Here is a 72,089-nt window from a genome sequence, read left to right on the forward strand (position 1 = left end):
AATTCTGTAATCTCGTGCCCACAAAATTTCAACTGCGAGATTATTCTATACATCGCCGAGTTGTAATCGCTAACTTTTTTAAAGTCTTGGAATCTTAACGTATTCCATTCATCCCTAGCGATCGGAAGTATAACTTCCCTTATATGTTCGAATCTTTCTTTTAATCCCTTCCATAAAGCCATGGGATCTTTTTCAGTCATATATTCACATTTTAATCCATCGTCGAGATGTCGACGCAAAAATATCATGGCTCTTGCCTTTTCTTGTGATGTGCATATGCCATTTTCTTTTATGGTCTCATTTAGACCTAATGACTCAAGATGCATTTCTACATCGAGAGTCCATGGCATATAATTTTTTCCAGTAATGTCAAGAGCGATGAATTCGAGCTTTGTCAAGTTTGCCATGGTGGTACTAAAAATCACGATGCATTTTATTAGTTAATGAATATTGCAATACAAAGTAATGGATAAAAAACAAGTACAAGTATTCGTAAAAATAAAGAAAATACACGAGGAGGATATTCTCCGATAAATACAAGACTCGTGAGTATGATAACTAAAATAATTAAAAATAACCTTGCGAAAGCCATCTTCTTTTTTTTCTCCGAAAATTTGATGAAGAATAATTTTTAGAGAAGAAGAGAAAGTTGGGGTGATTGAATGAGTTTGAGAGATCATATTTATAGGGCAAAAACTAGCCGTTTTGTTACCGTTTATGACCGTTGGTGAATAAAAGAATAAATGTATGTATTTGTATAATTTTATGGTAATAATATGGTATATATAATATTAGACATGTTTAAATAATTATATATATCATATCATAATATTATAACGACTGTCATAATTTATTTTGTTTAAAAATCTTATAGGCTTTTATACTTGTCGTATCCCTTGCCGGGAGTGTGGGATGTCGTCTTAACATCCTCCCAGGATTTATAACAAGTTTATGAAAAATTTATTTTTATTATTTCTAATAATAACATTATATTGTATATTAAATAAATACACAATAAACAAATAACAGTAAAATAAATATAATTACCTTTGTTACCTTTTTCTTCTGTTTGGAGCTTGGAAAAATATGTAGGACTTTTAGAGCTTCGTGCTGATAACGTGTTGTGAAAAAGTAAAAAATTTATGGTAAAAAGTAAAAATCTCAAACACTCAAAATTTACCAAACTACACACTTTATAATATTTTTCTCTCTACTCAATTGTGATTTTCTTCACAAATGAGAGATCTATTTATAGGAAATCTTTACACATAATCCAAAAATAAAATACATCATTACCTACATCATCACACACTAATTTTCAATATTCAACACCTATATTTCAACATTCAACATTCACATTTTCAACACAAATATTTTTCACATTTTAAATAATATTTCAACAAAAATTACAAAAGTTGCAAATATTTTCTCATAAAATAAATAATTGAAGTTGGACTTTAGTTATTTATAGTAAATTGTGATTTACAAGAAATTCGGTTATAAATAAATAAATTTGAAAGTAGACGAAGGTGTTTGTATACTTTGTTAATTTAGTTTATAATCGTGGCGGTTAGTGATTGGATCAAGATATATAATATTGGATCAATTAATTATTGTGATAATTAATTGATGGTGTATGATATGTGATATTATGCATGAAGGATGATCAAAAGCCCAAGCCCAATTTGCTAGGTGTATGCTAGGATATTTTGTGTTGAATGATTGTAATAATTATCAATTTATAAAGTGGGCTTGGTTTATGGCCCGTTCCCACCCCATGAGATGTATCCCTATTTGCCATGGATATTTATTTGTAAATATTAGTATATTGGAAGATCGAGATTGGAAGATGGTTGCCATGATGATTATGAAGATCGAAGACATGTAAATATTGGAAGCTAATGTAATAGTTGCATTTGCATCCCTTGCATTTCCCTAGGATTGGACCTAGGCCCGTGCTTAGCTCACACGGGCCATTAGTATTGGGGCGATTGGTCATCCTTGTTTTGTTTACTGTTTATTATATATGCATGATATGTTATAAATAATGAGTATGTGCGTTATTATTATGATAATAACAAAGTTGCATGAATCCGGCAAACATACGATCAAACATGGCGAGCTTTTAAATAAAATTAATGATGAGACCTTTCAAAATTAAAAAACCCTCATTTTGAATAAGATTCAAAATTAATATCAAGCCCGAAAAGGAGAATTATAAATTTGTTTATAATTTCCATGTCTTCCATCGACAATGGGTGCATGATGAACGCTACCCGTACTCGGGGCTCGGCTCATATTATTGGGGGGGCCCTGGGTGCCGGAAAGCTGTGACATCCATTGACATGGTGTTGTGAACTACGTTGAACTCCCATGATTTCGGCTCATATTATTGGGGGAACTCATGGTGACCGTCCATTAAAGTTCAACATCGATGGGTAAGGCTTGACACGTGAAGATGAACGACGTCATATTATTGGGTCCTAATCAAACGTGAGACAAAAGTTTACTTAGAGGGTTGCACTGTGATGCAATTGGAAACTACCTTTTAGGAATTGTGATTGGCTGATATTATTTGGGATCATAATTCGCTAATTGGACCTTGCGTACCTACTGAGGAAAGGAGTTTCCCGTTTTCACTAGAGGGTAGTGAAATATGTCAAAACAGTGGGAGTAAACATTTATAAAGTTAAAGTCCATACTTTATATCTTACTAAATATTTTAAAATAGTCATTAACATTTATCTGTTTACTTTTCAGTACTATTTGACAATGTCTTCAATTCACAATCCGCTTTCTACCATACTCGAAAAACACGTATTAACCGGACCTAATTACCTCACTTGGCTAAGAAATCTGAAAATCGTCTTGAACTCGGAAAAGATTGCATATACACTAAATGAGTCGCCCCCTGATAAGGCCCCGACTGACTGCACTCATGAGGAATTGGCGACCTACAAGGATTGGTGTGACCATGACTTGAAGGCCAATTGTTATATGCAGGCTTCTATGAATGATGAGCTGCAGAGGCGTTTTGAGGGTGCAAAGAGTGCTGCTGACATTCATTTGCACCTCAAGGAGCTCTTTGGTGAGCAGACTCGGTCTCTTAGGCATGCTACCATCAAGGAGCTAATCACTTTGTGCATGCGAGATGGGGCCTCGGTCCATGAGCATGGCCTAAATTTGATTGGGCTCGTGGACAAGCTGGTTGGCATGGATTTGATGTTGCCTTCGAAGTTGACCACCGACGTGTTGCTGTTATCGCTGCCTAGCTCATTTGATCCTTTTGTGGTGAACTTCAACATGAACAAGATGGAGCCGACCCTTGAGGAGTTGGTGAACATGCTTGTGACTTTTGAGTACACCATCAAGAAAGAGAAATCGGTTCTTTATGTGGATTCTTCATCTGGTACGAAGACCGATCCACGTGGGAAGAGAAAGAAGCGTTCTTTCCAACCTCCCAAGAAGAACGTGCCCTTGAAGAGGCAGACTCCGGGTCCCGTTGTGGCAGCCACACCAGTGAAGGATGACAAGACTGTTGACATCTATCATCAGTGCAAGAAGCCTGGACATTGGTGGCGTAACTGCAGGGAATATCTTGCCCAGAAGAGTTCTGGAAACGGTATGTTCTACATCGAAGTAAACATTTCAATTAACTCTACTTCTTGGGTATTGGATACCGGCTGTGGCTCACATCTCTGTAATGATTTACAGGTGATGGAAAGAAGTAGGAGGCTCAGGGAAGGTGAGACCTTCTTGAGGATGGGCAATGGAGCAAGGGTTGCTGCCAAGGCTGTTGGAGATGTTTACTTGCATTTGAACAATGATTTTAAGTTTGTTTTAAGAGATGTTTTGTTTGTACCAGACTTGGTGAAAAATATTATTTCCATTTCTATGCTTGATAAAGATGGATTTTCTTGTTTATTTATCATTTACAAGAACGAATGTTTAATTGGTACCGGTGAACTAGAAAACGATCTCTACACCTTAAAATTAAAAAATATTCCACTTAACAATGTCCAAGTTATAACAAAAACAAACAAGCGCAAACAAGATACTCTAAATTCGGCACAATTATGGCATGCTCGATTAGGACACATTTCCCTAAGAAGGATGAACAAGCTAGTGGGAGTGGGCATGTTTGATATGTCTGATATTAATGCTCTCACGACTTGTGAATCCTGTTTATAAGGAAAGATGACCAAAATTCCCTTTAAGGGCCATGTGGAGCGAGCCAAAGGGTTATTGGATTTGATCCATACCGATGTGCGCGGTCTGCTTAGCATCACCACTAAGCATGGACATGCATACTTCATCACCTTTACCGATGACTTTTCTAGGTATGGGTATGTGTATTTGATGAAATACAAGTCTGAAGCCTTTGAAAGGTTCAAAGAATTCAGAAGTGAAGTAGAGAAGCAATTGGGACGAAGCATCAAGACACTTCGATCGGATCGAGGTGGTGAATACTTGAGTGCCGAGTTCCAAGAGTATCTTAGAGAGAATGGGATTATCTCGCAGTGGACTCCGCCTGCTACACCGCAGTTGAATGGTGTTTCGGAGCGTCGTAACCGGACTTTGATGGACATGGTTCGGTCTATGATGGGGTTCACGGAGTTGCCGCCATCCTTTTGGGAATATGCGCTTGAGACAGCGGCACTGTTGTTGAACAATGTCCATTCAGAGGCAGTTGACAAGACTCCATATGAGATATGGATGGGTAAGCCACCCAAATATTCTTATCTTAGAATATGGGGGTGCCCTGCTTATTTGAAGCAGGTAGTGGGAGATAAATTGGATAGTCGATCCATTTTATGTTACTTTGTAGGATATCCAAAGAATTCTGTTGGATATTACTTCTATCATCCCCAAGAAACAAAGGTGTTTGTTTCTAGGAATGCAACCTTTTTGGAAAACGAATTTCTATTGGATATAAAAGGAGAGATGATAGAACTCGAAGAGGTTCGAGAGACACCAGAAGTTATGGAACCCACACCCGAAGAGCCAAGAGAGGAGATACAAGCTCCTAGAAGATCCGAGAGAGCCTCGAGACCACCTATGAGGTATGGTCTGCTTCTTGAAGAGGGCCATGATGAGCCTAACCTTGGATGTGATCCAAGGACCTTCAAGGAAGCGTTATCTGATGCCGATTCATCCAAATGGCTTGAAGCTATGGAATCTGAGATGAATTCCATGCATTCGAACCAAGTGTAGAATCTTGTGTATCCACCTGAGGGAATTGTTCCCATAGGGTGTAAATGGATTTACAAGAGGAAACTTGGGGCGGATGGGAAGGTATTGACCGTCAAGGCGCGATTGGTGGCAAAAGGATATACTCAAAGACAAGGAGTTGACTTTGAGGAAACCTTTTCTCCAGTTGCAATGTTCAAGTCCATAAGGATTTTGCTATCCATAGCTGCATGGTATGACTATGAGATATGGCAGATGGATGTTAAGACAGCCTTTCTTAATGGGGATATTAAGGAAGAGATTTACATGTCTCAACCCGAAGGGTTTACATCTATTGGAAGTGAGCATATGGTATGCAAACTTCAAAGATCTATTTATGGTCTAAAACAAGCATCTAGGAGTTGGAACCTTAGATTCGATAGTACAATCAAAGAGTTTGATTTTACTAGAACCCTATGTGTATAAGAAGGTCAGTGGGAGTGCTGTGACATTCCTGGTGCTGTATGTTGATGACATTCTACTTATTGAGAATGATGTAGGAATGTTGCAATCAACTAAGATATGGTTGGCAAGTAAGTTCTCGATGCAAGACTTGGGTGAAGCATCTTTTGTCTTGGGAATACAGATCTATAGAGATAGATCAAAGAGATTGCTTGGTCTCACCCAGTCCATGTAGTGACCCGTTCCAGAATCACCTACTAGTTGAGAACTAAGCATGCAATTAACTTAATTAATAAAAATCAGAGATAACAGCGGAAATATGGTTAACAACAATAGTTTATACAACCCAATCGAAATCCAAAATACTCAACTAACTGAAAGTATCTGCTACAATCATATCAAATCAAATGGAAAACACTGAAAACTAAACCAACCAGCTACTCAATGTCCTCCTCCTGCTCCTCCTGAGCCATCCAACCTGAGGCCTGCCCCGTGGAAATGGGGTGTCCAAGATAAACAAAACCGAGGACGTGAGCGATAAGAACGCCCAGTACAAAAGCATGAGTATACAAACCTATATGAAATGCACATGCTATGATATGATACCAGGGTAGTCAAGAAACAGGAGTCACAAAAGATCTCAAAATGCTCAGTCTAGAGGCGCCAAGTGGATAGTGCCGCGCGGTACTACCTCTGGGTCACTGCATCCACTGCAAGAACAGACGTGGACCTAAAATGTCCCGGATCACCGAAGCCCTCCCGACCCGTCGGCCACTGTGTACTCTCGGTGTCCATGCGTCCACAATATAGGGCTGAGCGGCCCCACAAGATATAGCTTATCTCGAAAGAGATACAGCTCAACAGTAAAGGCTATCTCGAAGGAGATACGGCTCAACATGAAATGCAACATACAGTAATAAACGTGACATAATAGCATGCATCATATGACATATATCAATGCACCACATAATCATGCAACACATATAAGAATGTATACTCGACCAGGATATCTCGGATAGTACTTTCGTACCTCTATCACAGCAATCCTAATCCACTGGAATAACCAGACAACAGGTCTAGTCCAAGCCTATTCATCAAGTGAAAATCATCACTAAAACTTATCTACCAGACTTAGCTAGATAATCCTGAGATAATACTGATACAATTCCAAACCTTCGTCCGTCGCTAGCCCACTGATGCCGCTAGCTCCCAACTAGAGCACAGCTCCGCTACAAGACCAGCAGCTCCCCGCTAGTGCCCGAACCTCGGAAAAAGACTAGAATCTCACAGAAACGACTGAAATGCTATGGAACTCTCTGAATTGGCGAGTCACAAATGAAGCCTCGCGCCTCTATTTATAGCCAATGTTCGGACGATCCGAACCATTTCGGAAGCTCCGATCCGGCACACTTCGGACGGTCCGAACTCTGATCGGACGATCCGATCCTTGCATGACTTCCACGAGTACAGCCACCTGTCTCGGACGATCCGAACCCCAATCGGATGATCCGAACCTTACCACGTGTCCAGAACCCTTCCACGTGTCCAGCCACCTGTCTCGGACGATCCGACACCTGGCTCGGACGATCCGAACTCATCGGACGATCCGAACTTGTTCGGTCCTTCCGATCCCACCGAAAATATAATTAATCCGATAATTAACTCAAATTAGGAATCGGGTTACTACATTCTCCCCCCCTTAAAAGATTTCGTCCTCGAAATCAAGTTTATAGGATGAACAAAACTGAAATAACAACATTGTTATTACATCTCAATTGTTGCCAAACACAACTGATAATTGGATTACAACGGAAAACATACATACATCCATAGTACAACTACAGTACAACTCAAAAGAGCTCTGGATGCTCCGAACGCATACGACTCTCTAGCTCCCAAGTGGCTTCTTCAGTGCCTCTACGCTGCCACTGAACTAAGACAAGAGGAATGATCTTATTCCGCAACACCTTATCTTTGCGATCGAGAATCTGAACTAGTCGCTCCACGTAAGACAAATCCGATTCAAGTTGAACTTCAGATGGATGTAAAATGTGTGATTCATCTGCCACATATCGTCGCAAAAGGGATACGTGAAACACGTCATGAATCCCAGACAGATACGGAGGTAATGCTAACCTGTAAGCCAAATCTCCCACACATTCCAGAATCTCAAAAGGACCAATAAATCTCGGAGATAGCTTACCCTTGAGACCAAATCTCAAAATCCTGCGAAAAGGCGAAACTCGGAGAAACACTTTCTCACCTGGCTGAAAATAAAGAGGTCGCCGCTTGGTGTTCGCATAACTAGCCTGTCGATCCTGGGCAATCTTAATCTGCTTCTTGATTACTGCAACTTTATCAATAGCCTGCTGGACTAACTCCGGTCCCTCAACATGTCGTTCCCCAACTTCATCCCAGAATAATGGAGTACGACAACGTCGCCCATACAACGCCTCAAATGGTGCCATACCAATACTACGATGGTAGCTGTTGTTGTACGCGAACTCAATCAAAGGCAAATGATCCTGCCAAGCGGGTCCGAAATCCATAACACAGGCTCGCAACATATCCTCAAGCGTACGGATAGTCCTCTCTGACTGACCGTCAGTCTCCGGATGATAAGCAGTACTCAGACTCAGTGAAGTGCCCAATGCTGACTGGAAACTACCCCAAAATCGTGAGGTAAAACGAGGATCCCTGTCACTAACAATACTGACTGGCACTCCATGCAAACGTACAATCTCTTGAATGTACAAGCGAGCCATCCGATCGAAAGTGAAGTCACGGTTATAAGGCAGAAAATGAGCAGACTTGGTGAGTCGATCCACCACTACCCAAATAGCATCACTATTCCTCGAAGACAATGGCAAGTGAGTAATGAAATCCATCGTGATATGCTCCCACTTCCATTCAGGAATAGGTAGATTCAACAATAATCCTCCAGGTCGACGGTGCTCTGCCTTAACCTGCTGACAAACAAGACACTTGGAAACAAACTGATAAACACTGCGCTTCATCCCTTTCCACCAAAATCGTGTCCTTAAGTCTTTATACATCTTATTGCTTCCTGGATGGACACTCAACTTGCTTCGATGAGCCTGAGACAAGATCTCTTCCCTCAAATTATCATCCTCTGGTACTACAACCCGATTAGACAAACATAGAAGACCATTAGACTGATAATGGAAACCGCTATCTCCACCCGCTAACCGAGCTAATCTCTGAGTCTTCAGATCAGACATCTGAGCATCTCGAATCCGAGCGAACAAAGCTGGCTCAGATAAAATGGTAGCAACACGAATGCTCTCCATACCTTTCCGATGTTTGAAGTTAAATCCCAACGAACAACAATCCTGAATAATACTAATCATAGCACTGGTCTGAAGTGCAGAGGCTCTCACCTTACGACTAAGAGCATCGGCTGTGAGATTTGCAGAGCCTGGATGGTACTTGATCTCGCAGTCATAATCTTTCAGTAGATCCATCCAACGACGTTGTCTCATGTTCAACTCAGCCTGAGTGAACAGATACTTCAGACTCTTGTGATCAGTAAAGATTTCAAACTTAACCCCGTACAAGTAATGACGCCAGATCTTCAGTGCGAACACTATAGCTGCCAACTCTAGATCATGAATAGGGTACTTCTCCTCGTGAGATTTCAGCTGCCTGGAAGCGTAAGCGATCACATGACCATTCTGTGTCAACACACACCCTAAGCCTTGAAAAGAGGCATCGGTGTAAACACTGAAACCATCAGATCCTGACGGTAACGCCAAAACAGGTGCAGAAGTCAGAAGTCGACGAAGCTCTCTGAAACTATCTTCGCACTCAGATGACCACTCAAATGGAACATCCTTCCGAGTAAGTTGCGTCAAAGGTCTAGCTACCTGGGAGAAATTCACGATGAAGCGACGATAATACCCTGCCAGACCTAGAAAACTACGGATCTCGGCCACCGTCGTAGGACGTGACCAATTCAGCACTGCTTCAATCTTGCTGGGATCCACAGAAATTCCTTCCTTGGAAATCACATGACCAAGGAATACTACACGATCAATCCAGAACTCGCACTTACTCAGCTTAGCATACAAGTGCTTCTCGCGAAGAATCTGCAACACAATCCTCAAGTGCTGGACATGCTCCTCCACACTGTGAGAATAAATCAAGATATCGTCGATGAAAACCACAACGAACTGATCTAGAAAATCACGAAAGACTCGGTTCATCAGATCCATGAACACCGCTGGCGCATTCGTCAATCCGAATGGCATAACTAGAAACTCGTAATGCCCGTAACGAGTACGAAATGCAGTCTTGGAAATATCATCATCTCTGACTCTCATCTGATGATAACCCGATCGCAAGTCAATCTTGGAGTAAACAGAGGTACCCTGAAGCTGATCGAACAAGTCATCGATACGAGGTAATGGATACTTGTTTTTGATCGTCACACGATTCAGCTGGCGATAATCAATACACAATCGCATCGATCCATCCTTCTTCTTGACAAACAAAACTGGAGCTCCCCAAGGTGAAACACTCGGGCGAATATAACCTTTATCAAGAAGATCCTGCAATTGCTGCTTCAGTTCCCTCATCTCTGACGGCGCAAGACGATAAGGGGCACGAGAAATCGGTGCAGTCCCTGGCATTAACTCAATGCCAAACTCCACCTCTCTAACCGGAGGAAAACCAGGAATCTCATCTGGAAAAACATCAGGAAATTCAAAAACCACTGGAATATCCTATATACCAACACTACCTGTGGACGTATCAATCGCATAGATGAGGTAGCCTTCCCCGCCCGCCTCTAAAGCACGACAGGCTTTCAGAGCAGATACCACTGGCATCGGAGGTCGCGCTCCCTCACCATAGAAAAACCAACTAGAGCTCTCAGTCGTACGGAACTGAACAAGCTTCTGGTAACAATCCACAGTAGCTCGGTAGGTAGTCAAAATGTCTATACCCAAAATACAATCAAAGTCTTCCATCTCCAGAATCATAAGATTCGCAGTCAACTCGTTACCCTCAAAATCTAAAGGACAACCCACCACTAGACGCTTGGCTAAAACCGAATGACCCATCGGGGTAGAAACAGAAAGAATAACGTCTAGAGAAACATACGGTAACTTATGACGCTTAACAAATCGTGCAGAAATGAATGAATGAGATGCTCCGGTATCTATAAGAACAAAAGCAGGAATACCGCATAAACAAAAAGTACCCTGCTATGACTCTCCCGGTCTCATCTGCAGCCTGATCCTGGTTCAGCGCAAACACCTGACCTTGGGCACGAGGTCGAAGATTCGAACTACCCAGTGCCTGACCCTGCCTCCTCTGCTGAACAGTCGTCTGAGATCCAGAACCGGATCCTGCTCCACCTCGCAACTGAGGACAATTCTTCTTAATATGCCCCATCTCTCCGCACTGATAACAAGCTCCTGCGGCTGCTCGGCATTGCTCCGATGGATGGTTCTTCCCACAATGCGCACAAGATTCCTTCTTCTTACCAAAACGGAAAACACCGCTAGATCGAGATCCAGATCCAGAAGAAGACGAACCAGATTTCTTGAACGACTGAGATCGAGGCCTCAAAGTACTCGGAGGTCTAGAAGAAAGAATAGCCCTACCACGCTGGAGACTGATCTCTGCCTGGCGACACCGGTTCACTAACCCATCATAAGAAGTAGGATTATCACAGACAGTGACTCGGTCAAAGATCTCCTGGTTAAGACCCTGGAGGAAATGGTCATACTTGGCCTCAGAACTGCCACTGATATGAGGAGCGAAGGGTAACAACTCGAAGAATTTCTGCTGATACTCATCAACAGACATACTCCCCTGCTTAAGGTTCAGGAGCTCAATCATCTTTGCCTGGCGAAGGGCTGGAGGAAAATACAGCTGCATGAAAGCTGCACGGAAATCGGCCCAAGTCACCCTACCCTGGGACTGGACTATCGGCGCAGAAGTCGATCGCCACCACTTGCGCGCACGGCCCTCGAGAAGAAAGCTAAGGGTCTCTATCTTCTGCTCCTCGGTGCACTGGAATGCACGGAAACAACTCTCCATGCGCTCTAACCAATCCTCAGCATCATCGGGAGTCTCACCGCCGACTAAAGGCTTAGGCCCCATCTGAATGAAACGGTGCAACTCAAAACGCCTAGGACCATCCCGACGATGACGATGCTCACGATGACGCCTATGATCATCCTGGTCGCCCCAACGACCTACACTCCCCTGACTACTCTCGTCATCAAAGTGGTCAGCCATCGCTACAAGATAGAATGGGGTAAAATGGTCAACGAAAATCCCAAAACAGAAATCTATATCCCAAAATCGTAAGCATGCTCTGATACCATAAATGTAGTGACCCGTTCCAGAATCACCTACTAGTTGAGAACTAAGCATGCAATTAACTTAAATAATAAAAATCAGAGATAACAGCGGAAATATGGTTAACAACAATAGTTTATACAACCCAATCGAAATCCAAAATACTCAACTAACTGAAAGTATCTGCTACAATCATATCAAATCAAATGGAAAACACTGAAAACTAAACCAACCAGCTACTCAATGTCCTCCTCCTGCTCCTCCTGAGCCATCCAACCTGAGGCCTGCCCCGTGGAAATGGGGTGTCCAAGATAAACAAAACCGAGGACGTGAGCGATAAGAACGCCCAGTACAAAAGCATGAGTATACAAACCTATATGAAATGCACATGCTATGATATGATACCAGGGTAGTCAAGAAACAGGAGTCACAAAAGATCTCAAAATGCTCAGTCTAGAGGCGCCAAGTGGATAGTGCCGCGCGGTACTACCTCTGGGTCACTGCATCCACTGCAAGAACAGACGTGGACCTAAAATGTCCCGGATCACCGAAGCCCTCCCGACCCGTCGGCCACTGTGTACTCTCGGTGTCCATGCGTCCACAATATAGGGCTGAGCGGCCCCACAAGATATAGCTTATCTCGAAAGAGATACAGCTCAACAGTAAAGGCTATCTCGAAGGAGATACGGCTCAACATGAAATGCAACATGCAGTAATAAACGTGACATAATAGCATGCATCATATGACATATATCAATGCACCACATAATCATGCAACACATATAAGAATGTATACTCGACCAGGATATCTCGGATAGTACTTTCGTACCTCTATCACAGCAATCCTAATCCACTGGAATAACCAGACAACAGGTCTTGTCCAAGCCTATTCATCAAGTGAAAATCATCACTAAAACTTATCTACCAGACTTAGCTAGATAATCCTGAGATAATACTGATACAATTCCAAACCTTCGTCCGTCGCTAGCCCACTGATGCCGCTAGCTCCCAACTAGAGCACAGCTCCGCTACAAGACCAGCAGCTCCCCGCTAGTGCCCGAACCTCGGAAAAAGACTAGAATCTCACAGAAACGACTGAAATGCTATGGAACTCTCTGAATTGGCGAGTCACAAATGAAGCCTCGCGCCTCTATTTATAGCCAATGTTCGGACGATCCGAACCATTTCGGAAGCTCCGATCCGGCACACTTCGGACGGTCCGAACTCTGATCGGACGATCCGATCCTTGCATGACTTCCACGAGTACAGCCACCTGTCTCGGACGATCCGAACCCCAATCGGATGATCCGAACCTTACCACGTGTCCAGAACCCTTCCACGTGTCCAGCCACCTGTCTCGGACGGTCCGACACCTGGCTCGGACGATCCGAACTCATCGGACGATCCGAACTTGTTCGGTCCTTCCGATCCCACCGAAAATATAATTAATCCGATAATTAACTCAAATTAGGAATCGGGTTACTACAGTCCACATACATTGATAACATCCTGAAGCGGTTCTCGATGGATGAGTCCAAGAGAGGACATCTACCAATGTGTCATGGCGTGTCCCTATCCAAGTCTATGTCTCCCAAGACTGATGCAGAGATAGCGGCGATGACACGCATTCCATATGCATCTGCAATTGGTAGAATCATGTATGGGATGATATCTACACGTCCTGACGTGGCCTTCGCACTAAGTGTAGTGAGTAGATATCAATCGAACCCTGGTCTTCCATATTGGAAAGCTGTGAAAGACATCCTCAAGTATTTGAGGAGGACCGATAAATTGTTCTTGGTCTATGGGGGTGGAGATATAAAATTGGAAGGCTATACCGACTCTAGCTTCCAAAGCGATATTGATGAGTCAAAGTCAACCTCTAGATTCATATTCATACTCAATGGTGCTGCTGTCTCTTGGAAGAGTTCCAAGCAAGACAGTACAGCGGATTCCACCACTGAGGCAGAATACATTGTGCATCAGCTGCAGCAAAGGAGGCTGTTTGGATAAGGAATTTCGTCCAAGAGTTGGGCGTTATTCCTAATGGAGTTGCTCCTGTCCCGGTGTTTTGTGACAACACGGGAGCCAGTGCTCAAGCAAAGGAGCCGAGGTCTCATCAGAAGTCCAAACACGTATTGAGAAAGTACCACAACCTCAGAGAGATCGTGGAAAGAGGAGATGTCATGATTGACAAAGTCGACTCCGCAGATAATGTTGCTGATCCGCTAACTAAGCCTTTACCTTGACCATTGTTCGAGAAGCATCGTGAATCGATGGGTTTGAAGCGTATGGGTATTTGGCTCTAGTGCAAGTGGGAGATTGATAGAGTAGGTGCCCGTCGAGCCAAGTGTTGGCCGAGTGTTCACAAGGAAACTCTATGTATAAACGATCTTTATTTTAATAATATTTGAAATTATTATTATGGCACTTCTTTATCTGTATACCCATGCTAGTTACATAGATAAAGTCCTTGAATATACAAATAGTAGAAAGAATATGAGATGCTCATATGACGAGTATCATGAAACTCATATTTGGAATACTGTATATTCTAAACAGTTCCTAGTCGATTCAGCCGCCGGTAAGAAGGATATAGGCTGCTCGAGTTAGAGACTAGTATCTGTGATGTGAGTACCATGTTTCATTGGTAGGGGACATTGTGATGTCCGAACATGCAGATAGGTGCTCCTGGTAGAATGCACTGAACAACCCTCCATAAAGGACTTTCAAATTGGTTCTCACTTATCGAGTGGAAACGTCCTAGTTTATGGTTGTACACCATTAGTCCTTATGACCCGGGACAACATTGAAACTATATATGCTAGAATTACACTTTGACTTGTTTACCGACTCTCATGGGGTCATCAGGTGGCAAGCTTGCGTGTTCTGTAGAAACATATAGGAGTCGATGTATTGTAGTCAAGGATTCACCGCTTACCTTCAGGTATGGATATCCTATGTGTTCTCATGTGTATGTAGGTTGAAATCTCTGATCAGAGCATGGTGGCAATTATGAAAAGGGTTTCATAGATTACACCATCGATGCAACTACAACATGACACATAGTATTGATTCATTGACAACTCTCGATAAACCAATGGTTGTCGAATCGGTCGGGATATATGAGTTGAAGGGACCGTACTGTACGCTAACCATATTTGAATGGTTCTTGCAGGCACTATCATTTTATACCTAGGGAATCATGTAAGCGATGCTGCTAGGCGTTTAACATGATTGGTTGGGTACTATCAGACTTGAGTTCTGACGTTCTCGTTATCAAGGAATTGATAATTAAGAATGGAGCAATTGGGGTATGCTCATATAAGGACATGTTTAGTCCGAATCACATGGAGATGTGAACCCACGGCTAGTTGTATCAATGAACCATTGAGGGCCACACAAGTACTAGCTTTCTAGATCCCGTTGAGAAGTCAAATTGTTCAATGTGTTGAACGGCTTGTAAATGAGTTTATAAGCATAGATAAAATAGAAGTATGACTTCTATGAGAGAAATGTGACTTTTAATTTTTGGAAGTGTTCCTAGATTAAAAATTGACCAAATAAATAATGTATTTGAAAATTGTGATTTTCATAAATATTATTATGGACTAAATTAAATTAATTCAAGTGTTGAATTAATTAAACACTAGTGGACCTAGTAGAGTCCAATTAATTAAATTAATTCAAGTGTTGGATTAATTAAACAACATTGGGTCTAGTAGAGCCCAATTAGAAATAATTATTCAACTAGTGACTTGAGTGAATTCAAGTAATGTTTAATTAGTCTCAAATATGTTTGAGATAATTAAAATAAGTCCATGGATTTTTAATTGTTAAAAATCAAATAAGACTTGCATGCATGGGAGGTGAAGAGTTGGGAGACAACTTTCTCAATATTCAAGACATGTGTCACACATGCCAACAACAACTTTTTACACTACCAAGGCTAGTCTCCCTCCCCCCATTCAAGACTTGACATGGCCGAAACTTGCAAGCATTATTCTCCAAGTTTTCTCTCATTTTTCCTTCTTCAATAGTTGACGAAAGAAAACACTTCTAAAAAAAATGCTCTAATTTTTCTAGTGCAAAATTAGAGTGGTTCTAGCTTGTTGGTGTTGGGCTTAATATTTGAGCAAGGTGGGCTCAAAGGGAAGCTTGAAGATTGTCTTGCCATTGAAGAGCTAAGGTGTTTACATCTTAGTTGGAGCCATCATCAACCTCAAGAGGTTGATAGGTAACTATTTCTCAACACCCTATGTATGACAAAGTTGAGATTTTGTATATGCTACACCTAGAACTAGGTGGCCGAATTTTTCATGTGTTTTTCGAAATTTTGTTGCTTCCGTTGCGTTTTCGGTCACCTAGAATCGATCCCTTTCATAGATTTCACGGGTACCTTTCCCCCTGTTTTTGGTAATTCTTACATTCTGCTAGCGTGGATTATGTCTCAAAATGGGTGGAAGCAATTGCCACCAATACTAATTGTAATGCCCGAGATTTTTACTTTTTAATCTGAAATGATTCGTTGATTAATTGATGTGATTATCGATGGAACGGATTAGACCGAGATAGGCGGAAAGAGGATTGGAAATATGTGCGAGGATGAACTCTCGCGCATATGCGCGACCAAGCCGGGCGCATATGCGTGAGATGGGCAGAGGTCCTCGCGCATATGCGTTAAGTGAGTGCGAGCATATGCGCGAGCTGTGCGGAAGTCAAATGACAATTCTAGAGGACCTCGCGCATATGCGCGGAAGATGGGCGTGCATATGCGCGAGCTGCCGAGTACATGGATGCCGAGACCAGTAGGTCTCACGCATATGCACGAATGATGTACGCGCATATAGGATGAGCCACCTATCTTTGGCATGCAAGGTGATATATAAAAAGTGTAAATTCCCTTCATTCTTGCTTAAAAGAATCGAGGTTGTCTCCAGGGAAAGTATCAAACTTTTGATACTAGAATTCAACTTGCGAAAGACATGCCCGTTAGATTTTGAATCTGACTTCAATACTGTGTTTCTATCGACGCAAGCTACAACTGGACATAAGTTTTGTTACGTTTGATTTTGATTTGAAATTATGATATTGCCATAATCGGATATGTTTCATATATGATGTTCTTGATATGTTAGACATCGTATAATCGAAACCGGATTGAAGAACGGATACCGTACAAAATTGTTATGAATTTCTGATTGGATATGATTGAGATTTGATATCAGATTGGTGTTGTTATTTATTATGAGTTGTGGTAATTGATATCTGTTGATATTGTATTGACGGGGATATTCAGATTGTTCCGTTATGCCGTTGAAATTGAATTTGATTGAGTTCTGATTATATCCAGTATTGATTTGAGTAGTATATTGATATGGTATTATTGATATTGTCATTGCCAGATTGTGTGTTGAGAGACTTTGAATTCCAGACGGGAACGACGTCAGAACTTCAATAAAAAAAAGGTATAAGTCAATGTATTACCGGGAGAACGACTCGAGTATGATATACTTGAGTTTCCCTAAATCACCTACTTATTGTTATTGTGTGCATTGATTTGAATTGATATGCTTGTTATACTGATTTATAGAAAGCATGTATTAGACGAGTATTAGACTAGTGATCTTGTGACATAGGTGCCAGATAGTGACGGAATCGTCACTGACACATTGCACATTGTCACATGATAGTGATTTGGCGAAAGTGCCAAAGTCTGTGACGGATAGGTCAAGACACCGGATTTTTGGTTATATCAATGTTGAATAGAATTGGAGTTTCTTCTATTACTGATATTCGATATGAAGTGCCAACGTTTGGAAACCGGGATCCTTAGAATAGGATTGAGTTTAGTTTGAGACGTGGAGTCATGAGTCTGATTGATGATTTTATATTGGTTATGTTTCAGATTTTGATACATGTTACTGATATCTGTTACATGCTTTTACATTGTTTATATGATTGCATGTTTCGTTTATTTATACTGGGATGTATTTCTCACCGGAATTATCTGGCTGTTGTCGTGTTTGTATGTGTGCATGTCAACAGGTAGGACAGGATCGGGGTCGAGGAGATGAAGAGAGATCGTGAATAGAGTGGAGAATATGGACCTTGATTAGAGATAGGGTTTGGACACTTGATATTTAGTTGTGAAACCTTAATTTGAATGATTGTATATAGTACGAGACTTGTACTTTAATACTGACATGTATATTAGTATGTATTCCATTACGTTCCGCAATTAATACTGTATTTTAAAAAAAAATTAGACCATGTTTATTATAATTAATTAAATTGTCCCAATGATGATTAAGAAAATGATTAGCGTCCGGGTCTCCACACTAATGATTCTCGTGTTGTGGGGACCCGGACGCAGATCTTTCCTTAATTATCTTTGGGATTTAATTATCAATTCAGATAAAACAGGGTCTAAAAATTTTTCTTTTTAAAATACGAGTGCGGAAGGTAATGGCATCTACGTAATATACATATCTATATAAAACTACGTTTCAGTACAAAAATACAATAATGTACAATAGTCTTTCAATTAATCTAAGGTTCGACTACTAGAGTTCAAGTAATAAAACCTATCTATATCCAAGTCCGGAATCACCACGCTAAACTCGTCTTCTCTCATCATCTTCTCGACCCCGATCTTGCCCCACCTGTTGTCATGCACACATACAAAACAAGACAACAGCCGGATACTCCGGTGAGAATAAATCCCAGTATAAAACATGGTAAGCATGTATAGAAACAATCTAACTCATAAAACATGCTATCATGATCATATTCAAAAGTAATAGATTTCATAATCTATGAAATCAAATCAAAATAAGCATGCAACTCAATTCAGGTAAACATGCAATTTAAATCAAATCATATAAACATGCTATCATGACTGAAAGCAATAAACATGGATTTCATAGTCTATGAAACCACATCTATAAACGCATGCAGTTCTAGTCAAATCATGTCTAGACTCGACTCAACTATAACTCTAGGGATCCCGTTGTGAATAAGACGATCTATCACCTACTCTCCAATCGAGGTGACGGTACGTCTTATTCCTAGACTTCGGTCTGATCTATATCCACATCTACAATAGGAGAGTGAATCTTCCTCTAAGCTGTGATACCACCGAACGTCTAGAAGTTTGACGGATCTGTCAAAACTCCCTATCTTAAATGCAATGCATATAAATCTATAAACAAAGCAGTAGCATAGCAGCATATAAACAAGAATATTCATATCAGAATATAACAATAATCTAGTATGTGATTTTATTGGGAAACTCAAATGAGATCTGATTTGAGTTATGTCTTCCCAGATATCACATGAATTATACATTTGTCGTCCCTGTCTGACGAAGACGATGACCTGTATCCAAATCTGTCCATATCAAATCTGAAATGACAATATCAAATACGCTGTATCAGTGAATAACTCAATACACAATCTGTTCTGATCAATACTCAAAGCAGTACATAATCTGATCAATGTCTGAACAAGATACAATCTAATTCATATCATCGACATCCCAATATAATCGAAATCATATCTGAATCTGATCAATCTAATCAACTGATGTTTCGACGGCATAACAATACATACAATCTGAATAACCCCGTCAGTTCTGAACATCACAAATATAATACTGGAACTCATAATCGGTGTCAATATAACTCATAATCTGAATACTAACACAATTCTGATATAGATCTCAGTTAATATCTTTCAAAAATCATAACAATTACAGAAACGGTCTGTTCTTTAATCTGACTTCAATTCTATAATGTCTACGGTAGTAGAAACACCATATCTGATTCATATTCAATTCTGACAATATCATAATTTCAAATCTTGTCTAAACGTAACAAAACTTACGTCCAGTTGTAGCCTACGTCGATAGAAACTCGGTACTGAATTCGGATTCAAATTCTGACGGACGGATTTTGCGTAACGTTCAAATTCCCGCACGTAAGGACTTAAAGCTTTTCCCCTCCGTTTCTTTCTTTTTCTGAAGTATTTCGCATGTTGATATATATATATATATATACATACATTGCATGATACAAGGGCAAGTGCGTTGTGCATGTTCTGCACGTTTCGCACATATGCGCGCACAAAGTCGCGCATATGCGCTAGTTATAAAAAAACTAGCATTGTCTTCTCGCGCATATGCGCCATTTTAGTCGTGCATATGCGCCAACCATTCTGTCCAGTCCGCGCATGTGCGCCAATTATGTCGCGCATATGCGCCGATCCTTCTGGACTGGTCGCGCTTATGCGCGCTTTATCTCGCGCATGTGCGCCGATGCTTCTGTAATTTTCACGCATGTGCGCCGATACATGTCGCGCATGTGCGCCAATCCTATACTTCACACATAAGGTGATTTCTTCTTTCGGCTCTCCCGATCAGATCCGTTTCGTTTATAATCACATCAATTATCATCTATGATTATAATAATCATTTCCAAATCTTTTCAGATTAACCGGATTAATTTCTCGGGCCTTACACGTGTTGTAACTAAATTCGTGCATAAGAATATCTTCACCAAGTTTGGAAAACCAAGGGCCATCATAAGTGACGAAGGTGGACATTTCTGCAATAAAATTTTCAACTCACTTTTGGCTAAATACAGTGTGAAGCATAAGGTGGCACTAGCATATAACCCTCAATGGAATGGACAAGCTTAAATATCCAACCAGGAGCTTAAACAAATATTAGAGAAGACGGTTAACATCAACAAGAAAGTTTGGGCACTCAAATTGGACGATGCATTGTGGGCATACCGAATTGCATTCAAAACGCCCATTGGGATGTCTTCCTATAGGCTAGTCTTTGGGAAAGCATGCCATTTGCCTCTAGAATTGGAACACCGAGCATTATGGGCTGTTAAAAAGTTGAACTTTGACTTGAAAGCTTATGGTGATGTAAGAAAATTGCAGCTAAATGAAATGGAGGAATTTCAAAATGAGGCATATGAGAATATCAAGATCTACAAAGAGCAGACTAAGAAGTGGCATGAAAAAATCATTGTACGAAGGGAGCTCAAACCGGGACAATAACTACTATTATTCAATTCTCGTCTGAATTTGTTTCCTAGTAAGCTGAACTCGCGTTGGTCAGGGCCATTTGCTGTAGAGACAGTGTATCCTCATGGAGCTATCGAGAATAGGTTCAGTGGTGGAAAAACCTTCTAGGTAAACGGACAGCGGGTTAAGCCTTAATATGGGACCGAAGTAAGGAATGTCGACATTGGAAATTTAAGAGAACCGAATTGAAAATACTAGTGACAGTCGGGCTGACGACGTTAAACCAAGCGCTTGTTGGGAGGCAACCCAACCAGTATCTTCTACTGCTTTTGTTATTTTATTTTCACTAGTATAATTGCTTTTACGTTTTATTGTTTTTTTTAACTCTGCATGTGACGATTAGACATTGATATGTGTTCTCTTATACAAGTAAAATTTGAACCGGGCGTCGAACGGAACTTTAAAAAAAAAGTTGAGCTTATGAAAATAAATTTCGGGAGACTCTGCGCCGCAGCGCCACAAATACAGAACCGCAGCACGAAGACATGCGAAGAAATAGTGCCTACGCGTTATGAATCCCGCATCGCGACACCAGACGTTCGAATAGACAAGCACCTAGGCGTTAGTAATCAGCGCCGCAGCGCCAGATGAGCCGAAGTTTTAGCGCCGCGGCTCAACTCTCCACCACCGACGAAAATCGCCCCTCACCATAAATCCTCCACAATTTCACCCTCAAAACACAACACAAATCATCCTCAAACCAATTCCACCTAAATTTCTCACTCCTAGACACCCTTTTGGCTCAAAAATTTCAAAGAAAGTTCTTCAACGAGCTGACACCAGAGGAATTATAAGCATATTTTGGGTACCCTATCACAAGTTAATCGTTCTTGGTCTTGTAAATTTTCAATATCATGTGAAAATTTGAAGGAATAGGGTTCTAGAATTGGTGTACACAAGGTGTTCAATAAATGTTCTAAGTGAATTCGTTTTCAAGTATTATTGGATTGGGAATATTGCATGTTAGAGGGGATCATTAAGTGATTGATTGTGTTAATATTGTAGGTGCTATATCGTAGAATATTGTTTGAGGCATTGGTGGAAAATTGTTGTTGAACAAGGTTTGTATTGAATTGAATTATGCTTCCGAAAAAGAAAAGTAAGTGTGTTGAGTCTGGGGATGGCGAGTCATCTACTGCCAGTTTTGATAGACGATGGTTCTGGGATGCAATAGCACCAGAAAACTATAATAAGTTGATAGACAAGAATATGCAGAGAGAAAGAGGCATGAATCAGTTGCATCCGAGTTGTGGGACATTGGTTATTGCTAGGTATCAAAATTGGGACGAGTTTGTGAAGCCACCTGCCGATGCTGTGATGTCCCTAGTTAGGGAATTTTATGTCAATCTTAAGGTTAACTATGAGGATTTTCACGTGAAGATTCGGGGGCGGAGAGTTGCCTTCGATAGCAAAACAATCAATTGTCTGTACTCGATGCCTGATTTCGACACTGACGATTACACGTTGTTCAAGCGAGAACCTTATCTTTATGAGACAATCATCACCACACTTTGTGAGCCGGGCACAGTTTGGAAGCTCAACAATCAACGAGCCCCGGTCACATTCCCTGCGACATCTATGAAGAGGGCGGCTTATAATTGGTATCACTTTGCAGCCTCGCGGTTGATGCCATCTGGGCATGTGTCTGATGTGACGAAGACGAAGGCATTGTTGGTTTATTGTATCAGCACCGGCAGGACAGTGCACTCAGGCCGGGTGATTACCACATCTATTTTGCAGGCTGCTCGGGGCACATCCACTGCTAACTTGCCCCATTCGTCTACAATCACTGACCTCTGTCGTGTAGCGGGAGTTACTTGGGATGACAATGAGGCATTACTGCGGACGAAAGGTGATATATTATTGGTTGAGCGAGGGATAAGAGAAGAAGACAGATTACTAGTGGTCTGGGAGAGGCTTCAGGGAGTGGAGCACAGTCACAGCCCGTCCCACAACCATCACACACACGACATGTGGAGATTGGCAGTGCACAGAACGACCACCCCCGTCTTGATGAATTAGAGTGCAAGATCAATAGACTATTGAGGATGACACGCGAGCACCATAAATACGTATACGATTTTCATCGAGTGTTTGCACAGCGTTTCCCTGCTACTAGTCCATCTGATGAGCCATCCCCACCACCGCCAGCATTTGGACACGGACCTATTGATGACGAGGAGGAGCTTGAGCCTGATGCCCGCTGTCTGACGTACTTAATCCCCTGTTTTTCTTGCTTTATTACTGTACATTAGGGACAATGCACGTGCTTATGTTTAGGTGGGTCGTTTAATCTGCTTTACTTTTGAGTTCTACTTTACAAAAATAAATAAATAAATAAATAAAATAAAATTATTGAATGTTAGAGTCATAAGAAAGAGTTATGGACAAATCATTAGCAAGTATAAAATCTAATCATTTGCATGTAAGCATCTCATTGTGTAACATCATCGCTTTGCATACTTGTGTTGAATACCTATTGAATTAAACAGTTACCAATAAAGTCCTTTGGGATCTGTTTAAGTGACTTGTATACTAATGAAGTGTGGTTTGAATTGAACGGAAGATCTCTTGAGTTTACAAGGCTAGTGGGTGTTGTAAATTAACTTGATCTTTTGATTGGGTAAATAAACATTGACATATCATATCACACACGCACGTGACTCATGAGTGATTATGAATTACATGAAAAATGGATTAGTCGGAGGCCAAGATCAATGATTGCATATCCATGATTGTTAGTCGTTATCATTACTTGTTGATTGCATTCCTATTTTTACTTTTATTGTGCTCAGAACTAGCAAAAGTTCAAGTTTGGGGGTTTGATAAGTGCAAGAAATGCACTTAATTTATATGCTAATCCATTTGATCTATGTTAGTTTCGAACAAAATTATGCTTGGTTTTTGTTGTTTTTGTGTTGTGCAGGGGATAACCAACTATTGGATGGGTTAGAGTAATTAGAGGTATTTTTGAGAACTAATTTTCCAATCTAGAGAATGATGTAGCTTTTTGGACACGATGATTTGATGTGGTTTATTTGATTGAATTCCGTTGTTGTTTAATTGTGTTCTCTGTGCTTACTTTACTGCAATTTACTGACCATAAATTGTGTGTTGTCTGATTAATTCTACAAACTCGGGAGAGAAACTGCGATTATAGATCATTAGAGACATATGGTTTAATGTTTATATCGTTCGAAAGGTGTATAACTTTAGCGAGGCTTAGGCAAAAACATCATTTGCATTTATCATTTAAATTCAGATTCTTATTTGAAATGTTTTAATCGAGGTTTGAATGATACCGTTTATTCGTCACTTGGGAAAGGGGGAATAAAATAATTAAGTGTTCTTGGCCATTAAATAATTGGAATTCATTAATATAAATTTAATTGGGAATAATTATCATGGAAACTTAGTGAAATAATTTCTCTAGATATTTTCTCTCATTTTTATTTCTCAACTCGGTGATTAGATTAATTATTTGCTTTTGATTAATTCGTTTAAGCAAACCAACATTTTACTGAATTTTCTAAATAAAATCGAGACTATTCTAATTATAAGCATTGATATATTTTTTGGTTTACACTCCTCGTGGGAACGATATTCTACTCACATATTAAAACTTAACAACTGTGCGCTTGCGAGCGGGAAATTACGCAACAGCTCTGATACCACTAAATGTAACACTCATTACTAAAATGCATAAACAATGCGGAAGCTTTTAAATATAACTTGGAGAAAATATGTAATTTAAAAAAAAAATTGGGCACCATCTCCCCGCTATTCGGACATGTCACCTGCCTAATTCATATATATCATATACCAGTTAATATAGTATCTACACATGTTTCTAGTTGAAATACAAAACAAGATTTTCATTATTTCCCAAAATAACCAAAAGCTTAACACATCAAAAATAACATCCAATCACTATCTCCAAAGTTTGGCATATGCCCTTCTCTCGCTTCGACAACTCAAAGATTATCAGTCTTTCTTACATGTGATTGCATCACATGAACATAACTGGAATGAGTATAAAACTCAGCAAATCGAATCATTACTAACAATATACATATATATCATTTTATTGTACAATGTTAAATCTAGCCTCAATTTCATTTTTTTGAAAACATTATCCTCATCATTTCATAAACGTCGAAACATCATTTAATATCATCCGTCAAGAATCATATTATAACAATACATAGGGATGATATTCATTTTCATTGATTAACTAAAGAATTGATTTTTCTTATATGATAGTTCATCCATTGCTAACACTCTTCATGAAAATGAATCTTATAGGAGGGACAGGTACCTCTGCATAAAATGCATCTTATAAGAGAGCACAAGTTTTCATCATTATTGGCCAATTACATTGCCGATTTAGAATTGCCAGAGGCAACACCGCTACTATCACTATCAATCCAATCATTCAATCATATAAAACTTCATTCAGGCATTTTATCGAACACATTAGATGCATAATTTAAAGTTTAACTCCTTCCATTCAAAAATGTATATAATTGCACTACCATACATACATATATATATATATATATATATCATGAATAGAAATTGAAAGGAGTTAATGACATAAAATCATCAAAACACCTACATATAGGATCATGTGATGCATTTAAGAACTGATTCCACTTACAAAACTTGGAGCAATTGGTTTCTTAAACCTTGACGATGATCCTACATAAATAGACCCAATAACTAACCATCAACACCCAAATAATAACCTTAAATTACCATTTAATCTAATACATCAATCACAACTATCATCCTCCAAATTCACTATCTATCAATAACTCAAGAACAAGAAGAAAAACCACTTACCTTAGCTTCTTTCACTAAAAAGGTGAAATTCCAACTCCGGATTGAAGATTAATTGCTTGATTTAATGAGAGGATAAGAAGAAGATGAAGAACCCTAGCCTTAACTCGATGGAGGAGAGAAAGGAAGAGAAGGAAAATGAGGAAAAAGTGAGTCTCATTCGATTTTATGCCTTAAATACCCAAAACACGTTTTACAATTTGCTGGGCGCTCGAGCGGTCATATCTTACCGCCCTAGCACGAACCTTACTTGATGCAAACACGGACGGTCAAGCTCAAAGGAAAGTATGGGATCCAATGCAGTTTCCGGAAGGACCAGTCACGAGGGGACGACTAAAGAAGTTCAAGGAGGCACTACAGGGAGTCATGAGCAAGCATGAAGGGATCGTGATGCATGGGAGTGCGTGTGGAGGCCAAAGGAACATGATTCAAGCATTGTGTGCATCGGCCGAGTCTGCACGGACCCCGACAAGGACCTGCACACGTGGTCCGTGCCCTTTACACTCCGAGATGAGCAACTACAGAGCCTACACAGACCTGAAGAAGGACCCAGGCACGGGGTCCGTGCCCTACTATATTGGCGAAGACAGTGTCTACACGGACCCGTACGCGGAGGTGAGCACAGGGTCCGTGTCCTTTGCTTCCAGCTAAGGTTTATACCCGAGTGTACACGGACCAGGACACGGAGGCACACACGGGGTCCGTGTCATTGAGTTTTGGCCGAGAAAAATTACCTTATTTAGAGTTCTATTTTGTTAGGAAACTAGATGCTAGTAATCTTTTTGATATGTAAACCATATTGGACGAAATTTTACACACAATACACATATTATTTGAGTTTATTCAAACTTTTGAGATTTTTCTCTCAAATTTTCAAGGCTTTAGCTTTGTCAAATCAAATCAAACTTGTAAGGCTCGAGAATTATCAGTTGTCATTGATGTTAGATTTGAAGATATGAGAATGCATGACATAAAAATCAGAATTTTGAAATTGAATAGACCGCACCCGCGCCTAGAGTAGGAGTGCACCCGCGGTCAAGAATATCAGAATTATGAAGTTTGGCCGAAGCCATACCGCACCCGCGGTGCAGCATTCAGAATTTAGTGATGCAGGCCGAAGTGACACCGCACCCTCGGTGAAAAACCCACCGCACCCACGGTCGATGAATTTCAGAAAATGATAGGGCTGCCGAGAGTATAGCGCACCCGTGGTCACCGAGATACCGCACCCGCGGTCATACGTGCCACTTGGAAAATTATAACACTTGTCCTTGAGCATGCAATATAGGTGTGTTGTCTTCCATTTAGCTACCTCAGAACAAGAACCGAGCAGAGGGAATTCAGAGAAAAGTGCAAGGCTTCTTTCATCTCAAAATTTATCTTGTACAAGATCTAGCCATCCAAACTTGAATCCGAGTTCAGATTTATGCTCCTCTCAACCAAAGCTACAAGAGGATGTAAGTTTGGTTAGATTTCAACATGTTTTGAAGTTTAAATGTTGAGGAAATTGTGATATGATGTATAATATGTGTTCTTGAGATTATGAGCATCGTAGAAACGTAAACAGATCGATTTTCAGACGCCGTATGTTACCGTTTCGAAATTACAGCATGTTTTATGTGAAGATTATACAGATTTCAGTATACATATTTGTGTTGGATGAGATTATGAGTTATTGGGATTGATTATGATATTGTTTGAGTTATCGGTATCGCGAGACTACGCCGTTACGCCGTTGAATTGTATTGAAATCAATTACAGATTTGTACATTGAGTTGATTGAGATGTATATTGATAGAATGTGTCTACACATTACCATTTCAGATTTGTATTGGCTACATTGAATTTGAGAATTCGTCTACGACCGATTGTTCGACGAGAAAGGTATAATTCATGTGGTCACGGGATTTCACAACTCTATTCAGATTTGATACGAGTTTCCCTAAATCACATACTAGATTGTTATTTATATTTGATTATGATTATGCTTTGTTTATAGATTTATATTCAAGCCTTTGAGATAGGAATCATTGACAGATTTGTCAAACTAGACGCTCGGTGTATCGACGCGTAGGAGCAGATCATCTCTACGTGTAGACACTCGATATAGATTTGACCGAAGTCTAGGAATAAGACGAACAGTTACCCCGATTGGGAGGGTAGGTGACAGATCAGTGACGTCTTATTCACACCGGGAACCCTAGAGTAGAAACGAATCGAGTGAAGAATTAGATGTTGAATACAGATTTGTATTCCTTTACATGTTTAGATTTTAATTCATGTTAATTGATTTATGATATGCTTTTGTACATGATTATTACATTGCATGCATACATGTTTTATACTGGGATTTGTTCTCACCGGAGTTATCCGGCTGTTGTCGTGTTTGTATGTGTGCATGGCAACAGGTGGGGTAGGATCTGGGTCACGAGGAAGATGAGAGATTGTTGATAGTGTGGAGATCTCGGGCGATGCAAATTACTAGTTGTTGGTATTAGATTTGTACTGAAACTCTTAAACACTAGTGTATGATTGTACTAAACAGATTTGTATGTACATTATGTTGTTTAATTATTATAGAGACAGATTATGTTTTAATTATACATTTGAATTAATGTTAAACACAAAATTTTGACCCACATTTTCGAGCAAAGATCCAATAAATCCCAAAGGAATTGAGTTAGAGCCCGGGTCCCCACAACAGGTGGTATCAGAGCTGTAGGTTCTGTAGATTGAGATAGACTAAAATGAGCGGGGTAGATCGAGTCTTCTTCCTTGCTTTTGGGAAGCTAGCATGATTTATTGCTTTCCCTATTATATGTTGTTGTATTATCTGAATTGATTACAGCATGTCAAGCCTGAATCATAACCGATTCTCGATCAGAGGTATATGATCAGAGGAGGGCTGAGACAGATTGTATAATTTGTGTACTAATCAGTTTGATAATCAGATTTATGTCTCCTCGACGAGTGCCACAGCCGGTAGCAGGTCAGGTGCCAGAGCAGGGTAGCACATTAGGTACACAGATGGATGTTACGGCTACTCCGATGGAGACCTTGTTGAAGAGGTTTCAGTCCTTCCATCCTCCGACGTTGAAAGGCACAGAGAATGCAGTTGACTGTGAGAGTTGGCTCGATGATATAGAGATGCTCTTCGAGTCGTTGGCCTATACTGATGAGAGACGTGTGAATTTGATAGGGCATCAATTGCAAGAGGTTGCAAAGAGCTGGTGGTTGACTACGAAGAGAGCCTTGGAGCATCGAGGCATTGATATTACTTGGAAGGTGTTCAAGGATGAGTTCTATCAGCGTTTCTTCCCAATCTCCTACCGAAAAGATAAAGGAGCAGAATTTGCAAACTTGAGACAGGGGCCATTGGACATCGAAGAGTATGTGGCTAAATTCTCTGCTTTGCTTCGTTTTGCACCTCATGTGGCAGGGAATGATGAAGCGGCGTCCGACCAGTTCATAAATGGCTTGAATCCGGATATTTTTACGTTGGTAAATACTGGTAGGCCCAATACTTTTTCAGAGGCACTGAACAGAGCTAAGGGAGCAGAGGCTGGCTTGATCAGGCAGCGAGGAGCTTCTTACAGTGTTCATGGGCAGAGACAGCCACCACCTACCGCTGTTCAGTTTCCAGCACCTCCTCCTCGATTTGATAGTGGATCTAGTAGTAGTGGCAAGAAGGAATTTCTGAAGGCTAAGGGCAAGCAGTTTAAGAAATCCGGGAGCAGTTCATCGAGCTCAAGTGGATCTCGACAGAGAGGTCAGGGTTCAGATTATAGTGGCGCGTATTGCAGTTCATGTGGAGGGCGACATGCCACCGAGCAGTGTCAAGGAGTTATGGGACGCTGCAACATCTGTAGGCAACCGGGACACTTTGCCAGAGTTTGTCCCCAGAGGAGTGCCCAGCAATCCCAGAGTACAGGGTCATCAGCATCAGTGCCAAAGATGGAGAGACAGGCATCCTCTGTACACTCCTTCCAGCCACCACCTACACAGACCCAGCAGAGACCAGGAGGTAGTCAGACAGTGAGTCAACCTCCCAGACAGCAAGCTAGGGTATTTGCGCTGACAGAGGAGCAGGCGCAGAAGGCACCAGACGATGTCATTGCAGGTAACTGTTTCCTTTGCGGTTATCCTGCATATGTGTTGATAGACATAGGTGCATCCCATACATTCATATCTGAACATTTTGCATTGACACATGCATTGTCTATAGACTCATTATCTACTGTAGTGTCTATCACATCTCCGTTGGGAAGTGGTTTGATATCTGTGACTACAGTTAGACATTGTATGCTTCAGTTTGAGGGGCATGAGATTGATCTAGATTGTATAGTACTTGGTTTAGCTGATTTTGATTGTATAATTGGTATAGACATGTTAACCAAGTACATGGCTACTGTAGATTGTTTCCACAAGATTGTCAGATTCAGACCTGAATTGATAGAAGAGTGGAAATTCTACGGTAAGGGTTCCAGATCTCGGATTCCCTTAGTATCTGCTCTGACTATGAGTAGATTGTTACTGACAGGAGCAGAGGGGTTCCTTATTTACTCAGTAGATCTACTGAAGTCGAGCCCTGCTTCGGCAGATTTTCCAGTAGTTTGTGAGTTTGCAGATATATTTCCAGATGAGATACCGGGGTTACCTCCAGCCCGAGAGGTTGATTTTAGCATAGATCTTATGCCCGGTTCTGTTCCTATTTCGAGAGCTCCGTATAGGATGGCACCGATAGAGTTGAAAGAGTTGAAAGCACAGTTAGAAGACCTTCTGTCCAAGGGATACATCAGACCGAGTGTATCACCTTGGGTTGCTCCGGTGCTATTTGTTCGAAAGAAAGATGGCTCGATGCGGTTATGTATTGATTACACACAGTTGAACAAGGCAACAGTAAAGAACAAGTATCCTTTGCCTCGCATCGATGACTTATTTGATCAGCTTCAAGGATCTTTGGTTTACTCGAAGATTGATTTGAGATCCGGGTATCATCAGCTTAGAGTTAGAGATGTGGACATACCGAAGACAGTATTCCGAACCAGGTATGGACATTACGAGTTTGTGGTTATGCCTTTTGGTTTGACGAATGCGCCATCGGTTTTTATGAGTTTGATGAACCGTATCTTTCAGAAATATTTAGATGAGTTTGTGATAATTTTTATTGATGACATTTTGGTATACTCGAAGAATTTGATTGAGCATGCAGAGCATCTGAGAATTATTGAAAATTTTGAGAAATGAGCAGTTGTATGCCAAACTGTCCAAGTGCGAATTTTGGTAGAGACAAGTTGTGTTTTTGGGGCATATCATATCTGGGGACGGTATTGCAGTAGATCCGAGTAAAGTTGAAGCTTTGATCAGCTGGCCGAGACCGACTTCTGTGCCTGAGATACGCAGTTTCATGGGTCTAGCAGGGTACTACCGCCGTTTTATCAGAGATTTCTCAAGTATAGCGAAACCGATTACCCAGTTGACACAGAAGAATTCACCGTTTGTGTGGTCTGAAGACTGTGAGTCTAGTTTTGTTGAGCTGAAGAAGAGGCTGACTAGTGCGCCTGTTTTGATGATTCCTTCCGGTACATGTGATTTCGTTGTGTACTGTGATGCATCTCACAGAGGGCTAGGGTGTATTCTTATGCAGCGAGGGCACGTGATTGCGTATGCCTCTAGGCAACTGAAGCCACACGATTCATGATCTTGAATTGGCTGCTATCGTATTTACGTTGAAGATTTGGCGTCATTATTTGTATGGCGAGAAATTCGTGATCTACTCTGATCACAAGAGTCTGAAATACCTACTTTCTCAGTCAGAGTTAAACATGAGGCAACGTAGATGGCTTGATCTGCTAAAAGATTTTGATTGCGAGATCAAATACTATCCAGGGAGGTCGAATGCAGCAGCAGACGCCTTGAGTCGGAAGGTATGTGCTCTATCCTTGTCGATGATAGGTGTATCGAATTTACTTGAAGATTGTTGCTTGTCTGGATTTGCATTTGAAACAGTTAGTAGACCACTACGACTAGCGATGATTCAAGTTGAGCCAGATCTGATTATGAAGATCAAAGAAGCGCAGAGGACTGATCCGAGTATTCAGAGATCGATTGATATGGTCAGAGCTGGACATATCTCTGAGTATCAGGTTAGAGATTTTGTTCTGTATGTAAATAACCGTCTAGTAGTGCCAGATATTTCAGATTTAAGACGACAGATCATGTCAGAAGCGCATTGTAGCCGGTTTAGTATTCATCCTGGTGGCAGAAAGATGTATAACGACTTAAAGACACAATTCTGGTGGAAACAGATGAAGACCGATATTGCAGAATTTATGTCTAAATGCTTGAATTTCCAACAGGTGAAGGCAGAAAGAAAGAAGCCCGAAGGTTTACTTCAGAGCTTGTCTATTCCTGAATGGAAATGGGATCACATTTCCATTGATTTTGTGACGAAGTTACCTCGATCTTCTTGGGGCTGTGATTCGATTTGGGTCATTATTGACAGACTGACCAAATCTGCCTGTTTTATTCCATACAAGATGACATACCGACACGATCAGATGGCAGAGTTGTATGTCAGAGAAGTCGTCAGATTTCATGGTGTGCCGAATTCTATAGTATCAGATCGTGATCCATGATTCACTTCTCACTTTTGGCACAGTTTGCAGCAGGCTTTGGGTACGACTTTACACCTGAGTACTGCTTATCATCCTCAGACAGACGGACAGTCAGAGCGGACTATCCAGACTTTAGAGGATATGCTGAGAGCTGTAGTACTAGACTTTGGTACTAGTTGGCAGGATTCATTACCTTTATGTGAATTCTCGTACAACAACAGCTATCAGACGAGCATAGAGATGGCACCGTTTGAAGCTTTGTATGGCAAGAGTGCAGATCTCCGTTGTACTGGGATGATATTTCTGAGGTACCAGAATTACGGCCAGATATGATTCGTGAGATGACTGAGAAAGTTAATATCATTCAGGAGAGAATGAAGACAGCACAGGACAGGCAAGCCAAATACACCAATATCCGACGCAGACCGTTAGTATTTGAGCAGGGAGACAGGGAATTCTTGAAGATTTCTCCTTTCAAAGGCGTTGTCAGATTTGGCAAACGTGGGAAATTGTCTCCTAGATACGTCGGTCCATATGAAATCCTTGAGAAGATTGGCAATCGAGCTTACAGACTTGCTCTTCCTCCTTCTTTGTCTGGAATACATGATGTATTTCATGTATCGATGCTACGTAAATATATGCCAGACAGTTCTCATGTCATTCAACCTGATGAAGCAGAGTTAGATCAGACTTTGAGCTATGTTGAGCGACCGATACAGATTCTTGATCGGAAAGAGAAACAACTCAGGACAAAGACTATTCCTCTTGTGAAGATTCAGTGGAGTTATCATGGCATCGAAGAAGCAACTTGGGAGACAGAGTCTAATATGAGACAGAGGCATCCCGAGCTATTCATATGATGTGAGTTCTTATTTCAGTTTTGCTTATACTACTTTTGTATATACTTGCATGATTACTGGTTTATGAGTTCGAGGACGAACTCCTGTCTAAGAGGGGGATAAATGTAAGGCTCGAGAATTATCAGTTGTCATTGATGTTAGATTTGAAGATATGTGAATGCATGACATAAAAATCAGAATTTTGAAATTGAATAGACCGCACCCGCGCCTAGAGTAGGAGTGCACCCGCGGTCAAGAATATCAGAATTATGAAGTTTGGCCGAAGCCATACCGCACCCGCAGTGCTAGGAGACACCGCACCCGCGGTGCAGCATTCAGAATTTAGTGATGTAGGCCGAAGTGACACCGCACCCGCGGTGAAAAACCCACCGCACCCGCGGTCGATGAATTTCAGAAAATGATAAGGCTGCCGAGAGTATAGCGCACCCGCGGTCACCGAGATACCGCACCCGCGGTCATGCGTGCCACTTGGAAAATGATAACACTTGTCCTTGAGCATGCAATATAGGTGTGTTGTCTTCCATTTAGCTACCTCAGAACAAGAACCGAGCAGAGGGAATTCAGAGAAAAGTGCAAGGCTTCTTTCATCTCAAAATTTATCTTGTACAAGATCTAGCCATCCAAACTTAAATCCGAGTTCAGATTTATGCTCCTCTCAACCAAAGCTACAAGAGGATGTAAGTTTGGTTAGATTTCAACATGTTTTGAAGTTTAAATGTTGAGGAAATTGTGATATGATGTATAATATGTGTTCTTGAGATTATGAGCATCGTAGAAACGTAAACGGATCGATTTTCAGACGCCGTATGTTACCGTTTCGAAATTACAGCATGTTTTATGTGAAGATTATACAGATTTCAGTATACATATTTGTGTTGGATGAGATTATGAGTTATTGGGATTGATTATGATATTGTTTGAGTTATCGGTATTGCGAGACTACGCCGTTACGCCGTTGAATTGTATTGAAATCAATTACAGATTTGTACATTGAGTTGATTGAGATGTATATTGATAGAATGTGTCTACACATTGCCATTTCAGATTTGTATTGGCTACATTGAATTTGAGAATTCTTCTACGACCGATTGTTCGACAAGAAAGGTATAATTCATGTGGTCACGGGATTTCACAACTCGATTCAGATTTGATACGAGTTTCCCTAAATCACATACTTGATTGTTATTTGTGGGGACCCGGACGCTAATCATCTTCTTAATCACCGTTGGGATTTAATTATCAGTTCTGATAAACAGGGTCTAAAAATTTTTCTTTTTAAAATAAAGTGCGGAAGGTAATGGCATCTACATGATATACATATCTGTATAAAACTACATTTCAGTATAAAGATACAATAATGTACAACAGTCTTTTTAATTAATCTAAGGTTCAACTACTGCAGTTCAAGTAGTAAAATCCAATCTACTGTAAGTCCGGAATCGCCACGCTAAACTCGTCTTCTCTCGTCATCTTCTCGACCCTGATCCAGCCCCACCTGTTGTCATGCACACATACAAAACACGACAACAGCCAGATAACTCCGGTGAGAATAAATCCCAGTATAAAACATGGTAAGCATGTATATAAATAAACTAATTCATAAAACATGCCGTCATGTAAGAACACAATATATTTCATAATCTATGAAATTAAGCATGCAACTCAAATCAGATAAACATGCCTATAAACAATCTAAATCATAAAACATGCTAGCACAACTGAAAGCAATAACGATGGGTCCCAGAATCTAGGAGCCACATCCATATGAACATGAAGTCCTAATCAAAGCATGTCTAGACTCGACTCGATCTGTAACTCTAGGGATCCCGTTGTGAATAAGACGGCACTGTCTGTCACCTACCCTCCCAATCGAGGTGCTGACCGTCTTATTCCTAGACTTCGGCCTGATCTGTATCCACGTCTACAAAGGGGCGGTGATCTTCCCCTAAGCTGAGATATCGCCGAACATCTAGTAGTCTGCCTGATCTCCAGACTGCCCTATCTTAATGCATGAATACACAATCTGTAAACAAGCATAATCATTCCAATGCAATGCAACATGATCTGTACACAAGCATATCAAGATTTGCATACAAGTTCTATAAACAAAAATATAGTATGTGATTTATTGGGCAACTCAAATGGTGATCTCAATTGAGTTGTTTCTTCCCGAATATCACATGAATTATACCTTTGTCGTCCCCTTCTGAGGAAGACGAAGTCTTGAAGTCCAGTCTGTCCATATCCGATCTGAAATGACAATATAAATACACTGTATCAATGTGTAACTCAATTCACAATCTGTTCTGATCAATACTCAACTCAGTACATAATCTGATCAATCTGAACAAAACACAATCTGATCATATCAATAATATCACGATATAATCTAAATCATATCTGAATCTGATCAATCTAAATCAACTGATGTTTTGACGGCATAATAATACAATCTGAATAACCCCGTCCATCTGAACATCACATAATTAATATCAGAACTCAAAATCTGAATATCAGTATATTCAAAATCAGTAATACACAATTCTGATATCAAAATCTCAGTCAATATCTTTCACAAATCATAACAATTACATAAACAGTCTGTTCTTTAATCTGTCTTCAGTTCTATAATATCTACGGTAGCAGAAATACCATCTCTGAATCATATGCAATTCCAGCAACATCATATTTTCAAAACATCTCAAAACGTAACAAAACTTACGTCCTTGTATAGCTCGTAGCACCAGGAGAACGATACTACTTTCGGATTTGAATTCTGATAGACGGATCTTCCACAATCGCAACTTAAACAGGCGGAAGGAAATTCTCTCAAGTCTCTCGGTTTCCTTGCCAAAATTCTGAAGAAAAACGTGTCATCCACATATATTTATACTGCATGCAAATCTAGAAACGTGGCATCATTTTTGGTTCTGCACGTCGCACCGCGGGTGCGGTCATACATGCACCGCGGGTGCGGTCCTGTCTCGTCGATTCTATCCAGATTTCCCGAAGCTTGACCGCGGGTGCGCTTCTTGCAAGACCGCGGGTGCGGTGTCATCAGCGCGGGTGCGCTCCATCTAATACCGCGGGTGCGGTGTGGCTACGGGATTTGCACTCCATTTTCTGCACATGCACCGCGGGTGCGGTGATGTCTAGCACCGCGGGTGCGGTGCTGCATTCTCAAGAATTTCTTATTTTTCCATCCTGGCAACACTTTATAATCTTGTCTTATCATTTCTCATAATTTCTGGGCATTACATTATTTATACTTGATTATGATTATGCTTTGTTTATAGATTTAAATTCAAGCCTTTGAGATAGGAATCATTGACAGATTTGTCAAACTAGACGTTCGGTGTATCGACGCGTAGAAGCAGATCATCTCTACGTGTAGACACTCGATACAGATTTGACCGAAGTCTAGGAATAAGACATACAGTTACCCTGATTGGGAGGGTAGGTGACAGATCAGTGACGTCTTATTCACACCGGGATCCCTAGAGTAGAAACGAATCGAGTCAAGAATTAGATGTTGAATACAGATTTGTTTTCCTTTACATGTTTAGATTTTAATTCATGTTAATTGATATATGCTATGCTTTTGTACATGATTATTACATTGCATGCATACATGTTTTATACTGGAATTTGTTCACACCGGAGTTATCCGGCTGTTGTCGTGTTTGTATGTGTGCATGCAAACAGGTGGGGCAGGATCTGGGTCACGAGGAAGATGAGAGATTGTTTATAGTGTGGAGATCTCGGGCGATGCAGATTACTAGTTGTTGGTGTTAGAGTAGGTGCCCGTCGAGCCATGTGTTGGCCGAGTGTTCACAATGAAACTCTATGTATAAGCAATCTTTATTTTAATAATATTTGATATTATTATTTTGGCACATCTTTATCTGTATACCCATGCTAGTTGCATAGATAAAGCCCTTGAATATACAAATGGTAGAAAGAATATGAGATGCTCATATGATGAGTATCATGAAACTCATATTTGTAATACTGTATATTCTAAACGGTTCCTAGTCGATTCAGCCGCCACTAAGAAGGATATAGGCCGCTAGATTTCGAGACTAGTATCTGCGATGTGAGTACCATGTTTCATTGGTAGGGGACATTGTGATGTCCGAACATGCAGATAGGTGCTCCTTGTAGAGTACACTGAACAACCCTCCATAAAAGGACTTTTCAAGTGGTTCTCACTTATCGAGTGGAAATGTCCTAGTTTATGGTTGTACAGAATTAGTCCTTATGACCCGGGACAACATTGAGACTCTATGTGCTAGAATTAGACTTTGACTTGTTTACCGACTCTCATGGGGTCATCAGGTGGCAAGGTTGGGTGTTCTGTCGAAACACATAGGAGTCGATGCATTGTAGTCGGGGATTCACCGCTTACCTTCGGGTATGGATATCCTATGTGTTATCATGTGTATGTAGATTGAAATCTCTGGCCAGAGTATGGTTGTAATTATGAAAGGGGTTTCATAGATTACACCATTGATGCAACTACGACATGACACATAGTATCGATTCATTGACAACTCTCGATATACCAATGGTTGTCGAATCGGTCGGGATATATGAGTTGAAGGGACCGTACTGTACGCTAACCATAATTGAATGGTTCTTGCAGGCACTATCATTTGATACCTAGGGAATCATGTAAGCGATGCTGCTAGGCGTTTAACATGATTGGTTGGGTATTATCAGACTTGAGTTCTGACGTTCTTAATATCAAGGAGTTGATAATTAAGAATGGAGCAATTGGGGTATGCTCATATAAGGACATGTTTAGTCCGAATCACATGGAGATGTGAACCCACAGCTAGTTGTATCAATGAACCATTGAGGGCCACACAAGTACTAGCTTTCTAGATCCCGTTGAGAAGGAGAAAATAGTTAAATGCGTTGAACGGCTTATAAAGGAGTTTATAAGCGTAAGGAAAATTAGAAGTATGACTTCTATAAAGGAGAAAATAGTTCAATGTGTTGAACGACTTATAAATGAGTTTATAAGTATAAAAAAAAATAGAAGTATGACTTCTATGAGAGAAATGTAAATTTTAATTTATGGAAGTGTTCCTAAATTAAAATTAGGCCAAGTGAATAATGTATTTGAAAATTTTGATTTTCATAAACATTATTATGGACTAAATTAAATTAATTCAAGTGTTGAATTAATTGAACAATAGTGGACCTTGTAGAGTCCAAAATAATTAAATTAATTCAAGTGTTGAATTAATTAAATTGTATTGAGTCTTGTAGAGCTCAATTTAAATTAATTATTTAACTAGTGGGACTTGGGTAAATTCAAGTAATGTTTAATTAGTCTCAAATATGTTTGAGATAATTAAATTTAGTCCATGGTTTTTATTTTGATAAAAACCTTATAATATGCATGCATGGGAGGTGAAAGGTTGGGAGACTACTTTTTGAGTTTTCAAGGCATGGCATGCAAAAAGTGATTCAACTTTTCCCACAACCAAGTCTAGTCTTCCTTCTCTCCTCCCACACTCTCAATGGCCGAAACTTGACAACATTTTCTCTCCCATTTTTCTCTCATTTTTGTTCTTCAATTTGTTGTGGAACACCACACTTCTCTTTGAAAAATCCTCATATTTTTCTAGTGCAAAATATGAGGGGATCTACCTAGTTGGTGGTGGGCCTAATTTGAAGGAAAGATTCAAGGTAGGAGGAAGCTTGTAGATTTCTTCATGCCATACAAGAGCTAAGGTGTTTTTACACCTTAGTTGGAGCCATCATCAACCTCAAGAGGTTGATAGGTAACGATTTTCTTACACCCTATGTATGACATAGTTGTGTTTTTGTATTTGCTACACCAAATGCATGGTGGCCGAAATTTTTCCCTTAAAATTCGATTTTTTAAACTTCCGTTGCGCTTCCGGTCACCGTAACCGATCCCCTTTCAAGTGGTATCCGAGCTATGGTTACGTTTTTGTGTAGCAAATACAAGATATTATGTTGAGATCGATTTCTAACCGCATGAGAACAAAATTTTGCATCGAATCAAGGCCACCTTTGGGGAAATTTCGGCAGCTTGTTCCTGCCCATTTCGGGCAGCCTAAGCTGCCCGAGGGGCTGCCCGAAAACCCCTAGTTTTAATAAAAAAAAAATTTTTTGTTGCCGGAATCCGGCGACGGAGCTCCGGCGACGGCGATGACGGCTAGGGTTTCCAAAAGTGTTTTGGAATATCAAAGTGCCATGGGCCTTGAGTTGTTGGGCCATTGGATGGCTAACATGTTTGTGAATTTTAAATGGGCCAAAAATGTTTTTTGTGAAAAATGAGTTTTTGGGCCCTTAAGTTTAAAATTACAAAAGTTGCAAATATTTTCTCATGAAATAAATATTTTAAGTTGGACTTTAAATATTTATAGTAAATGGTGATTTACAAGAAATTCGGTTATAAATAAATTAATTGGAAAATAGACAAAGGTGTTTGTATACTTCGTTAATTTAGTTTATAATCGTGGCGGTTAGTGATTGGATCAAGATATATAATATTGGATCAATTAATTATTGTGATAATTAATTGATGGTGTATGATATGTGATATTATGCATGAAGGATGATCAAAAGCCAAAGCCCAATTTTCTAGGTGTATGCTAGGATATTTTGTGTTGAATGATTGTAATAATTATCAATTTATAAAGTGGGCTTGGTTTATGGTCCGTTCCCACCCCATGAGATGTATCCCTATGTGCCATGGATATTTATTTTTAAATATTAGTATAGTGGATGATCAAGATTGGAAGATGGTGGCCATGATGATTATGAAGATCGAAGACATGTAAATATTGGAAGCTTATGTAATAGTTGCATTTGCATCCCGTGCATTTCCCTAGGATTGGACCAAGGCCCGTGTTTAGCTCACACGGTCCATTAGTATTGGGGCGATTGATCATCCTTGTTTTGTTTACTGTTTATAATATATGCATGATATGTTATAAATAATGAGTATGTGCGTTATTATTATGATAATAACAAAGTTGCATGAATCCGGCAAACATACGATCAAACATGGCGATCTTTTAAAAAAAATTAATGATGAGACCTTTCAAAATTAAAAACCCTCATTTTGAATAAGATTCAAAATTAATATCAAGCCCGAAAAAGGGAATTATAAATTTGTTTATAATTTCCTTGTCTTCCATCGACAATGGGTGCATGATGAACGCTACCCGTACTCGGGGCTCGGCTCATATTATTGGGGGAGCTTTGGGTGCCGGAAAGCTGTGACATCCATTGACATGGTGATGTGAACTACGTGGAACTCCCATGATTTCGGCTCATATTATTGAGGGAACTCATGGCGACCGTCCATTAAGGTTCAACATCGATGGGTAAGGCTTGACACGTGAAGATGAACGACGTCATATTATTGGGTCCTAATCAAACGTGAGACAAAATTTTACGTAGAGGGTTGCATTGTGATGCAATTGGAAACTACCTTTTAGGAATTGTGATTGGCTGATATTATTCGGGATCATAATTCGCTAATTGGACCTTACGTACCTACTGAGGAAAGGAGTTTCCCGTTTTCACTAGAGGGTAGTGAAAGATGTCAAAACAGTGGGAGCGAATATTTATGAAGTAAAAGTCCAAACTTCATATCTTACTAAATATTTTAAAATAGTCACCAATATTTAACTGTTTTCACTTTTCAGTACAAATTGACAATGTCTTCGATTCGCAATCCGATATCCATAATACTCGACAAACACATATTAACTGGAACTAATTACCTCACTTGGCTAAGAAACCTGAAAATTGTCTTGAATTTGGAAAGGATAGCATATACACTGACTGAGTCGCCCCCTGTTGAGGCTCCGACTGACTACAATCCTGAGGAATTGCAGGCTTACAAGGAATGGTGTGACCATGACTTGATAGCCAGGTGTTATATGCTGACTTCTATGAATGATGAGCTGCAGAGGCGTTTTGAGGATGCAAAGAGTGCTGCTGACATTCATTTGCATCTCAAGGAGCTCTTCGGTGAGCAAACACGGCCTCTTAGGCATGCTACCGTCAAGGAGCTGATCACTTTGCGCATGCGAGATGGGGCCTCGGTCCATGAGCATGGCCTAAAGTTGATTGGGCTCGTGGACAAGCTCGTTGGCATGGATATGATCTTGCCTTCGGAGTTGACCACCGACGTGTTTCTCTTATCCCTTCCTAGCTCATTTGATCCTTTTGTGGTGAACTTCAACATGAACAAGATTGAACCGACCCTTGAGGAGTTGGTGAATATGCTTGTTACGTTTGAATCCACCATCAAGAAAGAGAAGTTGGTTCTTTATGTGGGTTCTTCATCTGGTACGAAGATTGATCCACATGGGAAGGGAAAGAAGAGTTCTTTCCAACGTCCCAAGAAGAACGTGCCCTTGTTGAGGCAATCTCCGAATCCCGTTGTGGCAGCCACACCAGTTAGGGCTGACAAGACTAGTAATGTTTGTTATCACTACAAGAAGCCTGGACATTGGAGGCGTAATTGCAAAGAATATCTTGCCCAGAAAAGTTCTGGAAATGGTATGTTCTACATTGAAGTAAACATTTCAGTTAACTCTACTTCTTGGGTATTAGATACCAAATGTTGATCACATCTCTGTAATGAGTTACAGGTGATGGGAAGAAGTAGAAAGCTTAAGGAAGGTGTGACCTTCTAGAGGATAGGAAATGGAGCAAGAGTTGCTGCCAAGACCTTAAGAAATGTTTACTTATTGTTGAACAATGATTTTAAGTTAATTTTAAGAGATGTTTTGTTTGTACCTGTTTGGTGTAAAACATTGTTTCCATTTCTATTGTGATAAAGATGGATATTCTTGTTTATTTTGCAATGTGTTTGCAACATTTACAAGAATGAATGTTTAATTGGTACTTGAGAACTTGAAAACGATCTCTATAACTTAAAATTAAAAGATATTCTATGTCCAATCAAAGGCACACACCATATGAGATATGGATGGGTAAGCCTCCCAAATATTCTTATCTTAGAATATGGGGAGCCCTGCTTATGTAAAGCAGGTAGTGGGAGATAAATTGGATTGTCGATCCATTTTATGCTACTTTGTGGGATATCCAATGAATTCAGTTGGATATCATTTCTATCAACCTCAAGAAACAAAGGTGTTTGTTTCTAGGAATGCAACCTTTTTGGAAAAGGATTTTCTATTGGATAGAAAAAGGGAGATGATAGAACTCGAAGAGGTTCGAGAGACACCCACAATTATAGAACCCACACCCGAAGAGCCAAGAGAGGAGATACAAGCTCCTAGCAGATACGAGAAAGTCTCGAGACCACCTATGAGGTATGGTCAGCTTCTTGAAGAGGGCCATGATGAGCCTAACCATGGATGTGATCCAAGGATCTTCAAGGAAGCATTATCTGATGCCGATTCATCCTAAATGGCTTGAAGCAATGGAATCTGAGATGAATTCCATGCATTCGAACCAAGTGTGGAATCTCGTGGATCCACCTGAGGGAATTGTTCCCATAGGGTGTAAATGGATTTACAAGAGGAAACTTGGGGCGGATGGGAAGGTATTGACCTTCAAGGCGCGATTGGGGGCAAAAGGATATACTCAAATACAAGGAGTTGACTTTGAGGAAACCTTTTGACCAGTTGCAATGTTCAAGTCTATAAGGATATTGCCAGCCATAGCTGCATGGTATGACTATGAGATATGGCAGATGGATGTCAAGACAGTCTTTCTTAATGGGGATTTTAAGAAAGTGATTTACATGTCTCAAACCTGGAGGGTTTACATCTATCGGAAGTGAGCATATGGTATGCAAACTTCAGAGATCTATTTATGGTCTAAAGCAGGCATATAGGAGTTGGAACCTTAGATTCGCTAGTACAATCAAAAAGTTTGATTTACTAAGAATCCTGAGGAACCCTGTGTGTATAAGAAGGTCAGTGGGAGTGTTGTGACATTCCTGGTGCTTTATGTTGATAACATTCTACTCATTGGGAATGATGTAGGAATGTTGCAATCAACTAAGATATGGTTAGCGAGTAAGTTCTCGATGCAGGACTTGGGTGAAGCATCTTTTGTATTGGGATACAGATCTATAGAGATAGATCGAAAAGATTGCTTGGTCTCACCCAGTCCACATACATTGATACCATCGTGAGGCGGTTCACGATGGATGAGTCCAAGGGAGGACATCTACCAATGTGTCATGGCGTGTCCCTATCCAAGTCTGTCTCCCAAGACTGATGCAGAGATAGTGGCGATGACACGCATTCCGTATGCTTCGGCAATTGGTAGCATCATCTATGTGATGATATCTACACGTCTTGACGTGGCTTTCGCACTAAGTATAGTGAGTAGATATCAATCGAACCCTGGTCTTCCACACCTGAAAGCTGTGAAAGACATCCTCAAGTAGTTGAGAAGGACCAATAAGTTGTTCTTGGTCTATGGGGTGGAGAACTGAGATTGGAAGGCTATACCGACTCTAGCTTCCAAAGCGATATCGATGACTCGAAGTCAACCTCTGGGTTTGTATTCATGCTCTATGGTGCTGCTGTCTCTTGGAAGAGTTCCAAGCAAGACAATACTGCGGATTCCAGCACAGAAGCCGAATACATTGTTGCATCGGATGCAGCAAGGGAGGCTGTTTGGATAAGGAATTTCGTCCAAGAGTTGGGCGTCATTCCTAATTGAGTTGCTCCTGTCCCGGTGTTGTGTGACAACACGGGAGCTTTAGCTCAAGCAAAGGAGCCAAGGTCTCATCAAAAATCCAAACATGTATTGAGAAAGTACCACATCCTCGGAGAGATTGTGGAAAGAGGAAAAGTGTCTTTTGACATAGTCGGCTTCGCAGATAATGTTGTTGATCCACTAGCTAAGCCTTTACCTGGACCATTATTCGACAAGCATCGCGAATCAATGGGTTTAAAGCATATGGGTAGTTGGCTCTAGTGCAAGTGGGAGATTGTTAGAGTAGGTGCCCGTCGAGCCAAGTGTTGGCCGAGTGTTCACAATGAAACTCTATGTATAAGCAATTTTTATTTTAATAATATTTGATATTATTATTTTGGCACATCTTTATCTGTATACCCATGCTAGTTGCATAGATAAAGCCCTTGAATATACAAATGGTAGAAAGAATATGAGATGCTCATATGATGAGTATCATGAAACTCATATTTGTAATACTGTATATTCTAAACGGTTCCTAGTCGATTCAGCCGCCACTAAGAAGGATATAGGCCGCTAGAGTTCGAGACTAGTATCTGCGATGTGAGTACCATGTTTCATTGGTAGGGGACATTGTGATGTCCGAACATGCAGATAGGTGTTCCTTGTAGAGTGCACTGAACAACCCTCCATAAAAGGACTTTCCAAGTGGTTCTCACTTATCGAGTGGAAATGTCCTAGTTTATGGTTGTACAGAATTAGTCCTTATGACCCGGGACAACATTGAGACTCTATGTGCTAGAATTACACTTTGACTTGTTTACCGACTCTCATGGGGTCAATAGGTGGCAAGGTTGGGTGTTCTGTCGAAACACATAGGAGTCGATGCATTGTAGTCGGGGATTCACCGCTTACCTTCGGGTATGGATATCCTATGTGTTATCATGTGTATGTAGGTTGAAATCTCTGGCCAGAGTATGGTTGTAATTATGAAAGGGGTTTCATAGATTACACCATTGATGCAACTACGACATGACACATAGTATCGATTCATTGACAACTCTCGATATACCAATGGTTGTCGAATCGGTCGGGATATATGAGTTGAAGGGACCGTACTGTACGCTAACCATAATTGAATGGTTCTTGCAGGCACTATCAATTGATACCTAGGGAATCATGTAAGCGATGCTGCTAGGCGTTTAACATGATTGGTTGGGTATTATCAGACTTAAGTTCTGACGTTCTTAATATCAAGGAGTTGATAATTAAGAATGGAGCAATTGGGGTATGCTCATATAAGGACATGTTCAGTCCGAATCACATGGAGATGTGAACCCACAGCTAGTTGTATCAATGAACCATTGAGGGCCACACAAGTACTAGCTTTCTAGATCCCGTTGAGAAGGAGAAAATAGTTAAATGCGTTGAACGGCTTATAAAGGAGTTTATAAGCGTAAGGAAAATTAGAAGTATGACTTCTATAAAGGAGAAAATAGTTCAATGTGTTGAACGACTTATAAATGAGTTTATAAGTGTAAAAAAAAATAGAAGTATGACTTTTATGAGAGAAAAGTAAATTTTAATTTATGGAAGTGTTCCTAAATTAAAATTAGGCCAAGTGAATAATGTATTTGAAAATTGTGATTTTCATAAACATTATTATGGACTAAATTAAATTAATTCAAGTGTTGAATTAATTAAACACTAGTGGACCTAGTAGAGTCCAAAATAATTAAATTAATTCAAGTGTTGAATTAATTAAATTGTATTGAGTCTTGTAGAGCTCAATTTAAATTAATAATTTAACTAATGGGACTTGGGTAAATTCAAGTAATGTTTAATTAGTCTCAAATATGTTTGAGATAATTAAATTTAGTCCATGGTTTTTATTTTGATAAAAACCTTATAATATGCATGCATGGGAGGTGAAAGGTTGGGAGACTACTTTTTTAGTTTTCAAGGCATGGCATGCAAAAAGTGATTCAACTTTTCCCACAACCAAGTCTAGTCTTCCTTCTCTCCTCCCACACTCTCAATGGCCGAAACTTGACAACATTTTCTCTCCCATTTTTCTCTCATTTTTGTTCTTCAATTTTTTGAGGAACACCACGCTTCTCTTTGAAAAATCTTCATATTTTTCTAGTGCAAAATATGAGGGGATCTACCTAGTTGGTGGTGGGCCTAATTTGAAGGAAAGATTCAAGGTGGGAGGAAGCTTGTAGATTTCTTCATGCCATACAAGAGCTAAGGTGTTTAAACCTTAGTTGGAGCCATCATCAACCTCAAGAGGTTGATAGGTAACGATTTTCTTACACCCTATGTATGACATAGTTGTGTTTTTGTATTTGCTACACCAAATGCATGGTGGCCGAAATTTTTCCCTTAAAATTCGATTTTTTAAACTTCCGTTGCGCTTCCGGTCACCGTAACCGATCCCCTTTCAGTTCGTATTAGATTTGTACTGAAACTCTTAAACACTAGTGTATGATTGTACTAAACAGATTTATAAGTACATTATGTTGTTTAATTATTATAGAGACAGATTATGTTTTAATTATACATTTGAATTAATGTTAAACGCAAAATTTTGACCCACAGTTTCGAGCAAATATCCAATAAATCCCAAAGGAATTGAGTTAGAGCTCGGGTCCCCACAAAACTTATCAAAGTTTATAACTTTGTGGCGTTTGTCGATCGTGCTTGTGCGGATTGTCGTAGGCGTTGTTCTTCGAAAGTTCGTATCAAATTTCGATTGTTATTCTCGTGTTTATTTGTTGCTAAACTTTTCTAGTTTAGAGGTGAATAACACATCAAATTACTTGATTCAAAAGATCGGGAAAACACACGAGTCTTATTATCGTAATTAAATAGAGGGTGTGATTGTTTAATCGTGTTTCCTATTTATTCGTACAAAGATTCACATCATTACTGACCAAAACCAAAATACAGATCCAGACGCGCTCAGGCGGTCAAATCTTACCGCTCGGGGTGCTCTACGTACAGCTACCACAAAGATTGCTTCCGAAATGCCTGTTCCCTTCATAATTTTAAAAAAGTGGTAGACATAAAAGTTGTAACTCTATTTCTTGGCTTGCATTTCCAGTTGGTTTCATGTCATTTTAAGGTCGGAATAAAAAGTTATGCTTATTCTCCCAACATGTGTCAGTGCAAGAACGATGAAACGCACGATACACTTCTGGCCACTTTGGCTCGTATTCCATAATGATTTGAACAAAACTCAAAACATTAAAGTTATAGCCTTATTTATTATATTTCTAATGGAAGTGGCCTCAAACCATTTGGATCAATATACCATTATGCCAAAAACCACAACTACTGCTACAGTTTTCATACAGTTTCTGCATTTCCATTACTTATTTGAATCAAAATCAACATTCTATTCTACCCATCAATTCTCTATATATTCTATATAATTCATTACTATTCATATAATAACTTGAAGCCATAAACCACCACCATTACATCACATATCCCATACTATCAACATAATAAACCATAAAAAGAAAAATGAACATACTTAATCATAATATGTAAAGCCCAAAATCTGTACACGTAAAACCCATGCATTTATTTAAATTGTTAAAAATTTAATTTATGTTTAAATTGATTTTTAGAAATACATGATTTATGAATTTGCATTATTTTAAATTAATTATGTTTATGTGATGCACGTTAAAATGTTTTCTTGAATGTCATTTTTTAGGCGATTGTTCCATGTGAGATCAAGGAAAAGAGACCGGCAACGATTTTGGAAATTTTAAAATGTGTTATTTTATTTTTAGGATTGAGACATTTTAAATGATTATTTAGTTTTAGCATTTTAAAGTCTAATTTAATTATTAAGTGATTTTAAGCCTTTCAAAATATTAAGTTGATTTGTTAGATATTTTTTTAAATTTTGAATTTGAGACTTGTTTATTTTATTAAATTTGGAGTATTAGCATTCTACTTATCATGTATTGGTTACTATTTATTTAGTTAACCTAATTACCCCTAATCAACACTCACACACACGTTAACGCTAATAAACGCACACACCCACGGCTACACCTCAACACACACCCACACATTTCATTTGTGTTTTATTGTTTAATTATTTTGAGAAGAAAGACCTAGGGTTCTTAGTTCAACATCAGCAGCCACCTTTCCCTTCAAAAAATTTCAGCCATCACTCGTGTTTTTAGCAGCATAAAACCGTGCCTCTAGTCGTCGGATCGCTTCTCGCATTGCACCGCCTCGGTATTCGCCGTATTGTGAGTTTTAAATAGCAAAAGGCATGTATCTTTTGTTTTTGCATCGATGCATGTCATATTAGGTGTTGTAATGTTTATTATGCGTGAAAATACACGTATGTTGTGAAAATGTTTGAGCAAAAACGTTTGAAATGATTTTTGGATCAAAATTTTTAGATCTAAAAATTTGTCTGTTGTCATTTCGAATATTGCGAAATTTTGGTCGATTTTCTGGAAAAGCTTTCAACCCATAAAACATATTACTTTTTGATACATTCGATTTGACAGTAAACGCGTAATTTTTGGATAAGAAACGAGTGAGTTATGGTCATTTTCGTAGGACTGCTCAAACTGAAATTTTCTGAAAATGTGTTTTTGACGTGTTCTTGAAGTTTTATTGTTGCAGGCTTCGTTGGAAACCGACGGGTGATCGCTGTTGCATTTAGGTATATAAAGTATGATGTTGGTTCGATTTTAGTTCCTCGTTTCGTGCCGTTAAGCACTTGGTTGCATTAGAATTCGTAGGAATCATTTGGTGTCGAAAATTTGAGTTTACGGGTTACGTTGTGTTGCATGAAGTGCATTGTTGTTTTGGAGACGTTTGAGACGTGTTACGGAGTTTGAGTTAATGCATTAGTGTCCTAGGATGGGTCTGGAGGCGTTGTTCATGTTTCGTATGTTCGGCTTGGGTGGTTTATGTCACTAAAGTCGCGAAGTCCAGTGTACCTGGCGCTCGAGCGGTAATAACTTACAGCCCGAGCGCCACTCGTACTGTTCTAACGTTGCGTCCATTACTCGAGCGGTAACATCTTACCGTCCGAGTGCCACTCTTTCTGTCCGAGGCCAGAATACCTGGCACTCGAGCGGTAAGATATTACCGCCCGTGCGCGGGGCCAGGTGGAGGAAGGTTTGATTTTCATTTAGTTTTAGGTTTCAATAGTGATTCATGTCTTTTATTTGTTCGGAAAATTTTCACGCATCATTTTAGAGTTTGTTTCGGGGTTTGATGTCGTGGTTTAATACGTTTAGATGAGGTCAAGTCCCGAGTGCTCTAGAACGTCATAAGCCAATTATTTACCTCGTGGTTGAGTACGAGTAGTATGTCTAATCTTCGAAAGCTAATCATTTGATAATGTATTAGTATGTGCAACAGTAAACCAAGCGAGATCCAACGAATCCATCAACACCATGTAAGTATGTTCGACGTGCAAAGGAAAATATTTTAAGTTTTTTTAGGTATTCTAAATGTCTTGTGACCAATTATGAACGGGTTTGGAATTCGGTGAACGTGGCCGATGACCTCTCCACCCCGTTAAAGCATGAATGAGTTTAGATCATGATTGAAAAGCAGTCAAGCATGACCAGGGACCAATCCACTCGGTAAAGCATGATCGAGGATCTCGTGTATCTGGTAGTGGATTTTCCCTTCCAGCCCAGCACTGTGGTTTAGTCTGATCAGGCACATTTATGTTCGTGTCACTTGCTTTGAAACATATCTCTACGCAAATGATGAAGTTGTCCATGTTCAAGTATGTATGATGCAAGTATGTTTATGAAAAGTTTTTTGATGAAGGCACGTCTATGTTTATGTTATTATGTTCAAGTTTCAAGTACGTACGTTCTATTTTAAAGATGCATGTAGTTTTATTATGTAGTAATTGTTATCTCCAGTTTATACATGTTGAGTCTTTAGACTCACTAGACTTGATCGGTGCAGGTGAGGACGAGTATGAGGACACGAGGGGTGGGGACCAATGAGCCGGCTTGGACTGCGCAGGACCGCCCATGTTTTAAGACTTTATGCATGTTCAAATACTCTGATTTTCATGATATGTGTTTACCATGTTTAAACAAGTATTTTTAGCAAACTTTATTTTGACCGTTATTTCAAATATTTTTGGATGAACAGTTTATTTTAAACGAAATTTGAAAGTTTATTTCTTATTTAAGAAAATTTTTAATTTTTCGCAAATTTTTAATAGTTTAAAAGTATGGTACGTTATATAATCATTACCTTACATCATATGCATACGAATGTCTGGGCTTTACACCTTCGATAGTTTAGCGCATTAATTATCAGTCGGACAACTTCAGTTCAAATCATTTCAGTTACGATACGTTCAGTTGAGTTGATCTGTTCTGTAATCTTCAAACGCTCAATTTGTCAAACTTCGAAATTCTTATTCCAATACATATGCTATTTTTTCAAAATTTAAAACAATTTTTAAATTCCTCAGCCAATCATGATAGTTAGGTCTTGTCAGCTTGTTTTGGTCGAGTATAACAGATAGTGGGTTTCGAGACAACATCACAAATATACTGAAATAGAAACACAGTAAGAGTTACTGACTACTTTAAAATATTTTGTAAGACGTAAAATATGGATTTTTGTTTTTTTTTTTATTTTCTCCCACTATTTTGACATTTTCACTATCCTCTGATGAATGGGAAATTCAATTTTCTTAATGAGCACGCAAGGTTCAATTGCTAAATTGTGATTTTGAATTTTCTCAGCTAATCACAATTTACAAAAATTGATCCCAATTTCAACTCCTTGCAACCCTTACGTAATTTTGCCTCGTGTTTGAGAAGGTCTAATTTTATGATCCCTTTTCTCTTCACGTGTCGAGTCCGACCCATCAATGACGAACCTTAGTAGATGGTCGTCATGAGATCCCAAATTTATGAGCCAAAGTCATGGGAGTTTCAGGTAGTTAACATCAAATATCTCAGTGAAGTTACGGCTTTCCGGCATCTAGGCCTTCTCAATTTTATGAGCCAGACAATGACTGCAAGTATCATTCATCATGCAACCACCATTGATGGAAGACAAGAAAATATTAAACTTTCTTTTATTTTTTTATATGATTGATTTAAATTTTGGATCTTATCCACAATGAGGGAGTTCATTTTTAAATTTTTTCTCGTCATTAATTTTAAAATTTGTGTCATGATGTTTGTATGCTTGTTGGATTCATACAACTTTTTTTATTACATTAATAATAAAGCACAATCTTATTATTTATAATATATCACATGCATCATAAATAATAAAGGATAATCGATAACCGAGAACTAATTGATCCGTACGAGCCATATACGGATCCATGTCCTTCACCTAGGTTAATGCAAGGATGCAAATGCAATATTACATAAGCTTCCAATATTTTACATATATTCGATCTTCAAAACTCCTTCCGAGCTTCGGGCACATCGTCTTCAATTCTTGATCTCCCAATAATTCTAATATTTCCATAAATATCCATGGCATATTGGGATCAAAATTCTGGGGGGTGAGAAAGGACCATAAACCAAGTTCATTTTTAATTATCCAATAATTAAAAATACAACACGTAAAATATCCTAACACACACCTAGCAAATTGGTCATCGTTCTCGATCATCCTTTTACCATATAATATTAAATATTATATTAATTCGATAATATCGCATATTATCTACAAATCGTGTATCTCGTAAATTATCACTAACCGCCATAATTATCAAGTTAAACAAACAATTTTATTGAACTTCGAGTAATTAAATTTCTTGTTTTATTTTAATTATTTATTTTGTAATAAGAAATTAATTTTATCAAAAATATATTCGAGGGGTAAATCCATTCATATTTTCATAAAATATCGATTCAGCCTCGAATTTTTCGAAAATTTAGAAAACGCCCATCAAGCAGGACTGCCCAAGCCTTGCCTTTGCTGCGCGAAAAGTTCAGGCAGCGCCCACAGGCGGGCAGGGCTACGCCCCTTCAATTTTTATTATTATTTATAGTCAAGGGCAGGCTACGCAAACCTGCCCGGGGCAGCCGCACATCAATTTTTTTGTTGTTTTACAAATTCAATTTGAGGAGCAGTGTTTTCCTGAAAAATTCTTACGCAGTTTGAAATAATAAATTCAACACGATTTTAATATTAGAACACATGATGATAATAGAATGGATATGATAACACTGTTGGGGCACCGTTTTCTCCCACCTAAGTGCAGCGGAAGTTTAAAAATTTTGATTTGCAAATCGAAACGGTCCTTGATCATCGTGTGTTTAAAAACATTCATATGGTGTATGAATTTTATACATCTGTGTATATTATGCTTGGCCTCCAAACTATTTCTGGTTTAAATCAGAGATAGTTCTTCTTGTAAATCCCTACTAACGGAACTCGCTTTCGATAATTTAATTGGATCCACGATCGGAAACTATTTTACTTGCTTGGATTGTATTAGAAATCACAAGCGATTTGTTCGTTGAGACTATGGCCTCTAAATTTCTAAAATCCGGAGACTGTGCAGCGACAGCGGTGTTGGCCGAAATTATTGTTCCATGAACAAGAGGTGGGCAAAACTTGTTAAGGGATGGAGGAAGGTTTTTGTGCAGTTTTGTGTGATTGAATTGTGTGCAAAAACTTTGGTATGAATTATGACCCCGTACTATATATTTATAGAGTGAGACTCTTGATCCCATCAAGAGACTTTCTTCTACAAAGATTCCTAATCCTTGTTCTACTAGGATTCTATATTTTATTATATTAAAATTCTTATAATATTAATATATAATGTATTTATCAACTTTTGATAATACATGAATACCAAATATACACATATTTATATTACTATATAAAATGTATATGTACATATATTAATATATTTACACATGCACTTTTACTCAATCAATGATTCTGAACTCATTATAACCCCATCGACGATCTGAGGTTGTTGATGTATCAAGAATATAAGTCTTGTTCATATAATGAAAAATGAAAATTTCGAAGATGAAATTTTCATTTACCATATTGAACAGCTGTCAATTTTGTGAACTCCATCACTAAAACAGACAGTTCCACTCTCCTTCCCTAATTAGCAATTAAGCAACTTCCATTTCTTCCATCTTATGTAATCAGTTTATAAACTCTATTGTAAGTTTTTTGTTTGATCTCCATCAAATTATAAGTCTCCAAATTCAACTCCTTGAATTTTGAATTTCTCAATAGGAACACAGAGTCTGATACTTGTGTGACCCTCAATGGTTCAGAGATACAACTAGCTGTGGGTTCACATCTCCATGTGATTTATAATAACATTTATTCTTAATTCTCGCTTACCCTAATTAGCCCCATTCTTTTCATCAACTCATTGATCAAGAATGTCAGAACTCATTTTTGCTTGCACCATCGAATCATGATAGAGCGTCTAGTAGTATCACCCCATAATTTCTTATGTATCATAGACAGTGTCTTCAAGAACCTGAAGTCATGGTTACGTACAGTACGGTTCCTTTAACTCATATATCACGATCAATCTGCAACCATTGGTATATCGAGAGTTGCATATGAATTCGATAACGATTTGATTTATCTTTGAGTACTAATAGTGGTACGATATGTGCAACTGGGAAAACACATTTCCCTAGAGCACATTTCTTGCTCTGTCAAGAGACTTCTTGCACTATTAACTCATTAGATCACATATGATATCTTGACCCGTAGGCAAACGGGGAATCCTCGACTACAATACATTTGTTCATACGTATTTTGAAACTACACCCAACTTGACCACCAGATGACCCTTAATGGAGTCGGTAAACAGATCAAAGTGCATGCTAGTACGTACAGCCCCTACATTGTCTCGGATCAAAGGACTAGTGGCGTAAAACCATAACCGCGGAATATTCCTCTATAAGTGACAACCATTTGGACAGTTCAAGGGAAGGTTGTTCAGTGCATCATTGTAGAACCCGTAAATTAGACTACGTATAAGTCATGCATAATTCTAGTATTTTAAATTAGAATGATTTTATTGCATGAGTAGTTAAATGCTTTTCTCTAAATTTAATTATTTTATGCAGTAGTTTAAATTTTTATCGTTTCAATTAATTCAGTGAGGCCGGACTGGAGTTGGAGTTTTGAGATAAAATTTAAAATTTAGAAATCATTCCCAGAATTTATTTTAGCTAGCTAATAAGTTGATTTAAGTTAAAAGGAGGTTTAAGGAATTATTTAAGTAACTTGAGGTGAGTAGGAAATAAGTTTATTTAGGTTCCATAATTGAGGTGTTAATTCACTAAATTATTTAAAGTATAGGTAAGGCTCTAAAGGTTTAAAATTTATTAACTAAACAATATTTCGGCTCCATTTATTTGTTAAATTTTCAGCCTCCTTAGATGATTAAACAATTCTTTGCCAACTCACCTTTGACCCTTTCCTTGTCATTCCTTAGCATGATAATCTTTTCATTTATTAATCACCCTTGATTAATTAATATTAGATCAATATCCTAACCTTGTTTAGCATGTAGGATTCGGTCACTCTAGTATCTCTCCAACAATCATTTGGTTAGCAAACAATTTCAAATTTCAAAAGAGAGGTAGACTTGGTCTTGCCATCCCTCTTATATTGCAACCCCTTCCCCTCACTCTCCTAACCATCATTTCCCCTCCCCCATCACCAAAATTGAGAGCATTTTAGAGTTTTAAATCGTGAGCCTCATAGCTAAAAACAAGAGGAAAAATCGAGTAGAAGGAAGGAAGGTAGATCACTCCGTCTCCTCCGCGCCGTGTTGTTGCGTTATTTCGTTTTCTTTTCAAAACGAAACCAAGCATGTATATGTTCTTCTTTGCTCTTCAATCAAGTCGTATTATTATTTTTAAACACTACATGATCATGATCTTTCAACTAAAACCAAAATACATGACCACTTTTTCAAAAAAATGAAGTGCAGATTTTCGGCCCTTCCATTTCATGCTTCATGGTTCACTTTTTTTGTGAGTACAGATGGATTGTTCGATTCCAGGCTCCCAAGGCTACATCTAGACATGTACTAGGACATGTTAGGATCATATTGGTCCATTCGTTCAAGCCCCATACCCGTTGGAAACCGGAAATGACACCAACTCCCCAAACATGTCCCAATTGCATTCGATTTTCTTGATTGATGTCAAAGGTTGATGGGTCTTATCTTGGCTGCACTAAGGGCTATAGCCATGGTTAGAACATCTCATGGTGATGTCTAAGACGTGATCAAGTCGTCCTTTCGAGGCTTGGACCATGGTGGAATCGGTTTTCAAATCAAAGAAACAAGAGCAGCCCCCCACCCCCCCTTCGACCCTTGTTTGAAATCTGCATGTGTCATCTCGATTTTTTTGGTTTGGGGTGGACCTTGTTTGGCCTCTGGCCCTTAGCTCTGGTTCACACCCTACCTCTGAATGTCTAGATCATGCCATGGTCAACCAAATGGCCACTGGAATGGTCCATGACAGCAAGAACCACAGCAACATCCCACGCGCAGAATTAGTGCTCGGTTGGGACGTATGGTTTGTTTCTGTTGTGATTCGAATTGTGGCTGGCCTAGGGCCCTTAGCCATGGTTCAAATAATTCCTTAGGATGTTTTTAAGAGGTTCCAGTTTGTGGTTCAAGCCCCAATGGCCATTAGCCTTGCAAACGGCGCAAGGAAACCAAAGGGCAGCTGCTGGAATTTCTGGACAGCAACTTGTTGCGTCGGTTCAGTGGCTCGTTCGGGTTCTTGATTGGCTCTTAGCCTATGTCCTTGGACTGGCAGTACCTCGTCGAGTTAGGAAGGTCATGTTTTTGGCCGTTTGTGATTCGGATCATTTTAGAGATCGTACGAGAAATTACGGTGCGATGTGCCAAATTGACTCTCGAAAAAGCGTTTCATGTTTTGGCCTCCATTCACCAAAATTTCGGCCCTCACCATTTTAGGAGCATTATTTCATCATTTTAAGTGTATTTTAATCATGATTAAATGATGTTTTGGTGTTGGTTCGGGTTGGCACGGAGTCATGATTAAATACGAAGTCGTTGGACGTAATTGTCTCGTATTTGGGTTCAATTACAAAGTTTGGTCAAAAAAATCATTTGCATATTTTTCATGTTAAATTTAGGTCGTAGAGAGCCTGGGAACAATCCAATCCATGTGGTAAAATAATACAAGATATTTAATTACGCCATCATTTTTGAGATTTATGCGATATTGCTTTTGGCCATTTCACTATCATGGGATCATTGTATCATCCGGTCGCCAGTTACCGGTCAGTTCAGTTATGTACCACCTAGTATACTGTGGCATTAGTCTGATCAGACGTTCATTACTTCACCCAGTCGCCAGTTACCGGTCAGTTCAGTTCAGTTCATTGCAGGGGCCACTTGCGTAGACCATAATCTCACCAAAAAATTTATGACATGTTATTTTATGACAGGGCTCGATTGAGCGAATATTTCACTTACGATTTTCAGACAGTTATTCACGTATTATAATTGCTCATGATAAGTTATTTTCTTGTTATGCCTCATGACATGATATTTTTATCACATGCAATTTTACTATATTATTTACTCGTTATTTACAATATATGCATGCTGAGTCTTTAGAATCACTAGACTTGATTGTTGTAGGTACTGATGATGTCGGGGCCGAGGGCGGGGACCAATGAGCTAGCTTGGGACGGCAGTAGCTGAACCCGAGGACCTCATTTCAGCATTTACCATTTCTATGCGCAAACATTTTATTGTTGTTGGATTATTCTTAAATTTTTATTTTGCAAACAAATATTTACTGCCGCTGCTATTTTTAATATTAAAATTTATCTATCAGTTGAACTTTGAATGAGACATTTTAATTATTTAATGAGGCATTTTAATTATTTCAAGAAAATTTAAATTTTTCGCAAATTTTCAAACACGAATTTTCGGGCCATTATAGCTGGTATCATAGCAATGGTTTTGTAAAGGGTTGTACTACTAATGAACACGAGAAGCTCATGAAGTCACGTCTTCGGACTGTAAGTTTTACATTTACGCATTTTATTCAAAGCATGAATTATTTAACATGTTTTCATGAAATGTTTTACGTCCAGATTTTTATTGTTCAGTATTTAAATTTAAATAAATTATGGAATTATGCATGTTGGTTACGTATGGGTTATGTATGGAACATATGCCCCCTAGACGCATTCTCGAGCGCAATAGAAATGATGAGCCTCGCCAAGAGGACAGGGAAGAGCAGAGGCAGGATAGAGACTTACCACCTCCACCACCCCCTCCACCTGACATGAATGCCCAGATGCTAGCTGGGATGACTCAGTTCTTCGCACAGTTTGCGGGGAACCATGCTATTGCGACAAGGCCGACAGGGCCCGAGGCTGTCTATGAGAGATTCATGAAGATGCGTGCGTCCTAAGGAGTTTTCATGGACGACGGACCACATGATTGTCGAGGGCTAGATCAAGTCCCTCGAGGTTATCTTCGAGTTCATGGAGCTTTGAGATGCAGACAGAGTCCGATGTGCCACCTACTTATTCGGAGAAGATGCCCTCTTATGGTGGGAAGGAGCGTCAGTAACCCTGAACTTGGCTACGCTGAGCTGGACACGCTTCACGGAGGTATTCTACTCCAAATATTTCACTGAGGAGGTGCGCACCAGGTTGACCACATAATTCATGAGACTGAGGCACGGAGATCTGACTGTTACGGAGTTCATCCGTAAGTTTGAGAGGGGTTGTCATTTTGTGCCCCTGATCGCGAATGATGCTAAAGCCAAGTTAATGCATTTCCTGGTGGGTCTACGGCCGATCTTGCGCCGTGGTGTTAGGGTGTCTGACCCTACTACTTATGAGGTCGCTGTCTTTAAAGCTCTAGCTGCAGAGCAGGATCAGCGTGATATCGAGAGAAACCGCCAGGGCAAGCGCCCAGTCTAGGTACCACACCGCCCTCCTCCTCAGCAGTATCAGCAGTAGAACATGAGGCTTTTTCACGGGCCGCATAGAAACAGAGGTCAGCAGCAGCAGCGGGGACGCCCAGCCCCGAGGACTTTAGAGCACCTAGTTTGCCCTAGGTGCTCACGCCGCCATCCTGGAGCTTGTATGTTTGGATCAAGAAAGTGTTACAAGTGTGGTAGTCCAGACCACTTACTTTTGCAGTGCCCTCAGAGGAATCTGCCTACCCAAGGCAAAGTTTTTGTTCTACATGCCACGGAGACGAACCCGGAGACCATGCTTATGACAGGTACCTTTAAGCTTTAATTTTTCATTGGGAATTAATGTTTTGGGTTAAGATTTTTGAACATAGAATTGCAGTAGGATTGCGTGCTCTACTGAGTATTATTTTGGGAAATTTAAGTTAGAAGAACTTTGATCTTTGCATGTCTATAAGTTAATTCTTGTGATTATTGGGTTCAGCTTAATATTCCAACCTTTCAGGGAGAATATTTATATCTGGTTCCGCTACGAAGGCCTTGATAGATTCAGGGGCCACTCACTCATTTATTTCGGAGGTCTTTGCTAATTTCCTCCAGGTCAAGACCGTTGGGCTAGATGTAGCCTATTCAGTAGTATTGCCTTCTGGTGAGGAGATGGCAGCTACCAATGTGATTCGAGACATAGATCTTGAGCTCCATGGCAATCTTGTTTATGCGGATCTTATCGTACTGCCGATGCCAGAGTTTGACATCATTCTAGGGATGGATTGGCTATTGTGGAACAGAGTTTTGATTGACTTCCAGTGGAGATCTGTTCTAGTCCGACCGCCTGGAATGGCGCAGTTCTTATTCGAGCCAAACAGGTACTTTCCTGTACCGCGTATTATTCCTTATGTCCAGGCTAGGATGCTCATGCATAGATGGCGTAAGGCTACTAGCTCAATTGGTACCAGACTCTTGCCATCAATCTATATATCCATGTGGTTATGGGTTCAAGTCTGGGAAGGCACAAACTTAAGTTCATGGGCTTAAGAGTTCTATGAGTAACCCATACGACGCCTATGGAAAGCCCGTGAGTGACACCACAGGGTGGGCAAGCCCACTGGGCCTATGGGCCAAGTCACAAGATCGGGATAGCCTTGGGTCGATTGGGGCAGTGGGCCGTATGGGCGGTCCACTGGGCCTGTAATGGGTCGTTACAATTCAGCAGGCCGCCGATGTAGTAGTCAAGATCCGTGATAGGATGAGGACTGCTCAGAGTCGACTGAAGAGTTATGCAGATCAGATGAGGAGAAATCTAGAGTTTGCCGTTGGCGACCATGTCTTTGTGAAAGTAGTACCTATGAAAGGTGTCATGCGGTTCGGAAAGAAAGGGAAGCTCAGTCCGAGATTCATTGGACCATTTGAGATCCTCGACAGAGTTGGGACTCTAGCTTATCGTTTGGCTCTTCCGCCGAATCTAGCCGGAGTACACAATGTGTTCCACATCTCTATGCTGAGGAAGTATGTGGCGAATCCTTCGCATGTCTTGAACTTTGAGTCGTTGCAGCTTACTCCGAACCTATCTTATGAGGAGAGACTAGTGCAGATCTTAGACAGGCAGGAGAAGAATCTTCGGAACAAGCTGGTTAAGCGAGTGAAAGTCAAATGGCTCAATCATTCAGAGGAGGAAGCTATGTGGGAGTCTAAGCCAGAGATGAGGAGTCGGTACCCCGAGTTATTCGGTGAGTTTTAATTTCGAGGACGAAATTTCTTTTAAGGGGGGAGAGTTGTAGAACCCGTAAATTAGACTACGTATAAGTCATGCATAATTCTAGTAATTTAAATTAAAATGATTTTATTGCATGAGTATTTAAATGTTTTTACTCTAAAGTTAATTATTTTATGCAGTAGTTTAACTTTTTATCGTTTCAGTTAATTCAGTGAGGCCGGACTGAAGTTGGAGTTTTGAAATAAAATTTAAGATTTATAAATCATTCTCAGAATTTATTTTAGCTAGCTAAAAAGTTGATTTAAGTTAAAAGGAGGTTTAAGGAATTATTTGAGTAACTTGAGGTGAGTAGGAAATAAGTTCATTTAGGTTCCATAATTAAGGTGTTAATTCACTAAATTATTTAAAGGATAGGTAATGCTCTAAAGGTTGAAAATTTACTAACTAAACAATATTTCCCCTCCATTTATTTGTTTAATTTTCGGCCCCCTTAGATGATTAAACAATTCTTTGCCAACTCACCTTTGACCCTTTCTTTGTCATTCCTTAGCATGATAATCTTTTCATTTATTAATCACCCTTAATTAATTAATATTAGATCAATATCCTAGCCTTGTTTAGCATGTAGGATTCGTTCACTCTAGTATCTCTCCAACAATCATTTGGTTAGCAAACAATTTCAAATTTCAAAAGAGAGGTAGACTTGGTCTTGTCATCCCTCTTATATTGCAACCCCTTCCCCTCACTCTCCTAACCATCATTTCCCCTCCCCCATCACCGAAATTGAGAGCATTTTAGAGTTTTAAATCGTGAGCCTCATAGCTAAAAACAAGAGGAAAAATCGAGTAGAAGGAAGGAAGGTAGATCACTCCGTCTCTTCCGCGCCTCGTCGTCGCGTTCGTTCGTTTTCTTTTCAAAACGAAACCAGGCATGTATATGTTCTTCTTTGCTCTTCAATCAAGTCTTATTATGATTTTTAAACACTACATGATCATGATCTTTCAACCAAAACCGAAATACATGACCACTTTTTCAAAAAAATGAAGTGCAGATTTTCGGCCTTCCATTTCATGCTTCACGGTTCACTTGTTTTTGTGAGTACAGGTGGATGGTTCGATTCCAGGCTCCCAAGGCTACATCTAGACATGTACTAGGACATGTTAGGATCATATTGGTCCATTCTTTCAAGCCCCATACCCGCTGGAAACCGGAAATGACAGCAACTCCCCAAACATGTCCCAATTGCATTCGATTTTCTTGATTGATGTCAAAGGTTGATGGATCTGATCTTGGCTGCCCTAAGGGCTATATCCATGGTTAGAACATCTCCTGGTGATGTTTAAGACGTGATCAAGTCGCCCTTTTGAGGCTTGGTCCATGGTGGAATCGGTTTTCAAATCAAAGAAACAAGAACAGCTCCCCCCCCCCCCCCTTCGACCCTTGTTTGAAATCTGCATGTGTCATCTCGATTTTGTTGGTTTGGGGTGGACCTTGGTTGGCCTTTGGCCCTTAGCTCTGGTTCACACCCTACCTCTGAATGTCTATATCATGCCATGGTCAACCAAATGGCCACTGGAATGGTCCTTGACAGCAGGAACCACAGCAACATACCACGCGCAGAATTAGTGCTCGGTTGGGACGTATGGTTTGTTTCTGGTGTGATTCGAATTGTGGCTGGTCTAGGGTCCTTAGCCAGGGTTCAAATAATTCCTTAGGATTTTTGTTAGAGGTTCCAGTTTGTGGTTCAAGCCCCAATGGCCATTAGCCTCGCAAACGGCGCAAGGAAACCAAAGCGCAGCTGCTGGAATTTCTGGACAGCAACTTGCTGTGTCGGTTCAGTGGCTCGTTCGGGTTCTTGGTTAGCTCTTAGGCTATGGCCTTGGCCTGGACAGTACCTCGTCGAGTTAGGAAGGTCATGTTTTTGGCCGTTTGTGATTCAGATCATTTTAGAGATCGTACGAGAAATTACGGTGCGATGTGCCAAATTGACTCTCGAAAGAGCGTTTCAAATTTTGGCCTCCATTAACCAAAATTTCGTCCCTCGCCATTTTAGGAGCATTATTTCTTCATTTTAAGTGTATTTTAATCATGACTAAATGATGTTTCGGTGTTGGTTCGGGTTGGCACGGAGTCATGATTAAATACGAAGTCGTTGGGCGTAATTGTCTCGGTTTTGGATTCAATTACAAAGTTTGGTCAAGAAAAATCATTTGCATATTTTTTATGTTAAATTTAGGTCACAACGAGCCTAGGAACGATCCAATCCATGTGTTAAAATAACACAGGATATTTAATTATGCCATTTAATTATATTACGTGCATAAAAATATAAAATATTCATTTTTGAGATTTATGCGATATTGCTTGTGGCCATTTCACTATCATGGGATCATTGTATCATCCGGTTGCCAGTTACCGATCGGTTCAGTTATGTACCACCCAGTATACTGTGGCATTAGTCTGATCAGACGTTCATTAATTCACCCGGTCGCCAGTTACCGGTCAGTTCAGTTCAGTTCAGTGCAGGGGCCACTTGCGTAGACCATAATCTCACCAGAAAATTTATGACATGTTATTTTATGACAGGGCTCGATTGAGCAAACATTTCACTTACGATTTTCAGACAGTTATGCACGTATTATAATTGCTCATGATAAGTTATTTTCACGTTATGCTTCATGACATGATATTTTTATCCCATGCAATTTTACTATATTATTTACTCGTTATTTACAATATATGCATGCTGAGTCTTTAGACTCACTAGACTTGAATGTTTTAGGTACTGATGATGTCGGGGCCGATGGCGGGGACCAGTGAGCTAGCTTGGGACGGCAGTAGTGGAACCCGAGGACCTCATTTCAGCATTTACCATTTCTATGCGCAAACATTTTATTTTTGTTGGATTATTCTTAAATTTTTATTTTGCAAATAAATATTTACTTCCGCTGCTATTTTGAATATTAAACTTTATTTATCAGTTGAACTTTGAATGTGACATTTTAATTATTTAATGAGGCATTTTAATTATTTAAAGAAAATTTTAAATTTTCTGCTAATTTTCAAACACGAATTTTATAATCATCATATGATCACCTATCTATATGAATGAAATGTAACGTCCGAAAAACCCACCTACATAAACCACGTGCATGCAAAATTATTTTAATTGCTTAATTGTTTTATTTAATTGCTTTTAAATTCTTTCATGATATTTATTAAATGATTAAATGCATGATTAAATAATTATATGATGTGATTTCGTGAAATTGAAGGATTTTACCGTAATATTCGACAAAAGTAAAGGGAAAAGAGACCGGGGACGACATGACAAGAATATTTATTTTTCATTAAATTATTGAAAGGCTTTCTAATATGATTATAAATGATTTAATTTTTCTAAAAATTTTAGAGTTCGAATTATTTTACGAGTCGATCTCGATTTTTCCCAGGTTGCCGGTTTTGGGCAAACAAAGAATTTTTAAAGATCAAAAATATTATTTTTGGGAAACTAATTTTAGAAACTTTTATGTTTTAATTAAATAAGTTTTATTAAACCCAATTTAATTAAATAAAGTATGCTCAATTGCCCTTAAGCTTGCAAGCCCAAAACCAAAGCCCATTATCATGTTGATTAAATTATAAATAAGTTACCTAGGACTTTTAAACACCACAACTCACTTGCAATCAGCCGAAAATTCACTCTCAACAAACACCACAATTTTTGTAAAATAGGAAGGAAGAAAAGGCTAGGATTCTTCGTCGTCCAACGTCGCACCCTCGCCAACGATCGATTATTCGAGCGTTTTAAACGCAAAGGCACGTTTTTATATACCCTTTTAAACATCATAAAAATCATAATATGTGTGTTTTAATTGTTATACATGAAAAATATTCGTGTTCGATTATTTTACGGTAGAATAAGTATTTTTCAAAGTTTTAATGATTTTACGATCGTTATGAAAAACGTTTTGAATCCAATGAGTACGCTGCCAATGTAGGATGTTATATGAATGAAATATGGTTTAAAAATGATAAAATTAAATTTAAAATAAGTTGGAACCGAAGGGAACAAAACAAGGAGAAGAACCAAGGGTTTGTGTGTTTTTTTGTTTTCTTAGGGTGCGGTTACTATGCATGGGTGCGTGCGGGCTCGGCCAAGGCTGGCTGGGGCTCGAGGAGGGTTAGGTGTGAGGGCATGGTAGAGTCCTATCATGGCTAGGACTTGAGAGAAATGCTAGGGAAGAGTCCACGGGAGTTGAGACTCTCCCCATGCGCATTCAGATGAGTCTCGGGCTGGGGGGGCTCACGGCTCGGTTTGGGGCTGGGCTAGGTTGTCTAGACAGTGACTTAGGATGGCCCAGTGAAGGTTAGGAAGGGCTGGCTCAGGAGTGTTGCTCGGTTCGGTGAGGTCTCGTGGAAAACGTGAGGGAGCACCATATAGTGCGCGGCTGCTGTTCCTACTAAAGATTGCTCGCGACGCTGGGTTCAAGGGTCTGGGCTGGGCTTTGTTGGGTCTGTGCATGGTCCAGGGTCAGGTGGGCTCGCTGTTGGCTGGACTGGAAGTGTCCTAGGTTGGCTACGAGTCTTATTGAAGGTGAAGGTTCACGCGCAGATTGGTGAGTCTCGGGTGCAGGGCTTCTGTGCATGCTAGGGTTAGGTTCTATGGGTCAGGGTCGGTCAGTAGGGTGCCTAGATGGGTTGGCTCGGGTTTGGCTGGAGTAAATAAGGATATGGCTCGGGTTGTTCACATAAGGGTCATATTTCGAATCAATAAGAATAAAATTGGAACCATGGGTCCGCGGGGCTAGTTCATGGCTCACAAGAGTAGATTAAGTAAAACAAAGGTTATTTTTAAAAATTGGTATCAAAATAATGAGTTTTAAATTTATCTAGGATTTAATCCACTTTCGAATAATTAATTAAAGAACTAATCGAAAAGCCTAGAATTAACTGAATAAAATTATGAAAAATTATATGTAAGAATAATTAATTATTTGGGATAAATCCATGTCATTTAAAGTAAGAAAAAGATAAAATCAAGAATTTTTGCGTCTAGGAGCAAAACGGTAAAATCTTGTCAGCGTTCCGAAGGATCATGACGCATGCTAAATGATATTTTATTATTTGAAATGATGATTTTTATGAAAATATGATATTTTATGAATTTTGGTAAAACTATGCAATTTATAATATTTAAAATGTTATTTTGGATGACTATGATATGTTATGATTTTAAAAGAAAAGAAAAAAATATTTTGAAAGATGTGAATTGAATGTGACAAAAGAGATTATATATTTTATATGATTTTGTTGGGATATCATGAGGGTCAAGGCCACAGAGCAAACCTGTTTACGGGACAAGACTCTAGAGCGACCCCGACGATCATATTTCTACGGTGGAGCCTAGTGCCCACCCCCATGGATCATGTGGAGCTGAATACTGATCAGTCGACCAAAGGATAAATGCTAGTAACTTTAGATGATCAAACTTCACCCAAAATGATAAAGGATTGAAAAATTTAAGATAAAAATGATTTATGATATATGATTTATGCTAAAAAGCTTTTTCAATGATTTATTTATGCTTAAATGATTTTTAAATGATTTCAAATAGTTTATTTATGTCTAAATATTATTTTAATAAAAGTATGATTTTTAAATGCATGTGAGTGTATATGTATTATTTGCTATTTATGTTTAGAACGTGATGAGTCATTAGACTCACTAGATTTTTATGATGCATGATTTGATGATATATGGAAGGCGCTGACGATTGAGTGGATCGAATGTTGTAGTAAACTCCCGTGGAACCTTTATATTTCCGCACTAGCTTGTTAGATAAAAGATTTAAAGGTTTTTGTTAGTGATTTTATTAGAGATATTTTTATGTTAGTTGATCTTTTTAAAGGTCGACGTAGGATTTTTGGTTAATTGATGATTTAAGAATATTTTTATACACTCGAGATTTTAAATGTTAAATTATTATTTTTTATGAAAATGTCAAGTATTTTAATTAGTTTTTTTGAGTTTAGTAAAAAAAAAGTCGAGGTCATTTCAGAACATATCTATGCTCTTGACAAAGAAACATGACGTTTACATCACGGATACTAGTCTCGAGCTCAAGCGACTTTTATCTTGTTTTAGGCGGATGATTCGACTATGAACATGTTTAGAATATACAATATACTTCCTAATGAGTTTCATGATATTACGTTGAGAGACAGACCTCATGGTACCTATTGTATATTTTATGACTTTATCTATGTAACGCCCCGATTATAAAGGTTCACGCGAACCACATGCATGCAATTATTAAATTCTTTTGTATTTTAATTAAATGTTTTAATAGCATTAATTAATTATTTTGTGCATATTGAAATATTTAAAATATATTTTCCTACATTGTTGCATGAAAATGTTTTTTTTTAAAGGGTATTCGAGTTGCGATCGAGGAACTGAGTTTTGAGGTGATTTTATACATTGTTGCATGAAAATGTTTTTATTAAATAACTGTTTTTAATTATTTAAATTATAGGTGATGCTTTTTCTTATTTTTGAAAATAAAGAGTTTTGAGGTGATTTTATACGCCGTAACGTAATTTTTGTCGGCGTTGGATTTTCAATAAAAATACGAACTTATGGGCAACCCGGCTAATAAATTCACAAACTTATTTTACTAAAACTATTTTGTTATTTTAAATAAATCTTAATCAAGCATTAATGGCCCTAATTAAATGCTTAATGGGCATAAGCCTTGATTAATGAATTATTTAGTATGTTCTGTATTAAAAATCACCCCAAACCCTACACCTTTTACACGCCACCTTTCTGAAAATTCCAGCAAACCCACACGACACACACATCATATTTTTTCAAGGAAAATCTCCAAAATTTCAAAGGAATTCAGCCAAAGGTTTTTCTTTGTCGCCATTCTTCGCATCGCCATCGAATATTCGTGCGTTTAAAACGCAAAGGCAGGCCATAATTCTTCCTTTACTCATCCTTCACACCATAATATTTATTTTATTGTGTTTTGCATGAAAAACAAGTTGTATCTTATTGTATTTTCGTTTATTCATCAAGGGTGATTTAAAACATGAGTTTTGATTCAAAAATCATGAATTACTTGTACATAAGGGGCTTCCATGATTATGAGTTGAATGGGGATGGTTTTACACAAGTTAAATAGCCCTAGAACATGCACGAAAAGGCTGCACACAAGGAAATAACAAGCTGGAACCATCTTTCTGATATGGAGTTTGAGGGGCTCGATTTCATGGGTTAAGGGTGCTGGGCTTGGTCTCGGCTTGTACACGGCTAGCTAGGGTCATATATGAGTCATGGGTAGAGTCCTAGCCACGCTAGGTCTCGAACACCAGGGCTGGGAAGGAGACCTAGCAAGCTAAGACTCCAACCCGTGACTTGCAAGGGACCTGCTGCAGGGAAGAGAAGGGCTCGGCCGGGGGTCAGGGCTGGGCTAGGCTAGGTCCTTAGGATCCTAAAAGGGTTCACAAGGGTCTGGGCAAGGGCTGGTGCGGCTTGGGTTGGCTGCTGGTTGAGGAACGAGAGGAAGGTGCATGGCAGTAAGATAGGCAAGAGGTTCATGTCAAGCTTCAGGGGTTCGCTGCTCAGGTTGGGGGGTCTGGGCTTGGTCTAGGCGTGATCCAGGGTGGTTAGGATCAGGTTGGGTCGAGGGTTAACCAGCTGGAGGTGTCCTAGGTGGCTAGGAGTCTCTGTGAAGGGTAGGAGTCACACCTGCACACATGCAGGTTTTTGGGTCAAGTTCCAGAAGCTTTTTGTGTGGGCCAGGGCTGGTTTTTTTGGCTGGGATTGGTCAGTAGGGTCCATAGGTGGTTGGCTCGGGTTTGGCTTGAGGTGGCTTGGGCGTGGCTCGAGTAAATTGGGAGATGGCTCGGGTGGTTCGATAAGGTGTCAATTTCGAAAATTAAAGAACAAAAATTGAATCCATAGGTCCACGGGGGTGGCTCATGACTTGGAAGGGTAGAATAATCAATAAAAGTTGTATGTTTAAATTTTGGGATCAAAATAACGAGTTTTATCCGGGATTTTATCACCGCACGAAACGTTAATTAAAGAATTAACCGAAAAGCATAGTTTCTTTATAAAATTATGGAAATTTACATTTAAGCTCAAATAATTATTAAAAGTGTAAGTTTTTTAATTTGGGAATTTTATATTAAGGTTTGGTTAAATTCGAGATTAAAACGCAGTAATACGTCGTATTTAAATATTAATTTAAAAGTCCTCGATTTATGCTAAATAAAAATATGAAAAAATTCATGTCATCTTAAATAATTATTTGGGACATGTTAGAGTCAATGAAATAAAAACAAAAGTCAAAAACGTGAAATGTTACGTTCAGTGGTAAAACGGTCATTTTAAACCAAGAAATTAGTAAATTTCATGGCAGTGTATTGAATGTTGTTTTACATCCTAATGTTATTTCAAATGTTTACGAATTTTTATGACATGGAGATCAAATGTTTACGAGTTATTATGTCAAAATTTATTTTAAAAGGTTATGATTTAATATATTAAAATGTGTATTTTAAATGTTTATGATATAAATGCATATTTTAAATGTTTATGATGTTGAAATGTTTATTTAAAAGATTTATGGATTTTTATATGTTGAAAGGTTTCTTTTAAAATGTTTATGGATTTTTATGAGGAAACGATTACGTTAAAAGATATGTTGCATGCTTGTTTTTAAAAGAAAAACGATATTAAATGCATGATTTGTTAGAGTAGGTGCCCGTCGAGCCAAGTGTTGGCCGAGGGTTCATGTTTAAACTCTATGTATGAACAGTCTTTATTTTAATAATATTTGAAATTATTATTTTGGCACTTCTTTATCTGTATACCCATGCTAGTTGCATAGATAAAGCCCTTGAATATACAAATAGTAGAAAGAATATGAGATGCTCATATGATGAGTATCATGAAACTCATATTTGTAATATTGTATATTCTAAACGGTTCCCAGTCGATTCAGCCGCCACTAAGAAGGATATAGGCCGCTCGAGTTCGAGACTAGCATCTGCGATGTGAGTACCATGTTTCATTGGTAGGTGACATTGTGATGTCCGAACATGCAGATAGGTGCTTCTTGTAGAGTGCACTGAACAACCCTCCATAAAAGGACTTTCCAAGTGGTTCTCATTTATCGAGTGGAAAAAGTCCTATTTTATGGTTGTACACTATTAGTCCTTATGACCCGGGACAACATCGAAACTCTATGTGCTAGAATTACACTTTGACTTGTTTACCGACTCTCATGGGGTCATCAGGTGGCAAGGTTGGGTGTTCTGTCAAAACATATAGGAGTAGATGCATTGTAGTCGGGGATTCACCGCTTACCTTCGGGTATGGATATCCTATGTGTTATCATGTGTATGTAGGTTGAAATCTCTGATCAGTGTATGGTGGTAATTATGAAAGGGATTTCATATATTACACCATCGATGCAACTACGACATGACACATAGTATCGATTCATTGACATCTCTCGATAAACCAATGGTTGTCGAATTGATTGGGATATATGAGTTGAAGGGACCGTACTGTACGCTAACCATAATAGAATAGTTCTTGCAGGCACTATCATTTGATACCTAGGGAATAATGTAAGTGATGCTGCTAGGCGTTTAACATGATTGGTTGGGTACTATCAGACTTGAGTTCTTACGTTGTTGTTATCAAGGAGTTGATAAGTAAGAATGGAGCAATTGGGGTATGCTCATATAAGGACATGTTTAGTCCGAATCACATGGAGATGTGAACCCACGGCTAGTTGTATCAATGAACCATTGAGGGCCACACAAGTGCTAGCTTTCTAGATCCCGTTGAGAAGTTAAAATAGTTCAATGTGTTGAACGGCTTATAAATGAGTTTATATGCTTAAGGAAAAAATAGAAGTATGACTTCTATGAGAGAAATGTAACTTTTTATTTATGAATGTGTTCCTAAATTATAAGTAAGCCAAGTGAATAATGTATTTGAAAATTATGATTTTCATAAACATTATTATGGACTAAATTAATTCAAGTGTTGAATTAATTAAACACTAGTGGACCTAGTAGAGTCCAAATAATTAAATTAATTCAAGTGTTGAATTAATTAAATCATATTGAGTCTTGTAGAGCTCAATTTAAATAAATTATTTAACTAGTGGACTTGAGTAAATTCAAGTAATGTTTAATTAGTCTCAAATATGTTTGAGATAATTAAATTAAGTCCATGTTTTTTAATTTGTTAAAAACCATTTAATATATGCATGCATGGGAGGTGAAGGGTTGAAGACTACTTTTTGAGTTATCAAGGCATGGCATGCAAAAAGGTATTTTTGCTTTTTGCTTTTTGCAAGTCCAAGACAAGTCTCCCTTCCCCCATTCACTAACCTACTTGGCCGAAATTCTTGAGTAATTTCTCTCAATATTCTCTTCATTTTGTTCTTCAATTTTTGAGGGAACAATTCTCTTCTCTTTGAAAAAACTTCTTATTTTTCTAGTGCAAAAAAAGAAGGGTTCTAGCTTGCAAGTGGTGGGCCTAATTTTGAAGGAAGAGGGAAGCTTGTAGATCTTCTTGCCATTCAAGAGCTTTGTTGTTTAACAACAAAGTTGGAGCCACAATCAATCTTTTAAAGATTGATAGGTATATCTCTCAAACACCCTATGTATGACATGTGTTAGTTTTTGTATTTGCTACACAAAATGTGTGGTGGCCGAAAATTCCATGCAAAATTTTGATTTTTAAACTTCCGTTGCGCTTCCGGTCACCGTAACCGATCCTTTTTCATGATTTTTATAAAGTGGTGAAAATTTAAAACGTTGAAGGAAGTAAAGTAATTGTGACTATTGAGGATATGATGATAAGAATAGGGATATCGTGAGGCAAAAGGCCTCAGAGGGAGCCCATTTATGGGATAAGGCCTTAGAGGGAGCCCGGCGATCGTATTTCCATTCGATGAGGATAGGCCAAGGCTCAGTTGACAAGAGATTGTCGTTGATGTCCCCGCCGCACAGTACTGTGACTTCATGTAGATGGATACATCGACTAATGAGGATATAAGGTTATTATTGAGGATAAGCCAAGGCTCAGTTGACGATCTTATGTCGTTGATGTCCCCGCCGCCCAGTACTGTGGTTTCATGTAGATGGATCCATCGACTTTTGAGGATTGAGGAAAGTCACAATTAACGATCTGAATTCAATAAAAAGGAAAAAATTTTATGATCATGATGAAAGGATACATGTTATGAATGAGGAAAAGAAAAATGTTGAGGTTCAAGTTATGCATGTTCAAATGAATATGTTTATGATTATATGAAAAGGTTTACGAAAATGTTTATGATAAGGTTATTCAAATATTTATGTTTAAATTTGATGAATCATTATGAAAATTTTCATGAAAATGTTTTTGTTTAAAGTTTATGTATCTTCATGAAAACTATATTTTAAGTACAATATTTTTAAGGTGCATGTGATCAACATATGTAGTACTTTTTATCAAGATTATGGTGTGTTGAGTCTTTAGACTCACTAGGTGTGATCGATGCAGGTGATTACGATAATAATGTTAATGGAGGTCTTGATAGTTGACTTTGCTTGACTGAAGGTTGATAAGTGCAATTTATTGTACTTTTATTACTTGTTTTTAACTTGGAATTTTGTGATTTTTGAGCAGGTTTTATGTGAGTTGTTGTTATTTTTGTTATTGTAGTTTGGAAGCTTAGAATGAGAATTTGGAGTAGTAAAGTGATTAATTAGAAAGTGCAAAGGACAATTTTTGCCGAAGCAAGACCGCACCCGCGGTCTTGTCAGCACCGCACCCGCGGTCTTTGTTGTGTGAACATGATTTTTTAATCGACGCACAACCGCACCCGCGGTCCTACTTACACCGCACCCGCTGTCATGCACAGACAGAGTCCGGAAATTCTGAAACTTTGGTGTGTTGCGCATGGGAGTTGCTGACTTTGATGTTTTGCGTATAAGACTTGTCTAGGACTATAAAAGGCCTCTATTATTCATCATTTAGGTCATTGAGGAGCCAAGGGAAGGATTGGAGGCTACAAAGAAAGATTGAAGATCAAGTTCATCAAGTTCTTGAGAATTCTCTTGCACACTTTTGGAAAGGAATTTCATTGCACTCCAAGCTCTTGTTCTAAGTTCTTCTTTCTTTATTTTTACTTTTATTTGACATGTCTTGTTTAAGATTTATGTGTTGTTGTGTTATTTTTATTATGAACTAATTTTTATTTCTAGAGGAATGATGGAACAAAACTAGAAACCATGTGTTGGGATTTATGATTTATGCTATA

Source organism: Primulina eburnea, chromosome 7 (assembly GCF_022965805.1).
Source record: "Primulina eburnea isolate SZY01 chromosome 7, ASM2296580v1, whole genome shotgun sequence".
Lineage (NCBI taxonomy): Eukaryota > Viridiplantae > Streptophyta > Magnoliopsida > Lamiales > Gesneriaceae > Primulina > Primulina eburnea.